Here is a 72,089-nt window from a genome sequence, read left to right as displayed (position 1 = left end):
GCTGCAGCCATTCCTTAAAGGGACAGGCACCTCACAGCCACTTGTTGCAGAGAAGGAGCCAGAGCACACGGCTACTTTGCTGCAGCATGTCCCAGCCCCAAGACCGTCCTGGCCCTTCCAGAGAGCCTTCTGGGGACCCAGCCAAGGGCTCCAAACGCCGGGCACCATCCTGGTCTGGCGCAGAGATCAAGAGCCTGCTGGAGCTCTGGGGAGAGGAGGAGGCCTTACAGGCCCTCAAAAGCCGGCGGCGAAACGCAGATATTTATGGCCGCATGGCTGAAGCCCTGGCCCAGAAGGGCCACTACCCCCGCACCCAGGACCAGGTGCGCTCCAAAGTAAAAGAGCTGCACCAGGGGTACGTCAAAGCCAGGGAGGAGAGCTCCCGTTCTGGGGCAGCCCCCCACTACTGCCCCTACTACTCCGAGCTGAACCAGATCCTGGGTGGCAGTGGAGAAGCACGCACACCACGGCGGTTCGTACAGTCTGGATTGGCAGACCCCATGGTGGACGCTCCCGAGCAGGACCCAGAGCAGTCTGGAGACGGGGACATGGTCCCAGAGGAGGAGGACAGTGAGGAGACGGCGACCCTCACCCTGGAGCCAGTCACCCAGACCCCAGAGGCCTCCCAGGCGTCATCTGGCGCAGGAGAGGAAGCAGCAGGTGAGTGCAGTGAGGTTGTGTAACACCCGGGGGGGGGGGGGGAGGTAGGTGGGTGCACAGTGGGTGATGCACAAGGGAAACCTGTCATGCTCAGGCTGATGCCCAGGTCACACACACACAGTGTAACCTTCAGAATGTCTGATTCCCCTGTCTCAAGGGAGAGGGCATGCCCTTTTGGACAGCTGTTGCACACATGACTGATTGTGATAGAAATGTAGCCGTGTTACTCTGATCTGAGGAAGTGGGTCTGGCCCAGGAAAGCTCATCCCCTAATAAACCATCCTGTTAGTATTTTAAGTGCTACAGAGTCCAGTTTTTAGGACTGATTGTGTGTTCTTCTTTTCCTCCACAGCCGGACCAGCCGTGGAAGAGGGCCGCAGCACCCCAGCCCCACCTCCATCTCCATCTCGGGGACATGGGAGCCGCAGACACAGGCGTGTCTATGCGGACATCCTCAGGCAGCACGTGGAGGCCGTGCAGGAGCTGAACTCCATCCTCAGAGAGAGGGCGGAGGCAGAGGATCGCTGGCGTGACCGGCTCATGGACGAGCTGGTCCTGCAGCGCACGTCCCTGTGTGCCAACCTCAGGGAGGTCTGCGGCTTGCCTGCTCCTGTGCCTGGTCCTGCTCCTCCAGCACCCCATGACCCCACCCCACCAAACCCCCCTTCCACAACAGCATCCCTTTCCCTCCTTGGACCTCCCTCTCCCCCAGCCCCCCCAGTTCCCCAGCCCCTCTCTCCCCCTGGCCCTCCTCTCCCCCAGGCTTCCACATCCCAAGAGCACCCCAGCCAGCCAACCGACAGGTGCACCACCCGATCCCGTAGCCGTGGAGCACCCCAAACACGAGGCCCAGGCAGGAGAGGGAAATCTGGCAAGCACCGTGCAACCTGATCCCCTTCCCCCCTCCAGGTTTCCAGTCCCCTTCCCCCCTCCAGGTTTCCAGTCCCCTTCCCCCCTCCAGGTTTCAAGCACCCCCATCACCCCAGTAAAAGCACAAACAAAGGGTTCAACAAAATGTTTCTTTATTGTAAATAGTGTTTTCAACAACAAAAATGAAAAAAAAATGTGTTATGTTTTCTACATTTATACTATTGTTTGAGAATATGTACAAAAATTAAACATAACATTTTATTTTGCAACACACCCTGGTGTTACTGATGTGTCCAAACAGGGTCAGGAGATGGGTTGTGGAGGGAAGCTTCTATTGGGCCAGGGCCCAGTCCCCAGGCAGAAGCCCCTAAGTAGAGTCAGTGGCCTCCACTGGAGAATTGCTCCCGGAGGGCCTCCCGGATGCCAACAGCAGACCGGTGAGCCTGGCGGATGGCAGCTGTCCGGGGCTGGGCAAAGTGCCTCTCCTGGCCATCAGCACCTCTACCCCACCCTGGTAGGAAGGCATCCCCTTTCCTCTCCACCAGGTTATGGAGAACGCAACACGCGGCCACCACCTCAGGGATGTTGCTCTCCCCCATGTTGAGGCGTGTGAGCAAGCACCGGAATCTGCCTTTTAAACGTCCGAACGCACATTCCACCTGGTTGCGAACCCGGTTAAGGTGAGCATTAAACTGCTCCTTGCTCGCATCCAGGTGGCCGGTGTAGGGCTTCATCAGCCACGGCATCAGGGGATAGGCGGCATCAGCCACTATGCACACCGGCATGTGCACATCCCCAACCGCAAACTCACGATGCGGGAAAAATGTTCCTGCCTGAAGCCTCCGGTAGAGGTACGAGTTCCTGAAGATGCGGGCATCGTGTGCCCGCCCTGACCACCCAACACAAATGTCCGAAAACTGGCCACGATGGTCGACCAGGGCCTGGAGGACCATAGAAAAGTAGCCCTTTCTGTTGATGAATTGGGCTGCTCGATGGGGCGGTGCACGGATTGCAATGTGTGTCCCATCGAGCGCTCCTCCGCAATTCGGGAAGCCGAGGGCAGCAAAGCCGGCCATGACGCTGTCCAGATCTGGTAGACAGATGAGCCTGTTGAGCAGCTCTGAATTGATGGCCCTCACCACCTGCAGAACGAGACAGACAACAAAATGTTAGAAGGGGTGCCTTATCTCTTAGGAGGAGAACCCACCGCCCACCTTCCCTCTCAAACACCCCGGGAATCCCCTCCTCAGAACCCCCCCCCCCAACAATTCAGGGTGAGTGGAGGAGCTCCCTCCCACTCCCACTCCACTTGGCCCTTCCTGACAGTCTCCCTTCCCCCCACCCCAAACTGTGACTGTCCCCAGACAATGACTTACCTCCATCAGGATGGATCCTACGGTAGACCTGCCCACGCCAAATTGGTGTCCCACGGAGCGGTAGCTGTCGGGGGTTGCCAGCTTCCAGAGGGCAATGGCGATCCTCTTTTCCAGGGGGATGGCGGGCCGCAGGTGGGTGTCTTGCCGTTGCAGAGCAGGGGCGAGCCAGGTACACAGCTCCTGGAAAGTGGTCTTTCGCATCCGGAAGTTGCGTAGCCAGTCTTGGTCATCCCAGATCTCCATCACGAGCCGGTCCCACCAGTCAGAGCTGGTGTCAAACCTCCAAACACGCCTGTCCACGAAAAAGTTTGGAGGCAAGGGCAGTGCGGCTGCTTGACGGAGGAGCCCCTCGTACCTCTGGTCTGGGTCCAGCTCGGGAAGTAGCCTCATGACAGTGTCATGCAGATGCAGCAACAGCTGCAGTATGGTGGTGTGGGGCCATCGCCTGCCCAGGGGCAGCTCTGGCTCCATGCCAAAAAAAAGGGTCTCAAAGCGAAAAACCTCAAAAGAAAAAAGCTGCTGGGGTGTCCCAGGAAGCTGAGCACTCCAAAGCAGCACTGCAATGCCTTGCTTACTTCCTCGAGGGACAGCAAAGGCAGCTGCAGGAGCAGAGCAACGGGTGTTCAGGAGTGTCCCTCTCACCACGCGTCTCTGCAAAGGGCAGGCAGGCAGCACCCGGAAGGAAATGCTGCCCCCATGCCCTGGCAGAAGCAGTTCCGGGTGGCTTTCAATTTCGAAAGAGCGTCCAGCAGTCTGGATGCTCTTTTTCGAAAAAGCGGATCGATTTTTCGATCCGCGTATTGTAGTCTAGACGCGCTCTTTCAAAAGAGCCTCTTTCGAAAGAAGCCTGCAGTCTAGACATAGCCAAGGAGCTGTCTGCAGTGCTGCCACTCTCTCAGGCAGCCTGTCTCCTGGTTCTGCATACCTTGTGGCCTCCAGAGACACTGACTGATACTGGTCTTTCCGCTGCTTTGATAGGACTTTCCTGGCCCTGATTGGTTGCTTCTCCCACAGCCACTCCAGTCTGTCTGGAGGACTTTTCTATTGTGTCTCTAGGGTATGGTCAGACCATAGGGCCTCCAGGAGGGGATCCCAAGGCCAGGTCAATTGCATCACGTTCCCTTTGTCTGTAAAAATGTTTATGGACGAAAAGAATCATAGAATCGTAGAATACTAGGACTGGAAGGGACCGCGAGAGGTCATCGAATCCAGGCCCCTACCCTCATGGAAAGACCAAATACTGTCTAGACCATCCCTGATAGACATTCATTTAACCTACTCTTAAATATCTCCAGAGATGGGGATTCCACAACCTCCCTGGGCAATTTCTTCCAGGCTGTGTCTAGACTGCATCCTTTTTCTGTAAAAGGGATGCAAATTAGACACATCGCAATTGCAAATGAAGCGAGGATTTAAATACCCCCGCTTCATTTGCATAAACATGGCTGCCGCTTTTTTCTGGCTCGGAGCTTTGCCGGAAAAAGCGCCAGTCTAGACAGGGATCTTTCGGAAAATAAAGCCTTTTCCGAAAGATCCCTTATTCCTTTTTTTAAGAGGTATAAGGGATCTTTTGGAAAAGGCTTTATTTTCCGAAAGATCCGCGTCTAGACTGGCGCTTTTTTCCGGCAAAGCTCCGAGCCGGAAAAAAGCAGCAGCCATGTTTATGCAAATGAAGCAGGGGGGATTTAAATCCCTACCTCATTTGCAATTGCGATGTGTCTAATTTGCGTCCCTTTTACGGAAAAAGGATGCATTCTAGACACAGCCCTAGTGTTTGACTACCCTGATAGTTAGGAACTTTTTCCTAATGTCCAACCTAAATCTCCCTTGCTGCAGTTTAAGCCCATTGCTTCTTGTTCTATCCTCAGAGGCCAAGATGAACAAGTTTTCTCCCTCCTCCTTATGACACCCTTTTAGATACCTGAAAACGGCTATCATGTTCCCCCTCGGTCTTCTCTTTTCTAAACTAAACAAACCCAATTCTTTCAGCTTTCCTTCATAGGTCATGTTCTCTAGACCTTTAATGAGTCTTGTTGCTCTTCTCTGGACCCTCTCCAGTTTCTCCACATCTTTCTTGAAATGTGGTGCCCAGAACTGGACACAATACTCCAACTGAGGCCTAACCAGCGCAGAGTAGAGTGGAAGAATGACTTCTCATGTCTTGCTGACAACAAGCAGTATAAGAACCTCTATAAAGTAGTGAAGGAAAAAAGAGCCTCTTCCCAGGATTATCCCTGTCCCTACAGATAGAATTATAGAATCATGCGGAGTATAATTTGATGTATTTCTACAACAGGGAATATAAATAACAAACCCACACCACTAGGTGGAGGCAGATATTTTGAGGAGTTTGTGAGAAAACTTTCAAAAAAGAGAAGTAATATTGGAATTCTGCTTTAAGTCATTTGGCTCACATCTCAGCAGAGTGATCTGTACAATGCTGGATCTTTAATTTTTTTCCATGAAAGAACCTGGTTAAAATCTTTTAAATAAATCAGGTTATTTCCACTCTCCTATTTGTCTGTGCTCTAATAGGGATAGAAAAAAATATAATTATTTGCTAATAATGGCTTATATTTGAATCAGAGAGTTAGTAAAATTATTTAAAAAGGAAAATCTCTCTAGAAATGCATATTGTTGTTGCATCAAATTCTGCCGTCCTTGCTCAGATCCTCCCAGGTATTGAGATTCCTGGCTCCCATTGGTTTCAATGGAAATTAGTCTAAATACCTTTGAAGATCTGGGCCTCATACCCTACTCTGACAAAACTTAGGTTGAATTAGAGTCAGTCAAACACTGAGCGGGATTAAGGTGTGCATCTTACTGCACATTGTACAAAAGCTTCTTGCTATCAGTCTATTTTTTGCAGTGCAGCTGCTCCCCGAGTTGCAAATGGTCGAGTTACGACCGTTCGCACTTACGACCAAAGCTCCCATGGAGCAGTCGTAAAGGCTGTCCCCGTGTTACGAATGTGACCCGCGCTTACAAACAGCGCGGTCACGTGTAACTCAATGGGGTCCAAGTTACAAACTGATCGAGTTACAGCCAAGTGTTTGGTCTGTAACTCGGAGAGAGGCTGTAATGTTTTTTCTGTATTCACCAGTTTTGTTTTCTTGCCTCCTTGGACATGTTGGACTTTGTACATAATGGTGAATAAATGGTATATTTATCATCCTCTCTGACTGTAATGTGTTTTGAGTGATGGCAAATTGTCAAGCCATATTCAGTACAGGCTGATCAATTGATACCTATTAGTGAGATAAGCATGTGAATTGTAAGCCCAGGACTTGCTAAGGGCAGGATCCCACTACTAATTGCTGCAGGACAGTGTGCGTTGCTGCAGAACTCTTAGTTGTGTATGTGCACATGACTTGTTTTTGTAAAAATCTGGCCCTGGGGCAAATAAACTAACATTCAACCAACGATTCAGCTTTTTATCTTGTAAAATACAACCAACTGATAAGTAAAATACAACCAATTAATAAGTAAAGTTTCCTTTTGAGGATATACTATTGCACCAAGATCTGAATTAAGGTTATACGCTAACTTATGAGTTCCCTGACGTCTGCACGGTGTTTGTGATGACTTTGCTACACACATTGGTGTCCTTAATCTGTTCTGTGGTCCTGGGGTTATTTGTCACATGCACAAACATTATTCCTATTGCTGATCCACCCATAGTGGACTGATATTGGATGCCTTGCTCTCATGTGAACAGATACAACGAACAAGCATTGTTACAGTTACCTGTACATGATGCTGTGTTTTTGAAAGGCCTGAACTTATGGAGCAGGCGTAGACAGTGAGGGATGCATAAAACTAGCAGAGACAGGAAGTCTCTCTGTGATGACCATGCCCTTAGCTTCTTGTGGAAGTGACCTCCTGTGCATGTATTAAATATGGAGTACTCTTGAACTGTACTGCTGTACACTTTCTATCTAGCGCAGTTGTATAAGACCCCAGTTTGCACAATGGTATGGAATTGGGGCTTAGCCACAACAGACCCTGAATCAGGGAGAAAGTTTCCTAAATATGTAGTATTATTACACTAGTTTCATGTTGGTACCTGGTCAAAGTAGGCTTATCTTCTTGCTTAATTATCTTCTCTGTTGTGCTGTGAATAAATATTACTTAATGACAGTTAAGGACCATCTTATTCTGAGTTTGTACAGGTCGTAAGGCAATGAGATTCTGGCCTATGACTGGGACTATGAGGCAGTACCGCAATACAAATAATCACATGCTGATCTACAGAAATATTTTTCTGCCTTGGACATCCCCACTAGCTTGAGAGATCCAGATGTATCAGTTAGTGAAAATGGAAGCATGTGAACTTGACAGCTTCAGTTTCAGTCCCCTTGTTTCCTGCACTGAGTGGTTTTTCTGCTTTTTACACTAAATGGTAAGCATGTCCACATAATAGTGTGATGAAGATGGATGGATGGGAGGTTTTGACTTCCTTAGTCATGGCATATTGTTGCAGGAAGGAGGTTTGCTGGGAAGAGATGGGGTCGATCTGACCACAAAAGGGAAGGACATCTTAATGCAGTGACTCACCAATCTTATTAGAAGGGCTTTAAACTAAGTTGAGTAGGGGCAGGTGACAAAAGGCAACTAGGTTCAAAAGGTATCTTTAATAGAGGACTAGTTCTTTGGGGAGAATCAGATATGGAAAATTAGAGTAGAATTACAGGAGCAACAAGAGGGAAATCCCTGGGGGGAATTTGATCAATCCCTTAGATCAGTGTTTCTCAAAGTGATCCGTGAAACCACTTTGAGAAAGTTGCTAACTGGCCGCGCCGGTGTGTTTATTTATGTTGGAAATAAGCCAGGACACTCTGGATGCAGGTGAAAACAAGCAGAGGATTTATTATACATCAGCTGATGGAGTGACACGCAGGGGTTACCCTGGTGAACACTGGTTAATTAACACAATACAATAGATTATATAGTCAGCAGGAGGACGGAGGAAAAATGATTTGATAGGTCTAGCAGCAAGACGAAATGAGCACATAAGCCAATAGAACTACTCAAGATTACATAATATCTCCGCCCATTGCAAAGTAACAGCTCGTTAATTAATATACAGGTGGTTATTGTTCAAATGCCAAAACATGTCAGCAAAACAGTAATAACATTTTAGTCTCCATAGATGATGATGTTGCTATAGGAGGCGGGTATGGCCTTGAGTTGGTGCAGCACTTGGTTCTCAGGCTTATTATCTAGGAGTGAAGCAAGACAGTTTAAGCAAATTTTATGAATGTTATCTCAAGCAAAATGTGTTACGTTACCAACTGAGACCCAGTTCGAGTGTTTTAGAACGTGGTTGCTATGGTGCCCAGGGTCTTTTACTGTCTGCAGTTCTTATCCTGACTGTGGTGTTCCCAGGCCTTAATCCTAGAATGGAGTTATGCTGTTTAGAGGCCTACTAGCACATTTAGGGCTGCCTCAGTTTACCCTACAATTTACCAGCACTGAGGCCACGGAGCCTTGCAGGTCCCTTTGGCTCTGGTTAGCCAGTCATAGCAAAAGGAGCTGTGGCTGCTGCTTCCCATGGCTCCCTTTGGCTGCAAACAGCAAATCGGATCCAATGGGAGCCACGAGGCTTTGTGGCTGCGGCACCAGTAAATAAACACACCAGTGTAGCCAGTTAGCAGTTTTCTCAAAGTGGTTTCATGGACCATTTTGAGTGTCACTGCTTTAGACGTCTACTCACAAATTCAAGGAATAACAGGAATAAGCAGTCAGAATTGGGAGTACTAATAGACAAGTCATAACTGAGCTTAAGTGGCATCTCAGATACTTGATGGGATAAATCTCATAACTGCAGTATTGGCATAGAGGGGTACATCTTGTTCAGGAAGAGCATGTAGGAATAAAAGGGAGGTGGTGTTGTATTGTACACTTGTTCTGAGTTCCAGAAAGAGGCAAGAGGCAGACCAGCTGAAAGTCTCTGGGTAAAGACGAAGTGGGGAAAACACATCCAAACCAGGAGGAGGAGGGAGATGAGGCATTTCTAGAACAAATAAAACAAATATCCAGACCCTTATAGTAATGAGGGACTTTACCTACCTAGACATCAGTGGGAAAAGTAATATGATAAAACACAAAATATCCAATAAGTTCTTGGAATGTCATGGGGACAATGCTTTGTTTCAGAAACTGAAGGAAGTAACCCAGGGCATAGGCATTTAAGAATTGATTCTGACCAACAGGGAGGAGATGGTTGTGAACCTGTAGGTAGAGGCCTATTTGGGAGAAAGTGATTATGAATAAGGCTGTGAATCATTCATGGAGGTCACAGAAATCATGAAACAAAAAACAGGACTATGTAGCACTTTAAAGACTAACAAGATGGTTTATTAGGTGATGAGCTTCCGTGGGCCAGACCCACTTCCTCAGATCAAATAGTGGAAGAAAATTGACACAACCATATATACCAAAGGATACCATCAAAAAAATGAACACATATGAAAAGGACAAATCAAATTTCATGTGTTCATTTTTTTGATTGTATCCTTTGGTATATACGGTTGTGCCAATTTTCTTCCACTATTTGATCTGAGGAAGTGGGTCTGGCCCACGAAAGCTCATCACCTAATAAACCATCTTGTTAGTCTTTAAAGTTCTACATAGTCCTGTTTTTTGTTTCAGCTACACGAGACTAACACGGCTACATTTCTATCACAGAAATCATGGATTCTGTGACTTTCTGGGACCTTTGTGACTTCCACAGTAGTTGGCGTGGTACATCTCAGGGCATCCCTGGGGCCAGATGCTGTGCTGGAGCATTGGTTGGAGAGCAGTCAGGGTACCCTGGGCAGTTCACCCACCTGGAGTGGAAGTAGTAGTGGCACCCTAGCCTGCTCTCAGAGCGGTGGAGTCTGCTGGAGTGCTGCCTTTCCCCAGCACCTAAAATTTATTTAGGGCAATTTTTAGTAAAAGTCATAGACAGGTGACAGGTCATCTTAACCATAGTTCTCTCCAGCAAAGTGACAGAGTCCCTGTGTGCCTACCTGGTCATCAACAGTTTATGGAATTTGCTTTGGTCACAAGGATGTCACAATAGTGCTTGTGTAAGTTTAACTGGAAGTTCTGGTTGACAGACTGAGAGGCCATCTATCTCTCAGTACTGGAGCTAGTTGGAGAAAGGATTGAGAGAAGGTGTTGAGGAAAGACTAAACCATGAATACATTTGTGAGTGAACAGGAGGTAATTGATAGAGGTAAGGGTCACTATTGTATTTTTTATATCCAACCTGTAGCCACACATACACATTCAAGAGCATGGGTGCATAGAAACGTGTAATATTCTCCATTTCTATGACCAGATCATTAGCTGCTGTAAATCCAGTGAGCCTCTACTGACTTCCCTTTTAATTGACTTGAGTTGAAGGACTGGCCTACAGCCTCTGAACCTGGAAACTTTCCTGACAACCTGTGTCACTATTGGATGTTATGGGGAAGGTCTTCTTTCCTTTCTCCAGTTGTTTTATGTTGTTAATATGGGTCCTTATTTTATGACTTCTGCATCCTTGGAGCCAAAATCCAGTGGTGCAAAGCATCAGAGATGGGAGAAATTAGAAGAGAAAACACAGAAGGACTTCTCTTCTAGCTGACTGTGTCTAGACTACAAAGTTCTATCACTTTTCTTTTGAAAGAGGCTTTTCTGACAGTTGGCCCGTCTACACTGGGCCAAATGTCAGAAAAAAAAGCCTCTTTCAGAACATCCCTTCTTCCTCGTAGAACGAGGTTTACTGAGATGCTGAAAAAACATGTCTGCTTTTCCAATATTTTTTTGGAAAAGCAGACGCATTCCTTGGACGTGGCAGAGCTTTTCTGGGATATCTCTGGTATCCTGGAAAAACTCTGCAGTCTAGATGTACCTGCTGTCTACTTAAGATATTAAGTGGATAGCTAGCATATTAAATGGAGGATAACAAAGCGTTTCTTAGCAACACTAGTGCTCTTAATCCTTCACCATTACTATTGCAACTGTATGGGCAATGTAAGTTACAGTTCTGATTCCATCTGCATCTGGGTGTTGGAATCGAAGGGTAAGGATGGGTAATCGCCTAATCTTGAGCAATCTTTCATGGGAAGGGTAAATTCTGATCAATTCCTCCTCCATGCCTTGGAATGCTGTTACAATGGAGACAGATAAATATGGCATTTCAGATTTCTTGTTAAATATTAAGTCTCCAGGAGAATTTCTGCTGAGAGACACATGGGAGATAAAATCCTGATTTTATTAATACATCAACTATTTCACAGTTTCATCGAGTTTAAGGCTGGTAGGTCATTAGATCATGTACTTTAATCTTCTGTATGTCACAAAACCATTACGTTTCACCTAGCAACCCTATGCTGAAACCAAAACTTGTCTTGGACTAAAAATTGTCACTCTTGAAGGGTATGTCAACACAGCAGTGTTAATTTGGAATAACTGATGTTATTGCAAAATAACATAGTCCGCATCTACACAGCAAGCCATTATTTCAACATAATGTCAAATAATGTCAAGCTGGAGGACTTCTTTCTCCAACTCCTATAACCCGCATTTTATGGGGAGTAAGGGAAGTAGGAGGAAGAGTGCTCTTTCCCCGACTTCCTGCTGTGTAGACAGCGCCAAAAGCCGAAATAAACTATTTCAACTTAAGCTGCACAATTGGTAGCTCAAGTTGTGTAGCTTATTTCTGCTTTAGCCCTGCTGTGTAGATGTGCCCAAGACCTAGGAGACTAAGATGCTGTGTGCTGCAGACAGAGGATAGGAGAAACTGAAATGCTACCAATGCCTGAGGCCTTTGCAATGGTAGAGAAATGATTAGGTCAGAAATGCCCTGATGATCCTGGTGGTTGATCAGTGCCCCATACTCCCGAAGAAGACAAATTCCCAACCTCCCAAACAATAATCCCTGCTAGTCTGACCCAGGGAAAATTCCTCCCCACCCTCAAATCTGGAGATCAATTGCATCCTGACCAATGTTCTCTCCAATTCTACGTGTAGAATACATTTTATGTGCATTGAGGCATGTACGGATGTGTACAACCATTAGAAACACATGTCTGCCACCCAAGTGCTCAGTTTACGGGTAACACTGATCCTGACTATGTGAGCAAGACTTACCAAGACTTAATCTCTGAGGCTTCACATAAAGGTATGGGGCAATCACCCTACCCATGGAAAACACCTAGCTAGATAATTTCATGGAGGTTAGGTCCATAAAAGGCTATTAGCCAGGGGATAAAATGGTGTCCTTGGCCTGTGTTTGTCAGAGGCTGGAGAGGGATGGCAGGAGATAAATCGCTTGATAATTGTCTTCTGTCCACCCTCTCTGGGGCACCTGGTGCTGGCCACTGTCGGCAGACAGGATACTGGGCTAGATGGACCTTTGGTCTGACCCAGTACGGCCGTTCTTATGTTCTTATGTTGTGCATTGGGGGAAAATCTTTTAGGGTCTCTAGAGGCAACTGGACAAATACCTATTCCATGTGTCTTCTCTGCAAGTATTTAAATTACCATAAAATAAAACTGAAGCCTTTTTTCAAAACAGAGTGCATAAAGTTTGACTTCTAAATTCATACAGTGGGGTCTTTAAAAAGTGGCTTGATTTTCAAGAGATACTGAACCCCTAGAAGTTCTTTGCACCATCCATAGGTAATTCTGGGTGCTCAGCACTTTTGGAAATGACACCCTGACTAAGCAAAACACTTCAGCATGTGTTTAACTTTAGATTTATTTGTTGGCATTGAGTTAGGCATGTGATTAATTTGTTGAATCAGGATGTAGGCGTGTTAATATGGATTTAGGAGTTTTAGTTTAGGCACCCAGTTTTAAAAATCTTGGCTATAAATTATTCTGTGTGCTATCAAAATGCCTACATTAATAGTAAAGGTGGAAAAGATTATTTTATGTGGGGATCTTATTTAAAAGGAGCAGCTTTTCCTTATTATAATCCGTCCCCCCACAATAGCTCTGCAAACAGACATGGTCACCATGAGGGAAGAAAAGGATTTGCATGATTCCCAGGTCCACTTATCACCATGTCTGGTCTCCTACAGAGTCTTTACTAGATAGTGAATTAAAGACACAAGCCCTGAATCCCAACATCAATGATAACCAGCAGAATCCTTTCCTTTAATTTCAGCTGTTTACAGCGAGGTTGTTTTCCTCCTGGACCATATGGACGATCAAGATAAGGCCTCTATTGCCCTTCAGATTGTCAAGATAGCTGAGACCAAACTGGCTGTCGTTGTGACTGTTCTGCTAGAAAAACTTCAGCAGGATGAGGTAGGGCAGTTTCATCAAATCACATCTGTTTTCCATGTTTCCACTCCAAATTCTGTTTGACTTCATGGAAGTAATTCAATACAGAACTTGGCTCAGCCCACCTTCAGTGTAAGCAGTATTTACCCTTCTGTCTTCATGCAAAACTCATCATGCAAAATTCTGTTACAGATCAGGATGATATAATAAAGAGACACTCAGAGGAGCACTGTCCTTTTGTACACACTGGAGTACATGGGCTGTAGATTATAAAAGTGCACTGTAGGGGTATCTATAATCTCTTATAGCAGTAGTTTGTCCTCCTTTAGCATCTTCATCCAAAAACCTCAAAGCACTTACCTACTTACGCATGAATTAGGTTTTACAGCACCTTTGGGAGAGTGATAAACATCCCCATTTACTGATGGGCTGTGTCATGGGGAATTAAATAACTTGCTCAACACCACATAGTGAGTTAGTAGAAGAATGGTGAATAAAACCCATGTGAACTGACTCTCTGCTCTAAACCCAAGACAACACTTCTTAATTATAATGACATATGATTGGGATATAGCTCTGAAGGGTTCTTAAATAATCCAAACCCCTTTTTCTTTTATTAATACTCGCATCCAGCAAAGTCCATTTCTCTATTAAGGGTCAACACAGAAGGCATTTTAGTTTCAAGTACCAGGAAGCCAAGACAAGCAGTTCATTTCTGGCTCGCTTGAATAGTGTGGGGCGCTTGTATTCATAAGTTATCAATTATGATTTTCAATTAAAAATCCTCCTTACATTTAAAAATGAATGGAAAGAGGCAGAGCCTCTCCCCACTAGAGCAGTAATAATAGCAGTTTGCAGCAGCATCCTTTAAAAGCACAACCACTGGAATGTGTAGCCAACCATTGGCTTTGAACATTCCAAAGTGCTTTATGACCTTAGCAGGCAGTTCACACCTTCAGCTGCCTGAATTCAGAGTTATAGACTCACAGGAGACAGATGTGAAAGGCTTGTTGGATCATCCAATTTCCCAGCAGTGCCTTTTTCATTTTTTTGGGCCAAACCAATTTTAAAAGCTCCTAGTGACTGGGTTTCCACCACTTTCCAATGAAGACGATGTAATAACCTGATAGATGTCTTATAGCTGGGGCATTTTTCCTGATGTTAAAGTCTAAATTTTAGGTCTCTGATACTGCCCCCTGCTGTGCAATGTACGTGCTGCAGGGTAAGAAACACTGACTCCTAAGCATCCTCACTCCACAGTGCATGCTATGCAGCAAGGAGGTGGTGGCTGGCTGGAGTAGGCAGTCACGGTTGTGCTGACTCTGTGGAGGAGAGCTGACCTGATCTGAGCCCAGGGGAGTCCAGTTGTTTTCCCACTGTGATGTGATACGATTTATTTTAGATCCAAGAGAAACCAGGACACTCCAGGGATACTTAACCACTTTCTTATTTATTGCAAGCTTTAAGCAGTTATGACAGTTGTTTAAGTTTTACAAGCCTTAAAAACAATTACTACACAATTTAAACCTTAAATGCCATACATTCTAAAGCAAGAATATAGTGCAAAGCAATGCAAAAGCAATTAATAAAAGAGCTACTATAATACAATAAGAAAGACTAGTTCACTTACACTTCACCCGTATGCTACCTACAGTAGCAGGCAGGAGGCCAGGGTTCCTTTTCTTCCCATGCATTGGAACACCATGCACTGGATCACCGGTGTGAAGGGCCTATTTACTTCTAGTTACATCGAGCAGTACCTGTGGGTCAATCCCTCTCATTCCCTCCCACTGATTGTTCTTACTAAGCCCATTTTATAGCAAAGCGAGACTTGGTTGTTCTAATAATATTTACCAATTGATTACGTATTGTGTAGGATATGGAACATGCCCAATACCCTATCTGGAGTACATCCTGTCACTCAGGATGTTGCTGCTATGTGCATAGTTGACAGCTGTATGGCTGCATCTGTAATTTGTGGTTATCAGAAACAGAAGTACCTGTTCAAGATTGCTTGCCATGTGTTCTTGACATAGTCTCACGTACCATGCTTCATCTGCATTGTTATGCAAAACATTCCTTCCTCTCATAGCTTCTCCCATGACCTTGCCTGCATGCTTATGTGCACCAGACTTGAGACAGGCCTGGGTTTTGCTTGTTAGAGATCCGCACGTGTTAAAGGGAGACGTGGCCATTTATTGTCAAGGCAGGCTCCCCTACACCCACCCAACCTCACCCTGATGCATGAGGTCAGATCCCATAGAGGTTGCAGGTCTCTATTTAAAAGTCAGTTCTGCTGGCCTCCCTGCACTTTTTAAATTTTTCTCCTGAATTACTTCCAAGCTGTTGATCTTTTCTGGGGAATGTGGTGCCAAAAAAGTGAAATAAGCCAGAAGCAGTCACACCTCAGATGAATAATGAGAAACTGTTGTCTTCCTGCTTTATGACAAGATTCCTGTATGTAACAAACCCAACCCAGATGGCTGACTTTTTTTTTCACTGTCACTCCAGGTCACTTGTTGTTTCCCACTTTTCTCCCTCTCATTAGGTCAGTTATATTGACCCCCTCTCTAGGTGCGCTAGTTTGCAGTTCTCTGAAATCAGTCTTGTTCTGCTCAGGTTTCTAATTTCTCTGTGCCCCTCTTTATTATTTCTCTGTCACAACTCATACCTTCAACTCCTCCATATTTAGTATCATCTGTGAATTTGAACTTTGATGGACCCCATAAAAGAGACCTTCAAGTGTGCTACTGTCAATGTAGAGGTAACTCCTGAGCTAATTTTCCCTAAAAGCTGCAGAAGATTTACTGCAGGAGTTGGGTATTTTATCATTGTATTTACAAATTCTGTCTGGAGTGGATAAAAAAAGGCATGATGCTAATAATAACAATAACAACAATAATAATAATAATAATAATAACAACAATAATAATAATAAACGAAATTAGATAAGGGGGCAGTGCAGGGCCCTTATTCTGATTAAAAATTTGTAAATTGCTCAGCTTCTTCTGAAATGCTGCTAGCTGGGGTGATTGTGGAGGGCATAGCAAGTTTTATACAAATGAAGACTAGGGGTTACTTGAGTGAGTATGCAGGCTGAGAATCAGTGTGGTCTAGTGGAGAGGACTCCAGATAGTGAATCAGAAGACCTGAATTATTTTCCTGGCTATTGATCTGCTCTTTTAGCCTGGGCTAGTTGTTTCATGTTTAGATTGTAAACTCTTTTGGGCAGAAGCTTATTAGCGTAAGTGTTACTATATTGCGTTACTATATTAGCTTATAGCATTACTATATTGTCATCAAGGAAACATTTCCCCCAATTGTTCTTTTATGTTTTGTCCCCAGAAAAACAGAGTAGACATTTACTGTATCCTGGAGAAAGTATTACAGCAGGATGCCCAGGTCCTAAAGAGAAGGCTACTGAGCAAAATAATAACACTTGCCTCAAAGCACATGAGAGAGACTCAGGTAAGTTAGATTAAGGGAAGTGTTGGAGCATAAGCTTTTGTGGTCAAAGACCCACTTCGCTGCTTTTGCAGATTCAGACTAACACGGCTACCCCTCTGATACTCAGGTAAGTTAGTTTTCCCTATATGCTAATGACAGGAATGAAAGCTTAAACTAATTAAAACATTTTTTGTAAACTATATACTGAAACTCCAGGATTAATGACTGCTAGGGGCCCACAGATCCCCACACCGTCCTCCAGAAATCCCAGGTCCTATGCAGCATGTGACTAGTTTCATCTTGTTCAAGTTACACGTGTGCTTAAGTGCTTTGTAAGGTCAGGATATTGTGACATATATCAGATGCAGAGAGGCCTACCGTTTCTTAACAAGCAAGTATTTTGTGAAGTCTCCTAGGGATTTCATTATTGATACTGATTTTGTGTGGAAGGTGCTCTGATACTATGGTGTTAAGCAGCAGGATGAAACCTTTAAACAGAATCTGAGCTGTTTCCAAAAGAAGCAGTATTTGGATTTAGGGTATAGTTTATTCAGGAAAATTCTCTGAATATCTTGAAGCTGCCCACCTCCTCTGAGGGAAAAATATCATGTCACTATGATAGCCAATCATCCACCACAAATAGCTAATAGCGAATAGTCTAAGCAGCTTGCAAACAACTGAAAGGCTGACAAGTGTTTAGGCAAACGATTCAATGATTATTTATGACTCATGATTCTGTTCTCAGAAAGTTGGGTGGAAAACAGAAATAAGAACTTGATTCATTTGAGCAGCATTGGCTGGTGTAGTTGGCTTTAATCACTTCAGTCTCTCTCTTTTTGTATTTTTTAAGGAAGCAACAAATGAACTAAAAGTGGCAGCGAGCAACACATTAGTGGCTCTGGCACGCTGCTATTTCGGTGAGGTGATGTATGAGCTTCAATGTCATCTGAATCCACTGAAGCTGTCTGACGTGTTCACTTTGATTACGCTGGGCAACCTATCATCAGCCTATCGTAGGTCAACTTCCATCTTTTGTTTCAAAGTTATTGTCTTCCATTTAAGGACAGAGGTTCACGCTCTGTACAGCTACACAGAGTGCTATTTGGGGGGCATGAGATGAACTGCTGTGGCTGGTTCCAGTTGCTAGACCATGAGCTATCCACACCAAGGTGCAAGCTCTTATGCCCCATTTGAAGTTCTTAAAGGACAGGATTGAGGAAAATCAGGTCTAGTGGAGCTCTTCTCCATTCCATTTCTCATCCCTCCCCAGTGCTCTCTCTCCTACTCTGGGAGAGGATTGGGCATCTGGCACAGCTGCACATTGGTGGAGAATGCTCCTCCTCAGGGTAAATCCCCCACTGATTTTTTACTTCTGCCTTATCATTTGTGTACGCAGCACAAAATGACCTAGGAGCCCATAGCATCCGACCCAGCGGTGTTTCTAAATGCGATAGTAAGAAGGCAGATAACAGTCAATTGTCTGTCTTCCTTTTCTTCTGGTCCTTCTTTTCAGCACTCAAGTGCATTCCTTTTGTGGGAATAACCCTGTACGGCATGAGCTCCATGCGGATGTTAGACGACGAGAGCAGGCTGATGCAACAATTTTGTGGTGGTAAGTGCCAGCACTTATTGTAGATGTCCAAAATGGATATTTAGGGGCCTTGGTACAGAGTTAAGTGACTGATCGTTTACAAACAGGCTCTGAACTGGATTGTACCAGGGGCTGAGTCCTCATGCTCCTGTGGCACTCAGTGGAGTTGAGAGTACTCCTTACTTTGCTGGAGGTGCTGAGCATTTGTAAGTTCAGGCCCTTTATGACTTGTGGCTATTTTAAAAATAAACAAAAGCTGATGCTGCCCATGTGCCAGGAAACTCCTGGGGGAGAATGTGCAGGCAACAGACTGAATTACATTTAAAAATTTCCCGTTTTCCACCCCTCCACCCATTCCTCCTCTTTAGTTGCTTAATTATCATCTCCTTTCACCCTCTTTCTCTGTCCTCTGGTCTTCTCCACTTCTCTCTTCCTTTGCTTTTTAGTTGATGCTCAAGTAAGGCCACGTCTACACTATGCAGAAGATCAATGCTGCTGCAGTTGATCACCAGGGTCCAAATTAGCAGGTCTAGTGAAGACCCACTAATTCGAACTGAGTGGGTGCTCCCGTTGGCACCGGTAGTCCTGCTTCTCATGAGGAATAACACTCCTGTCAACCTTCCACTGTGTGGACAGTCTGAAAACACGATTTAAGATACATCAACTCCAGCTACATAATTAACATAGCTGGAGTTGCGTACCTTAAGTCAACTTTCCCCTTTAGTGTAGATCAGGCCTAAGGGATTAATCCTACACCTTTGAGATCAATGGGAATTTTGCCATTAGCTTCATAGAACATAGGATTGAGCCTTAATTTTCCTTTCAAGGGCAGCGGGTGCATCTAATTTTAGGGCAAAATGCTGTCAAATCTCAGTATAGCTAATAGGAGTTAGGGGCACTGAACATCTTTCAGACAAACTGTAACCCAACAGGAAATCATACAGTTTTAGGGCTAAATAAGCAATAACTGCAGAGGACATGAATCATTCAGAAAACAGCTGGTCAAAATATTTTGGTTTTGTATTACATTTTTCATATTTTTTTCCAAGTTGATGGAATATTAAACTGAAAAAATGTCAATGACAGTTTTAATCAGGATGTGTTCAGTGTTTTTGTGCAGCTAAAAAGGTGGCTGAAATTTGTTGATTTTTGAAACATGTGAATGATCTTTGTAATTTGAAATTTTGAAAAAAACAAGAGTAAACACTTTTAATTTAATTTCAACTACCTTTACAATCAGCTCTAATTAAGAGGTAACAAGGGAGAAAAAAATATGTTTTCAAATGATGGGAATTAAAAAGAGATGGAGAGAGACAAAAGAGAAGAAAGCCTTTTGAGAAACAAGAAACGGAAAGGAGGGAAGAGAAATCATTCAAAACTGTTATTGGATTTCATCAGCTGTTCCTGAATTGGGAATGGAATTGTAATAAACTACAAGCCTGGGTGTGTCCACTGATAAAACAACGTATCCTTATTACTAGTGCATCCTTTTCATATTGCCTGTCTTTTTTCCTTCCATGCAGTTCTGGAAAAATGGTCAAGGGCAGTAAATGTATATTTTAGTAACTGGGAAAAGTGGCCATTTCCCAAAATGGGTAAATCTCAGTTCTGTGATGAAATTCTTCCCCTCTATCGTCATGTGACAAGCAAATGGACCACATGTGAAGATTTGGAGGTGAGAATTGTAGGCTTTCTAAACCTTTATGAGAAATTGTATTGTTAAATTCTCTGTGTATGGCACTCTTTGTGATGATGGAGTTCAATGGCAGGTTCTTTGGGATAGAACGGAGTATGATGTAAAACATTTAAAAAAGATTATAATGTCACAATCTCATGGAAATTCTGTCTGTACATAGTGTACATAGATTCCAGTTTTGTCACCTGACATGCAGATGAATATAGGAGAATGGGCTAAATTCATTCCTGGCAGATGTCTATTCAGTTCCAGTAGAGTTACAGCAGGAATGAGTTGGTTTAGTGTGCATACTAATCTGGGGAAATATCCCACTTGGGAAAGTTGTGAGGTGCAGTAGAATATAATTCTGAAACCAACACCATAGCTGTGTCTAGACTGGAAAAACTTGCCAGCTGTCTACACTGGCTGCTTGAATTTCCGGAAAAGCACTGACGATCTCATGTAAGATCGTCACTGCTTTTCCGGAAATACTATGATGCTCCCGTTCAGGCAAAAGTCCTTTTCCGAAAGACTTTTGCGCAAAAGGGCCAGTGTAGACAGCACAGTAGTGTTTTCTGCAAAAAAGCCCCGATCGCGAAAATGGCAATTGGGGCTTTTTTGCGGAAAAGCGTGTCGAGATTGGCCACGGACGCTTTTCCGCAAAAAGTGCTTTTGCGGAAAAGCATCCTGCCAATCTAGATGTGCTTTTCCGAAAATGCTTTTAACGGAAAACTTTTCCGTTAAAAGCATTTTCGGAAAATCATGCCAGTGTAGACGAAGCCATGCATGAGTCTTAACTCTTTACCAGGAAATATTGAGATAGGGCTGTTTCAACAGTGGAAAAGGGAAATTGCACTCGTCAGAAGTAGAAAAGATGGGCCCATTGCATGATATTGAATGAATTTGTAGGAACATAAATTCTGTGTCTCTATGTAGCTCAAGCAGGCCATTATCAAAGCCCTTGGTACTATGATGAGCCTCCTCCTGCATAAAGAAGAGCATCAAGATAAGGTGTTCGAACAGATCCCATGGCTTCTTGAGCAATATAAAGAGGATGTTAATGTTTTTCATGTCACCAAGGTGAGATACTTATTAAAATAACTATCAATGTGTGCGCATAGGTGAACTGCACTAGCTGCTACCAGTGGCGTTTCCTGGTCTACATAGTGACTTGTTAGATAATAGATAAACACACAAGTCTTGATTTTATAGACATGGTGACCCAGGTGACAAGTTTTGTAGGTAAAAGCCTCTCATGAAAAGTATCTTCTGTTTCTGGAGATGATAAGGAGGTAAGAAACAAAACACCTTTCCCCCCCCCCCCCCCCCCCCGCCCCATAAGATACTCCCTCCTTGTGATTTACTGGTACATCCTATCAACTCTGTGTCTCTCTTTTAGATTATAAATAAACTCCTCAGAGCAGGGGCTGCAGTGTGTTGTCTCTGGGCAGTATTAAGTAAACTGCCAGTAGCTGACAATTAATACTAAGAAGGCCTGAAGTGCATTGCTTTAGATTATATAACTAGATAGATATAAAATCACTGTCTATTTCATCTACTGTTGTGTACAGGGCTGTTGTAGCTGTGTTGGTTCAAGGATATTAGAGAGACAAGGTGGGTGAGATAATATAATTAAAGATATTATCTCACCCACCTTGTCTCTCTTATTTCATCTACCCTCAGTATCACATGACCAAGGTAACTCTTGTCTGCTGATAGTGAGAGGATGGAGTGAGGGCAGTTGGCTTCAGTAGTATGATTGAGCATGCTCAGTCTCTGTGAGCTGGCTCAGTACAAGCCAAGCAGCAAATCCAGGGCCACAACCCTGCTGCCCTTCCCCCCTCCCCACTTCCTCCATGGTTTACTCCCAATCTATGTTGGCTTTCTGGTCCAGAATATGTGGTTGCTTTTGGGATTGGAATGCCCATGACTTTGAGGGAATCAATGTCTCATGGACTTGACTAAAAGTATCAGAGGACTACACAAGAGCCTAAATGTAGTAAAATATGTAGATTTCATCAGAGCTATCCTGGAAGCTTCAAGCAGCAAAGAAGAAAAGTGTGTAGGTACAGGAAGGAGTTAGACTGTCATCTCATTATCAATAGCCTGGAAGAGAACATAAAATCATCATTGATAAAATTGGCAGATGAAATAAACATTGGGGAGTGGTAAATAATGGAAAGGACAACTCACTGATTCAGAGTGATATAGATCATTTGGTAAACTGGGTGCTAACAATAAATGTGCATTTAAATATGGCTGAATGTAAATAGATGCATCTAGGAACAAAACAATGTAGGTGATACATACATGTAGAGGGATGCTTCCTGAGAAACAGTAACTCTGAAAAATATTTTGGGAAACTTGGTGAATACTCAGCTGAACATGACCTACAAATGCGATGCTGTGGCCAAAAAAGCTGAAGTGATACTGGGATGCATACATGGGGAAATCTCAAGGAGGAATATAGTGGGAAATGCAAAGTTCATTTCCACACTAGAACTGACCAACAGATATTGGTAGATACCCCTGATACCGGCTTCCTGTGAGAAGAGTGCCTTCCACACCCTGCTTGGCTTATAGCAATTCAGCAGGATGCCATTTGGGCTGCACAGAGCCTCAGCCACTTTTCAGCAGCTCACGAACCAAATATTGCAAACATATATGCAATATACAGCCGTGTGCATTAAGAATATTGTCATCCACAGCACCAGCTGGGGGAAACACCTCTGACATCTTAGCAAGGTATTGTAAGCCCCAATAGATGCAGGACTCACTGTGAATCCAGCCAAGTGCCATCTTAGTGAACACAGTAGGAAGGGGAAAACTATAGCTCCTTGATAAATAAGGTCTAAGGCTTGTGTGACTGCCCCACCTCCCTGACAAAGAAACAGGTGCCACAATACTTCAGACACAGTGGCTGCTTAGTACTCAACTTCATCACACTGGGCACCCTATTATTGGACCTGATGAAGAACACCCAATCACAGAAAGTCCAGTAATCAGAAGACTGTGAGGAAGCCTTCCAGGCCCTGTGAAAACAGCTGAACCAAGAGCTGGTCCTATCCCATCCAACTTCACAAAGCCTTCTATCCTTCAAATGGAGGTCTCGGAGGTAGGACCAGGAGTGGTACTATCTCAAGAAATAGGTGGGAAGGAGCACCAGATCCTTTATCTCAGCTGCAAGCTGTTCTCCTGAGAGACCTGCCGCCCTACTATAGCAAGGGAGGCCCTGGCCATCAAGTGGGTGATCTACACCCTGGGGGTATGTCTACACTACAAAGTTAATTCGAACTAACGGATGTTAGTTCGAATTAACTTTGATAGGCGCTACACTAGCGCTCCGCTAGTTCGAACTTAATTCGAACTAGCGGTGTGCTTAGTTCGAACTAGGTAAACCTCATTGAACAAGGACTAAGCCTAGTTCGAACTTACTAGTTCGAATTAAGGGGTGTGTAGCCCCTTAATTCAAACTAGTGGGAGGCTAGCCCTCCCCAGCTTTCCCTGGTGGCCACTCTGGCCAACACCAGGGAAACTAGTCTGCCCCCCTTCCGGCCCCGGACCTCTTAAAGGGGCACAGGCTGGCCAGCACCCAGCTAGCAGACCCTGCACCTGGCACGGCTCGAGCCAGCCACCCGCTGCCACCCAGCCATCCCCCTCTTCCCGGGACCAGGCTGGCGGCTCTCGGGAGCCTGCCCAGGACCGCACCCGCCTGGTTTAGTGCGGACATCATGGACCTCGTCCACGACCTCCGCACTAGGCACAGGAAAGTGGCCGTCTAGGGCAGGAGAGCTGCCAGCCTGGCCACCTAGGAGCAGGTGTGCATGAAAATGAAGGTGGTCCACTGAGACCCCCAACCCTGAGCCCTGAGCTTACAATGGGCGTATTGGGTCATACCAAAGGTCCATCTAGCCCAGTAGCCTGTCTGCCGACAGTGGCCAACCCTAGAGACCCTGGAGGGGATGGACCGAAGACAGTGATCAAGCCATTTGTCTCGTGCCATCCCTCTCCAGCCTTCCACAAACTTTGGGCAGGGACACCACTCCTACCCCCTGGCTAATAGCACTCCATGGACCCAACCTCCATCACTTTATCTCACTTCTCTTTAAACTCTGTTCTAAGTTCTAGCCGTCACAACCTCCTGCAGCAAGGAGTTCCACAGGTTGAATCTTTGCTTTGTGAAGAGCAACTTTCTGTTAGTAGTTTGAAGCCTGCTACCCATTCTTTTCCTTTGGTGTCCTCTAGTCCTTCTATTATGGGGACTAATGGAGAACTTTTCTTAATGCATCCTCTCCACCCCACTCATGCTTTTATGGACTTCTATCCTATCCCCCCTTAGTGTCCTCTTTTCTAAGCTGAGAAGTCCCAGTCTCTTTAGCCTCTCTTTATATGGGACCTGTTCCAAACATCTGATCATTGTAGTTGCCCTCCCCTCTCCCACCCTCTCTCTTCCCCTCTCCCACCTCCTTTTCCCAGTCTCCCCGAGTTTTGTTCAATAAAGAGAGATTCTATTTTTGACCACACGTTTTCTTTATTTTGTACATCAGGAAGGGGGGCTAGGGAAGGGTAAGTGGAAGGAGGTGACGGAGGAATGGGGTACGAGCCCCCGATGGGGAGGACTGGGCTGGCTCTGCGTGCTTCTGGGGGTGGAAGCTCTCCTGCAGCCCCCCAATTGCTCCTTCTCCCCAGATGGCAGCCTGCGGCAAGTACAGCCAGGCTGATGGCCGAGTGCTGTGATGTGCCCAGTGTGGGCACTCAGAGCACTCCAAGCCAGGACTGCTTTGCAAGAGGGGCTCCCCTGAGAACTGTCTGTCCGGGGTGGGGGTCGGGTCCCTTTAAGCACAGCCCTCGGCTAGCCTGAGGCAGCAGCTCCACGCTCTAAGTCCTCATGTGATGCCCTGCCGGCACTGCTTCCGGCTATCCTTAAGCCCGGTTCAGGGTCCACTTAATGTGGACATGCTAGTTCGAATTAGCAAAACGCTAATTCGAACTAGTTTTTTTAGTCTGGATGCATTAGTTCGAATTAGCTTAGTTCGAATTAACTAATTCGAACTAAGTTAGTTCGAATTAGCGCTGTAGTGTAGACATACCCTGGGGAAGCCCTTTCAACTGGTCACCAACCATGCACCCCTCAGATGGATTAATAACATGAAGGACACCAGTGCCTGAATCATGAGGTAGTACTTCCCGCTCCAACCCTATGACTTCTGTACGTTACGCTGGGCCAGGGAAGGCTCATGCAAACACAGACTTCTCCCAAGTGGAAGGAGACGATGAAGAGGAAGGTCCACCAATGGACACCCTCTTAAGGGGGAGTGTTTGTGACAGAGGATACCCCCCATGCATGGTTCAGCGGGGGCTAATCATGATCTGTGGGCTATGCCCCTTCATACTTGCTGGGAATGCTCCAACTGGAACCAGGATATAAAAGGGAGCAGCTCAGTTCTGTCTAGGCTGACAGCTGAAGGGAGCAGAGGTGCTTTGCAGGCTTTTGTGGAGGGACTGCCAGTGCCCTAGGATGCAGAAACCAGCCAGCCTGTGGTTCCAGTTGACCCCCCCCACCCCACAACCATCCAATGCCACAGATGGAGGAGAGACCACGGAGTTACTGAGATGACCTGCTGCAGAAGAATGGTGGGAAGTAATCTATGTGAACTAAGCATTATTGAGTTGAGGTATTAGTCTTTGACTCTGCATGTTTTGGAAGAAACCCCATTGAGCTGCAAGACAAGGCCCTGGGCTGGGACCCTGTGGAGTAGGTAGAGCCTGGTGGAGAAGGGCTGGCCACTAGGCAACACTGGTTTGCCCCAAAGGGTGGTTGAGCACTAGGTTGCACGGTCGTACCTAGAAGGGCTTGGGTCGTTGAGCTGAAGAGCCTCATTAAAGGGCTGCTGCACTGACCCTGACTATTAGGCAATGCTGCTCTAAGAACCAGGCCTGCTATGGTGGTTGGGGAGACTAGGTCACTTGGGCTGCCTTAGTTCTTTAACTCCTCCACAACCTGATACCATCCAAACAGGGTGGACCTACCCTGTGACAGGTGACTTACTTACAGTCTATAATATCTGCATGGGGAAATATATGTAATGACCTAGCAGAGAAAGGCATGACATGATCCAGTGGCTACAAACTGAAACAGGAGACATTCAGATGGGAAATAAGGTCTACCTTTTCAGTGGTGGGATATTAGCCATTCAAACCATTTACCAAGAGTCAAGGTGATCATTTTAAAATCAAGATTGGATTTTTTTCTGAAAGTTCTGCTTTAGGAATTATTTTGGCAATTTCTAAGGCCTGTGTCATACAGAAGGCCTGACTAGTTGATGACAATCATCCCTTTTGGCCTTGGAATCTATGAATTCCATGAACCTGCTTCAGTCATTGCATATTGCTCCTTTGTATGCCCACCTTCTAACTTTCACCCTCTGTTGTAGAGTCTGAGGCAGCTCTTGGAAGTCGCTGGTGAATATAAGATCCTTCTACCTGAAGGGAAATTTCAAGCCATCTGCAGTGCTCTGCACGACCGGGTGAGGGGAACTTGTTCTTGTATCACTTGAGCTTAAGCACAGCAGATCTGAAGCATATTAAGAATAAACATCTTTTGAATGCTAGTGAAGAGCCCGGAGACCTTCTCATGCCTTATTGGTTTCTGCTGGCTTAAGAATAAGCAGATAGTGGTCTCATTTTATTAGCTAAAATCCAGCTCAGTTTGTAAAGCAATTTTAGCATAAGCCAGTTATTAGAGGGAGTTAGAGTTAGATAGTAAAAACTGATCCCATCCAAATGGGGAGGACCTATCCTGTGACAGGGTGACTTAATTGCAGTCTATAATATCTATGTGGGGAAACATATGTAGTAATCTAGCAGAGAAAGGCATAACGTGAGCCAATAACTAGAAAATGAAGCTGGACAAATTCAGACTGCAAATAAGGCCTACATTTTTATGGTGGAATAATTAACCATTTGAACCAGTTACCAAGGGTCAAGTCTTGATTCAATTAGCTCTGCTGCTAAAAACACTTTGAAAGCAGGAACTTCTGTTATCCAGTGTCTCGGTCATTGTTTCTGATTCTTGTTGTGCAGTCAGTACCATTTATTTTGGCTTCAGAGCTCTATTTGGAAAGGTAGGAAGTGAGTGCTTAGAAATTAATTGAGCATCTTCTTTTCAGTTGCTTGTTCTGATTAGTTTTCCTTTGATCACTTCTCTTCTTCCCACAGATCTGTTCCCCAACTCAGCAGCTCATCATGGAAAATCAAATGGAGCTGTGCTATTGTATCCTACTGCTAGGTAGGGGAAGAGACTCCAAATTACACAGTAGTTTCCTTGTAACTTCCTTCTTTTGTAGGTGTGGTAAGAATGAGCTTTCAGTTGTTAGTGAGGATGTGATTTCTTCCTTTGCAGCCCGTTCTTCTCCTGATGACCTCATAGCATTTCTGCACTCGCAGCTGAAGATTGAGAATGAGACTGTTCGTGTGGCAACCCTGAATCTGCTCACAGCTATTATTGGTGCTGACTGTAAGTAACACAGGAGTAACTGTGACTGCTGCGATCATCGCCATCGTGCTGGGGGTTGAGTTGGGGACATCCAGAGCTAAAAGCATGAGCTGCTATAGGTTGATCTAAAGAACCAAGGCTTTGCAGGCATGGTAGGGCTATAACATACTCATCATCTCTGCAAATGGGGCACAGAGGATCTGTAACACAGGGGCGGATATAGGGCAGGGCGAGCGGGGTGGCCGCCCCGGGTCCCGCGCTTCAAAAAGCCCCGCGCACGCGCCGTGGTGCCACCGCGCATGAGCATGGCGTCACTGTGCATGCGCCGTGGCAAAGGGGGGGCCCCGCGGAATTATGCTGCCCGGGGCCCCGCAAAACGGTCATCTGCCCCTGCTGCAACACATCGAGTCATATAGTCATAGATTATTAGAACTGGAAGGGACCTTGAGAGGTCATCAAGTCCAGTCCCCTGCCCTCATGGCAGGACCAAGCACTGTCTAGATCACCCCTGATAGGTGTCTATCCAATCTGCTCTTAAATATCTCCAGTGGTGGAGATTCCACAACTTCCCTGGGCAATTTTTCACAGTGTTTAACCAACCTAACAGTTGGGACGTTTTTCCTAATGTCCAACCTAAACCTCCCTTGCTGCAATTTAAGCCCATTGTTTCTTGTCCTATCATCAGAGGCCAAAGATAACAATTTTTCTCCCTTCTCCTTGCGACACCCTTTTAGATGCATGCTCACCAGAGGGTTGGAAATTCACTAAAGGGACCCAGTGCTGCTCTAAGTTACTCCCATGTGGTCACACAGAAATCAACAGGGTTAATTAAGTGCTGAATGTAGCCTAAAATATTTTCAAGGTACAAATACAAATGTAATCTTGTGGCGGATGCATGTTAATAATAATGAGATAAAAACAAAATAGTACTCCTGACTGAATAAGTATTAGACACTCTAGAATAGATTCCGAATTCTGCTATACTGGTGGTAAACACAGACTAACTTCACTGACCTCCATTTGTCTAACTCTCTTACAATATTTCCATCAGGATAGTATGATGGTGCTATTTACAGAAGTGGAAATACTTCAGACTTAGACTGGTGTAACTGAGATCAGAGTCTGGTCCTATATTTTCCCCGCTGATTCTCTGTATATGATTGAAGCTTGGTAGTACTCTTAAATAGGGCACAGGACACATTCTAATGTGGAGCATGAGTGTTTGGAACAAAGATATACTATATTGCACACTTCTCCTTATCTTTCAGTGCCTGAGACAAGAGTTAGAAAGTTTCTGATTGTGAAGGCAGTGAAATCTGCTCTCAGTGATCAGAGTGCTAAGGTAAGATTGTGTGTGGAATAGTGGTATTGCTGTTAATATCTGGGAAGTATTTCACTCAGTGGAGAGTCTGGCAATGAGACACATTTTTAGGCTGAGATTATTAATAGGGTTTCAATTAATCACAGTTAACTAAAAATTAATGCGATTAAAAATTGAAATTTATTACATATTTTTGTGGTTTTTTACATTTTCAAATATATTGATTTCAATTACAACACAATGACAAGTGTGTACTATGCACTTTATATTATTTTTATAACAAACATTTGCATTGTAAAAATGACAAAAGAAATAATATTTTTCAATTCAGCTCATAGAAGTGATGTAGAGCAATCTCTTTAGCGTGAAAATGCAACTTACAAATGTAGATATTTTTTGTTAACTGTAACGAAACAATGTAAAACTTTAGAGTCTACAAGTCCATTCAGACCTACTTCTTGTTCAGCCAGACACTAAGACAAACAAGTTTGTTTACATTTATAGGAGAAAATGCTGCCTTTTTCCTAATTACAGTGTCACCTGAAAGTGAAAACTGGCATTTGCATGGTACTTCTGTAGCCAGTGTTGCAAGGAATTTACATAACAGATGTGTTAATCATTTGTACTTCAGCCACTATTCCAAAGAGATAAAAGAAAAAGCAAAAGGACTCTCATATCCTGTCTCATATTGCATGCAGAAGAGATAATAATAACTCGTGCATAATCTCTACCCTTGCAGGTGAGGATGGCAGCTCTCCATTTTGTCCTGAAGCTGCTCAGTTCAGGAAGTGTGGAGAATTGTGCAGCAGGGGATATGGTCGCCTATGTATTCGGAGAGTTCGATGTGTCCACCAGAAATCTGGTAAGGAGAGTTCTTAACACTTAGGACTCCGTTCTGCCATTCTGGCATGCTGATTGTTCCCCTTGACTTCAGTGGGAGCTTTGGATGCTCAAGGATGCAGCTGGACTGAAGGATTAGAGCTAGAATCTGATCAGTGATATTCGTGTAAAACCAGGGTAATGCCCCTGACTTCAGTGGCATTATTTTGGATTTACACAAGTGTAACAGAGACCAGAATCTGATTCTGGATATTTATATCTGACAGTGCGACCTACATTACTTAGACCTCGGGCAAGTCAGTGAAAATTCTGACAACACAATCTTTCAGTGAAATGCTCTTGTATAAGGAAGCACATCTTTTTTATAAATAGACTCTCCAAAGAACACAATGGTGCCCAATCCTGTGGCTGCTGAAGCATACATAAACTATTAGCAAAACACTGAAGTTATGCAGCCTACATCAAGATGTCTAGAACCTGGAAAAGTTTGCTGCACACTTCATTCTCTGTTCTATGTGTACTAGTTCAAAATCTTTTCAATGGGTATTTCCAGCTATGGGCAGAGTCATGGACTCCAGACACAGAGTTCCATGATGGGATCCATGATATACATTAACTTTACAGTAAGTTGTTGAGGATCTTAGCTCTGCCTGGCCCTTTAGCTACGAAGTGGGAGCTTATGGCAGTACTCACCAACTGCCTCTTTTTCATGCTACCCATCTCAAAGAAAGTAGGAGGCAACTCTTTCTCATCAGGCCACATTTGCTCTTATTTAAACTGAAATCAGTAGAGCTGATCAATATTTAGTTTGGTGTAAGAAAGAACAGAATTTAGCCTATAGATAGACTCACATTCACTATGCACAGAATGATCAAGCTGCTTGGGGCATCAGAACAAACAGAATGGCTCCCTCTAGGTTCTGCATATTTATTTCCACTGGGCAGAGTCTGAGTGGCTCTCCTCAGAGATAAAAAGAAGAAATGTTCTTTTTTGAAAATTTCTTTGAAAAGAGTTCAGGGAACTCTTTTATAGAATCATAGAACGATAGGGCTTGAAGAGAATTCAGGAAGTCATCGAGTCCAACCCCCTGCTAAAAGCAGAACCAATTCCAACTAAATCATCTCAGCCAGGGCTTTGTCAAGCTGGGACTGAAAAACCTCTAGGGATGGAGATCTCACCACCTCCCTCAGTAACCCATTCCAGTGCTTCACCACCCTCCTCGTGAAATCGTTTTTCCTAAGATCCACCCCCCCACACACAACTTGAGACCACTGCTTCTTGTTCTGTCATCTGTCACTACTGAGAACAGCCTCTCTCCATCTTCTTTGTGTCCCCTTGTGCTGGGGTTTTCCTAAGCCTGGGTTCTGACCCACCAGTTAGGTGTTTCTGTTATTCTCTTCCCTTAAGAATCTCCATCATTCGAGGTTTTTAATGCCAGGCTTGGCAAAGCCATGGCTGGAATAATTTAGTTGGGGCTGGCCCTGCTTTGAGCAGGGGGTTGGACTATATGACCTCCTGAGCTCCCTTCCATCCTTAATCCATGATTTTATGATTTGTGCACTCCTAATGCAATGGAAAAGCTCTCCTAGGTCAATATTCAGAAAGGCTTTGTAAGAAATAGACACCGATTCTACAGCCAGTGTTTTCCCACTAGCTAGTAAATTCTATGTATCTATCTCATAGCAGGGGACATTTTATGCCAGTGGTGGACTGAGATCTAGTTTTCCCAGTATAGTTAACACTACATGGACAGGAAAGAAAATCATCAGCGCAGTAACCAAATTCAAGAGGACCAGTGAGAACTGATCACCTCTCGTAAAAGGAATGAATTAGTATTGAGTTAAGCTCTGTGTATGGAAACTCATTCACCAAAGACTTCCTGCTCTTCAGACATAAACAGAATAGTTTGAAGAGCTGAGGGGAGGGGAGTTAGGTGCAACGTTGGTATGAAAATAAAGTTATAAAAGGAGCTGGGCTGGGGAGACTTCTCTGCTCTAAATAAAAAGAAATGCTCCTCTCTGTCATTTGCCACTCAGCATGGGAGAAGCTGTCCAGGAAAGAGAACACAGCACCGGACCCCAAACTGCATGCAATGTGCTAGACAGCTGCCATCAGACAGTCTACAGAAGCCCTCACATACACAGAGCCAGACTCATCTCTCATGTAACTCCTTTGGCTTTGATGGAGTTACGTACACCAGAGGTGAATCTGGTCCCTGGGACTTGTATAGACAAGGGTCTCTTTTTGGAGACATATAAATCTTTTGCTATATGGAAGTTAAATGCTTTGGAGAGGGATTTTAGTGACAATCAAACCTATTTAAAAGAAACGTTTGGGAGGGATTTTCTGGTACTAACTTTGTCCATTCTCCTGCTTTGCCAACAGCTACTAGAGACCTGGCTCAGTTCAGGGCAGGAGTGGGAGAGAGAAAGGGCCTTGCAGGCCAGTGTCTGGCTGCTAACTGCCTATCAGGAGATAGTTAATAGCACAGTGAGTATAGTTCTACTCTTCCTTGAGCTGACTTCCCAACTTCTATCAAATCTGACATTCAACGTGAATGCATGAGAAATTCTACTAGGCCTGCAGCTGGGGCCTCAAAGTGAGTAAGATCCCTCTGCTTCCATAAGAGAAAGGTTTCCATAATAGTGCTGTGACAGCACTCAGGCCAGACTGTAAGAAACAGGGCAGGCAGTTCCCCAGACTAGTGATTTTATAATTAGATTCACCAAACCAGTAAGAAAAGAGCTTCTACTCTGGTTAACAAAATACCAAACAATAGTACCCTTTAGGCATTCCAGACCTTGGTTCCCATCTAGACAACTAAGTCTAATATAATCACCAATCACAAAGGACTAGACACTTATCCTTAGGTTAATATGAATCACAGGTCTTCCCTAAATATCAGCCAATCCTTAATAACGGAATATCAGATTTGTTGTTAAAAGGAAAAAGAAGAGAGTTACAAATGGTTAAGTGATAGATAGTTGTTAAAATGACTTTCACTTTTCATAGTTCAGGATCACAACCATGGTGGAATAAACAGCTGGCTTGTAAAAGTCTCTCTGGAATCATGCTAACCGGTCAACATCCAAAGCCAGTTTAGATGCAAAGGCTGTTAGTTTTTCCATGCATTTCCCAGACTATTCCAAATAATTATTTGGAAGATCTATGTCCTATGGCTTACACGTCCCCTGTTCAAAGTTTAAGCAGACTGGAGAGAGAAGATCAGTCCCATAACTTGTCTTTTATAGCTATTCTAGCCGGTTGGCAAGCCTCCTCACAGAAATTGTCAAAGCAGGATCTCTCCCTGAGAAAGAATAGGTCATGCAGATCTCCTGTCGTACTTTGTTTTGAAGTTAATTTTCTATTTCCTACGCATACACTGGTAAATGGGTGATAGTCATTCACATAAAGTAATTAGCCGATCGTAGTCTTCCATTACAACACAGATAGTTAAGCTGAAGGCAATGTACAAACTATTTTCTTGTACTATCTTCTATCTTTGATCTTAAGGTTAACTGAAGACAGTTGCATATAATTAAGGCAATTAAGACATGAAAAGGAATTGGAATCTACAAGCTAATTTGGTTATGTTAAACTTCTAGCAAGATATAAATACAGACAATAATACATAACATCTACCTTTCATATCTATTACCAAAATGCATAATGTTGGTGATCGCTAGTCTAGGACTTTTCTTTGGGTACGTCTAGACTACAGGGTTTTGTCGACAGAAGTTTTGTCGACAGTATCTGTCGACAAAACTTCTGTCGACAAAGAGCGTCTAGACACATTCAGTTCTGTCGACTAAACAAGCTGCTTTGTCGACAAAACCCTGTAGTCTAGACACAACCCTACATGCAATAACACCTTCTGTCGACAGAACTCTGTCGACAGAAGGTGTTATGCCTCGTAAAATGAGGTTTACCAGCATCGACAAAACTGCTGAGTTCTGTCGACGTTATGTCGACAGAACTCAGCGGTAGTGTAGACGCAGGTATAGTTTTGTCGACAAAAGTCCACTTTTGTCGACAAAACTCAGTAGTCTAGACACACCCTTTGAAATAACATAGAAGTGACTTGTCTTGATACAATTGCAGTGCCGCTTGTTAAGTTATTGTGGTCACACATAGGTTGGCTGTGTCAGTGTCATAGATGCATTCCTATACTCTCAGGCTGTTAAAGTTGAAGCAAAATGCAGGACAATGTAGCACTTTAAAGACTAACAAGATGGTTTATTAGATGATGAGCTTTCGTGGGCCAGACCCACTTCCTGATCTGAGGACGTGGGTCTGGCCCACGAAAGCTCATCATCTAATAAACCATCTTAAAAAATAAATAAATAAATAAATAAATCTTGTTAGTCTTTAAAGTGCTACATTGTCCTGCATTTGCTTCAGCTACTCCAGACTAACACAGCTACATTTCTATCGCTGTTAAAGTTGAATTTCTATTTCTATTTAATCGGATAAGAACATAAAACATGAATGGCCATTCTGGATCCCCCAGACAAATGGTTCATGTAGCCTGTCTTCTGACAGTGGTGGGTGTTATATGCATCAGAGGGAACAAACAGAACAAGGCAATTGTTGAGTGATCTCTCCCCTGTTGTCCAGTCCCAGCCCCAGGCAGTCAGAGATATAGGGACACCCATATCATGCATCTCTGATCATCTTATATGGCTCTATCAAACCCCCCTGTAAGCATCTCTTTTCTAAGATGAATGGTCCCAGTCCTTTTAACTTCTCCTTGTATGACTTGTCCCATATCCCATATCATTTTTGTTGCTTTTCTCTGAACTTTTTCCAATTATAACCTAACTTTATTTAAGTTGGAGGACTACAATTGCTTGCAATATTCAAGGTGTGGGTGTACCATGGATTTGAAACAGTGGCATGATGATATTTATCATATTATTATTCATCCCTTTTCCTAGTGGTTCCTAACATACCATTAGCATTTTTAACTGCAGCTGCATGTTGAACAGATGTTTTTAGAGGACTATCCACAATGACTCTGAGATTTTTCTTGAGTGCTACAGCTAATTTAGACCCCATCAATTTGCATGTACAACAAGGATTATGTTTTCCAATGTGCCGTACCCAGGTACAGTAATGGAGTTCACAATAAGGAAGGCAAATAATGTCCAGTTTAGCCGGAGAACTTTCATTCTTCATTCTTTTAAAATTAGCCTCAGGAAACTTTTGATCAGTTTGGATCGCTGATTGGGCTGTTAGCACCATATACCTGTGCTTCACTTACGACATCGCGTCAGTGGGTGGTTGACTGTATCAACTGTCTTCTCAATATACAAGGTGAGGAGACCATGAGCAGGTGTAAGTAACTCTTCACTTTCTTTCATTGTTGTAATGACCATTTTTTCCATCTGTAATTCTTTCTGTCTTGTTAGCGACACTTATATAACAGAACGATTGGGGCCTTGTAAGTACATTGCTGGAAGAGAACTGCACAAATAATAAATAATCTGCAAATATTAGAGGGTGGACAAAATATAGCACACAGGCCAGATCTGCCCTTCTCCCCAGAATTTCTGTCTGGAGCGCTCAGCTGATTAGCAAGCATGCCAGCAGCATGTGTTCAGCTGCCCCTCTCCGACCTTGCTCCATCCTGTCTGCTGCTAGTGGTGTGTGGAGGGGAGGTGAGCAGGGAGACATGCAGAAATCAGGGTGACCCTTTTGCCCCTGTCATCATCTCTGCAGAGCAGAGTTTGGGGAGAGGGACACATACAATAGTGCTGCTCCAGTCTGAAGTATGGTGAGTAACGGAGTGCCTATCTAAAGAGGCACTGTTTCTAAGATTTCTCTGGCAGCCAGCATGTCCCTCTCTCTCTCTCTCTCTCTCTCTCTCTCTCTCACACACACACACACACACACATTGTCTCACACACACTCTCTCCCCCGCCATATGCCCATATGCCCCCGCTCTGCAGAGTGGGGTGGGGAGAGGGAGATGACAGAGCAGGACAGCTTTCCCTTAAAGAGACAGTTCATGATTTAGAAGTGAGCGAAGAGCCTGGGTTTCCTACCTAAGCTTTTGGTCAGCCCCATCTCTTTTACAATGAGAGTTCAGTGGAGGGATTCTCCTCCAAATCAGAACCTCAGATCAATCTACATGAGTTGTGCTTGACTATGAGATTAGATTTAAATACTGAGAGCAGAGTGGCTACTGAAACCAGATATACAGAGAAAGATGCTCCACACAGAATACAGTGCCTGTTTAATCCTGTATGAATCACAATGAATCACATGCCATTACCGTTAACTTTCAGACATAGGGGCTACGTCTAGACTACATCCCTTTTTCGGAGGGATAAGGGATCTTTCGGAAAAGGCTTAATTTTCCGCAAGATCAGCATCTAGACTGGCGCTTTTCTCCGGCAAAGCTCCGTGCCGAAAAAAGCTGCAGCCATTTTTATGCTAATGAAGCAGGGGAGATTTAAATCCCCGCTTCATTAGCAATTGCGATACGTCTAATTTACATCCCTTTTCCGAAAAAGGGATGTAGTCTAGACATAGCCTGACGGTAAAATTCTGACTCCGTTAAAGTCAACAAGAATTTCGTCATTGGCTTTAGTGGGGCCAAAATTTCACACACAGCTGGTAATAACATACCCCATAGATCCTCCTGTATGATTATCTATGGATCAGAGGTTCAGTTTTATTAAATGTTGCCATACTTTTTCTCCTTTTCTCTATCCTAGGTCAGTGCACTAACCTGGGGTCAGCAGAGGAGGAGCTGAGTTGTCTCCGTGAGGCACTAACAACTCCAGACCCTGAGGCTCTGTTTCAAGCATCTTCCAAAATGGCTAAGGTAACAAACACTAGGTGACTGTCCTAGTGGCTGTGCACCATTCATTTTCCCTTGTCCAGAGGACTGGAAAAGGGCAAATCTAGTGCCCATCTATAAAAAGGGAAATAAGAACAACCCAGGAAACTACAGACCAGTTAGTTTAACTTCTGTGCCTGGGAAGATAATGGAGCAAGTAATTAAGGAAATCGTCTGTAAACACTTGGAAAGTGGCAAGGTGATAGGGAACAGCCAGCCTGGATTTGTAAAGAACAAATCATGTCAAACCAATCTGATAGTTTTCTTTGATAGGCTAACGAGTCTTGTGGATAAGGGAGAAGGGGTGGATGTGGTATACCTAGACTTTAGTAAGGCATTTGATACAGTCTCGCATGATATTCTTATCAATAAACCAGGTAAATACAACTTAGATGGGGCTACTATAAGGTGGGTGCATAACTGGCTGGATAACCATACTCAGAGAGTAGTTATTAATGGTTCACAATCCTGCTGGAAAGGCATAACAAGTGGGGTTCCACAGGGGTCTGTTTTGGAACCGGCTTTGTTCAATATCTTCATCAACGATTTAGATATTGATATAGAAAGTACGCTTATTACGTTTGCAGATGATACCAAGCTGGGAGGGGTTGCGACTAATCTGCAGGATAGGGTCACTAATTCAAAATGACTTGGACAAATTGGAGAAATGGTCTGAGGTAAATAGGATGAAGTTTAAGACAAATGCCAAGTTCTCCACTTAGGAAGGAACAATCAGTTTCATACATACAGAATGGGAAGCGACTGTCTGGGAAGGAGTACGGCAGAAAGGGATTTAGGGGTTATAGTGGACCACAAGTTGAATATGAGTCAGCAGTGTGATGCCGTTGCAAAGAAAGCAAATATAATTCTGAGATGCATTAACGGGTGTTGTGAGCAAGACACGAGAAGTCATTCTTCCGCTCTACTCTGCGCTGGTTAGGCCTCAATTGGAGTATTGTGTTCAGTTCTGAGCACCGCATTTCAAGAAAGATGTGGAGAAATTGGAGAGGGTCCAGAGAAGAGCAACGAGAATGATGAAAGGTCTAGAGAACATGACCTATGAGGGAAGGCTGAAGGAATTAGGTTTGTTTAGTTTAGAAAAGAGAAGATCGAGGGGGAACATGATAGCAGTTTTCAGATATCTAAAAGGGTGCCATAAGGAGGAGGGAGAAAACTTGTTCATCTTGGCCTATGGGGATAGAACAAGAAGCAATGGGCTTAAACTGCAGCAAGGGAGATTTAGGTTGGACATTAGGAAAAAGTTCCTAATTGTCAGGGTAGTCAAACACTGGAATAAATTGCCCAGGGAGGTTGTGGAATCTCCATTTCTGGAGATATTTAAGAGTAGGTTAGATAAATGTCTATCAGGGATGGTCTAGACAGTATTTGATCCTGCCATGAGGGCAGGGGATTGGACTCGATGAACTCTCAAGGTCCCTTCCAGTCCTAGTATTCTATGATTCTATGATTGTTTTATGCTTTTGTGATGTCTTTCCACACTTGGAGCGAGCTATGGGAGTGAGGCATTCATGGGTAATCAGTAACATGCTTTTCATAGGTATATGCTATGAATGCCATGTAAAAAACAAACAGATTCCAGACAGTTGCATGAACATGCCCATGCATGTGCGCGCGCACATCCATCCATCCATCCATCCGGGGGAAAATATGTGAGCGGGACATCAAGCTGAGAAACCAGTCTTGGCACCTTGTGTGTTTACCTGAACCTATATTTGTGTGCATGCATCTCTTTGCATATTTTTATATTTTGTGAAAAGATGTCATGTACATAATAGAATATAAACTGGAAATTTACATCCTGTTTGTCCCATACAATGTTGTGCTAACTGTACAACCTAAGATCTAACCTGATATTATTAGTGTAGAATAGAGATGTGGTAGCTAGAAAGATTACAGAGAAAATTTTAATTGCAACTGCCTTGCCAGATAGGAGCCCAATTAGCAATTTGCTGATGAATACATTATTTTCCAATACAGCTCTTAGGCCTCCTTTCTTAAAAGTACTGGAGCCGACTATCATTGCAATCTTTCCTGTTTTTGATCTGTCCACAGGTGGTTAGTAAGTACTTTCCCTCTGAACAAGCCACAGATTTTATTGAGGCCATACTGGATGGTATGCGGTCTGCTAGCCCCTCCTGTGCCACAGCAGCCGGTCTGTGGATGAAGATCATCCTGAAGGAGTGTGGAGGTGCCATGCTGGATGAGGTAAAATAGAAGCTGGAGAGGTTTTTCTGGCTAACCTGCAGGCTTTCAGGTCTTTGCCATCATTTGCAGTGAACACAAGTCTTGCTGTTTCTCCCCCTGGGATTGGAAGTTAATTCCATCTGTGTTCCTATCCTGAGTCAGGCAATGGGGGAATCAACAGCAGAAGACAGAGATAATCTAACGGTACATCTGCACTAGCTCGTTAGTTCGAGCTCGGTAGGGTAATGAGGGCAAGCGGAGTTGCAAATGAAGCCCGAGATTTAAATATCCCGGGCTTCATTTGCATGTTCCCTGGCGCCACCATTTTTAAATCCCCCTTACTCCAAACTCCGTGCCCGCGGCTACATGCGGCATGGACTAGGTAGTTCAAATTAAAGATCCTAATTCGAACTACCGTTACTCCTCATGGAATTAGGATCTTTAATTAGAACTACCTACTCCGTGCCGCGTGTAGCCGCGGGCACGGAGTTCAGATTAAGGAGGATTTTAAAATGGCAGCACCCGGGAACATGCAAATGAAGCCTGGGATATTTAAATCCTGGGCTTCATTTGCAACTCTGCTTGCCCTCATTACCCTACCTAGCTCGAACTAACGAGCTAGTGTAGCCGTACCCCAAGGGAAAAGGAAGATGCTTGATTAGTTGTCTATCTTGTTGTCACAGTTTCCAGCCATGAAAGGCTTGGAAAAATTAGACTCCGAGTAAAATGCAAAAAGAGAATATCCGGCCCCAAGAGACAAGCTAAGTGAACTACATCTTCGGGCCTCAGATAATGAGGGGTCTCTAAAAATACCCCCAAATTACTAGTTTTTACTTGCCTCTTTGCCTATGTATAGATAGATAGATAGATAGATAGATAGATAGATAGATAGATAGATAGATAGATAGATAACTTTATTATTTCTCTTTTCATTGTCCTTTCTGTTAGAATAATACATGTTTTTTTGGAAATGCAATGAGGCCTCTTTAACTTGACATAGCTTAGGGCCTCAGCATGTCTTAACCCGGTGTTGCAGCCAGGTATGGGCAGAGATATGCATAATTTTTGTGGATTAAATCTATGCAGCCATGTCTAAATACTTGTTTTTTGAAGGGAGGAATGTCTACAAGAACAGCAAATTGCTAAACGACTAAATAAAGGTTTTGGCTCTGCAGAATGAATGCAGAGAATGGAAAAGGGACATTTTTTCTGGTTTTATTCTGTCCAGGTGCCAGCTATCCTGAGGAGAATATACATTCATATGCCTACCATCAAGCAGGGTAGCTTGAGGCAGTTCCTGGTGGAGGCAGTGTCCATTCTAGCCCACCATCACCTAGAGGCAGTGATCTTCAGCCTCCTCACCAAACGTCTGCCGATGGACAGGTATATACTGCTCCTTACAGTGTTCATTTTGGTAACCATGGATCCCACAGCTTCACTGGAAGATGTAAGGCTTCATTTAAGCCACAGACAGGTTGAGATAATTCCTAAAGGTTAATAGCTTGGGTCTTTCTGCAGAAAGGTCCAAGACCATGTCAAGGTGGGTGCAGGGAGAAATTAAGTTTCATTCTGTTTCCATTAATTAATAGTTGCTTTGGCATCCTAAAGACTTCCCTTTACTGGCATCACTGGAGTGGACTTTTGCCTCTCCAGACCCCTGAACTAACATCACCCTGGAAATTGCCAGTGACTGTTCGTTTTCTGGTAGCATGAAAGCTTCAAATCCAAATTCCTGGCTGATTAGCAAGGATAGGGCACCAGGCTTTTGGTATCAGGAAGGGTATGGCTGCTGGAATGGAGTTGTCATTCTTGGTACTTAAAGACAGGGCGGTAAGCATATCTATCATTTCATTCAAACATCCCTAGCTGAATTATCAGTCATCTGTGCTGGAATCTAAGAACATAAGAACGGCTGTAGTGGGTCAGACCAAATGTCCATCTAGCCCAGGATCCTGTCTTCAGACAGTGGCCAATGCCAGGTGCCCCATAGGGAGTGAACAGAACATGCCCATTCTGGCAAATAGAGGCCAGGGAATGCCATTTGTGAAGAGGTCATGGGCTAGCCACAAATATTTGTTCTCATAGTTGTACATCCAGTTAGTAGGAAGATCATTTTTCTTTCTTCAACTTGTCTCCCAGGCCCTAGATCTTTGGGCATCATATGCTCATGATTCCATATCTACTGAGAAGTAGGAAAACAGGAACTGTGATTAGAGCTCTGTGTCCTTTCCTTCTGAAGTCTAGCATTAATGGTTATGGTGCAGTAAGGCTAGGGTTGTGTCTATACAGCACCCTAAACTTGAAATAAGATGCACAATTTGCACTCCGCAAATTGCGTATCATATTTTGCATAGCCTATTTTGAAATGTGGCGCTTCTACACAGCACCAAATGTCGAAATAATGTGCTATTTCAAGCCATCCCTTATCCCTCATGCAACAAAGTTTATTGGGATGGCAAAATAGTGTGCCCATTATTTTGAAAAATATTTCAAAATAACGGGCTGCTTCTGTAAATGTGGGGTAGGTATTTCGGGATACCTCCAGGATCCCAAAATAGTCATGCACTGTAGAAATGTAACCTGAAATGTAACTTAACTTAGTTCTGTAACTAGAAACTCAATATGTAAAACATGAGGACCATATAAGGAGGACAGCACTCTGAACTTGCTCATCATAGGCAGGGCTTGACAAATAATACAATCTACTCATCCATGGCGTGTAGATTGTAACCTGGAAGAGCCGGGTTCGGGCGATCTGTGCATGCGCAGATCGCCGGACAGCGCGGCTGGTGAGCCCTGATCATAGTCAAGGAGAAAATGTGTTCTTTACTTGAATATGATGCATATAGTCAGAGCCACAAAAGTCTCCAGGGGTCACATATAACCTATGTTAAATTGCAGTAACACCACTGAGCTGTGGAGATCTCTGGGGACAGATCCCTTGCTCGCCCCTCAAGTCCTGAAGGTCCTAATAGAAAGAATAAAGACTCCAACAAGCCAAGAAGGAAGCATGACCTCAGAGACAGAAACTGACCTGCATTTAGCAGCTGCTGCACCTCTCACAGTAAGTTAGACGACAGACATGTATTTCTCTGCTTTGTGACAAACATGCTGATGGAAAGCTAGATGAGTGGTATAATATTGTCATCTGGGCACTTCTTTTCTGAAGTACTGTTTCCTGGATTCCAGCTGTGCTTTCTGTGGCAGATTTAGAGTATGTGGCTGATTCACTTAATAATATCTGGCAATTAGAAAGTCTTTGAATCAGATTTCTTACAGTGCTTTGCAAATGTTTTGTGCAACTCATAACATGCCTTGATAGGTCCTACACATTTTTACAGCTATGGGACGCTAAGGCACACATGGAGTGAATTGCTCTCGGTCATTCATCAAGTTAGTGACAGGAGTGAGAATTTAGTCCAGCAGGTATCAGAAGGGGAGAGCGTGTGATAGTGTTAGGAAGAGACCTCTTCTTTTACCATGCTCTCCTTTCAGGCAACATGTGCCATCTTTGAAGTGGTGTCAGCATTGCAGTTGAGCAAAACTGTGCAGGAGCTGTTCCCGGAGTTGTTCACTGTTCTTCTGCAGCAGATCAGCCAAACCCTAGGACAAAAGATGCCTTTGCCCAGGATGAGACGCCGAAGGAGGTTATTTAGAAAAGGACAACAACTATGTGAGGGCAACCCTTGCAGGTAATTAGAAGAAAGGGAGCAAAACAAAGAGAATCCCAGTCCATTTGTGTGACACTCCCCAGGAGTTCTCAGGGTTATGAGGCACCTTACCATCACCTGCTTTTAATATGAGAAAGTCTTGTTTGTGCTTGCTATAGGTCAGTTCCCTGAAACCACCAAGCTCTGGCAACACAAACACTACTATCTAGGCCTCCTCAGGCCTCAGTCTCTTTGTCCTCTCTTTCTGACTACAGCTTAGAGAATCTCTATCAACAGATTCTCCTCTAAGAGAAGTCTCCCTGCGATTTACGTGCATCTCCCCACCAATCGGCTTTCCCCCATCTCTTAGTTTAAAAACTGCTCTACAGCCTTTTAAATGTTTAGTGCCAGTAGTCTGGTTCCACCCTGGTTTAGGTGGAGCCCATCCTTCCTGTATAGGCTCCCCCTCTCCCAAAAGTGTCCCCAGTTCTTGATAAATCCAAACCCCTCTTCCCTACACCATCGTCTCATCCACGCATTGAGACTCTGAAGCTTTGCCTGCCTACCTGGTCCTGCGCATGGAACTGGAAGCATTTCCAAGAATGCCACCATAGAGGTCCTGGATTTCAGTCTCTTTCCTAGCAACCTAAATTTGGCCTCCAGGACATCTCTCCTACCCTTCCCTATGTCATTGAGACCTACATGTACCACGACCACCGGCTCCTCCCCAGCACTACACATAAGTCTATCTAGATGCCTCTAGCATTTTGTCTCTTTTGCTCTCTGTTTCCCTCAAACACTCCTGTGGATGTCCCTTTAGGCAGATTCCTTATTCATGGGAGAATAGGTTTGTTGATTCTATAGCCCCACTCTAGCCAGGCAATCAGGTACATTTCTATCCAATTAGGCTTTCTCTGGGGAAGCTAATTAGTACTAGTAGTTACCAGAGTGCTGACCCCAAGTACAAGCTCTCAGCACCCTGTCACATCTCGCTGGACATAGGGCCCCAAAATATCCATTAGTGGTCACTAATCTCTCTGTGTCCCAGCTTTTGGGGTCTGATTGTGAATTTTTTCCATATTACTGTACTGTGCTAGTGCCCATACACCTTGCAGATAGGAGAAAGTGACTGCAAAATGTTGTCCATAGCAACACTAGTAATATGAGATGTATGAGACTGAAATACCTCCTGGGAATTAAGTCCTTCCAAAAACAGTGGTCCCCAGGATACTGTCAATGGATGAACTGTCAATGAACAACAGACCTGACAAGTAACTGGGGTTTCCTGACTGCTTAGGCTGTGCCTTTCTATTGGTTACTACAGTTCTGTGCCTCTTTTCCCCCAGGCTTTCTATTGAAGCATTAGAGGCTGTGCTTCTCAAGGCTATGAATGAGAAGCTGATACGAACTCTCTGGAAGCAGAAAACTTGGATGCTTCTTGAAAATCCGCAGACTCACCACGAGGGGGTGTGTTTGCTGGTGAGGTAAGAGATCTAGGAGACAGCACTTCATCCTCAGGGATCGGCAACAAATAGAGTGACTGACAGGGAACTTTCAGGTATAGCTTTGTGCGGGGTGCCCTGGGTGAGAAACACAGAGCTTCCATGCGTAGGTTTTAGAGTTGTATGGTCATAGCAGCTAAGCTTTTGAAGTGCACAGTCTGCCCCATAAGTGGTTCCTTTTGTCTTCCAGGGTTCTGCAAAGATCTGGACTAATAACAGTGGAGATCATACAGAGCCTCCTTCCCTGGGTAAATTCCCCATCAGAAAAGCAGCGAGTCACCAGCACAGCTTTCTTTGCTCAGGTATGAGCAGTTCTACCATTAGGCTGTTATCTGTTGTTTACCTTTCTCTGAGGAATTGTACAGTTCAGTTCATAGGAATTCATTTTAGATAGTAGAATGTGTCCTTTATAAGGAAATCTCATAAGGAACTTCATTACACCTTTCTTAATCATTTTCTCTTTCTTATTTTGGGGGCCTATACTAGCCTAGCCTAGCTGCCTATTCTAGTTGCTGGTTAAGAGAGAGTGAGCAAGATATAGATAGGCTACGTCTACATTGGCAAGATTTTGCGCAAATAGGGTATGTCTACACTACAGCACTAATTCGAATTAACTTAATTCAAATGAGTTAATTTGAAATAAGCTAATTCGAATGAGTGCATTTAGACCTAAAAACTAATTCGAATTAGCATTTTGCTAATTCGAAATAGCATGTCCACATTGAGTGGACCCTGAACCGAAGTTAAGGCTGGCCAGAACCAGTGCCGTCAGGGCATCAGGTTAGGACTTAAGGTGTGGAGCTGCTTCCTCAGGCTAGCCGAGGGCTGTGCTTAAAAAGACCTGACCCCCACCCCGGACAGACAGTTCTCAGGATTCCCCGCTTGCATGTCTAACTCGATGGGGACATCAAAGCAGTCCTGTCTTGGAGTGCCCTGAATGCTCACACTCGGCACATTTCAGCACTCGACCATCAGCCCGGCTGCACTTGCCGCAGGCTGCCATCTGGGGGAGGTCAATCAGGGGGCTATCAGGATCCAGGAGGCCCTACAGGAAAGCTTCCACCCCGAGGAGCCCGCAGAGCCACCCCAGTCCTCCCCATCGGGGGCTCGTGCCCCATTCCTCCCTCACCTCCTTCCACTTACCCTTCCCGAGCCCCCTCTTCCTGATGTAAAAAATAAAGGACATGTGTTCAAAAATAGAAACTCTCTTTATTTAACAAAACTGGGGGCGGAGGGGATTAACCTCTGGGGGACTGGGAAAAGGAGGTGGGAGAGGGGAAGAAAGAGGGTGGGAGAGGGGAGGTGGAAACCTGGGAGGAGGGAGCTGGAAGGGGGAAGCCAGGGGAAGAAGGAGGAGGGGAAGTATAAAACTATGGTACGCCATATCTTCAGAACTGTGTACAGATGTGGTCTTCTCACCTCAAAAACGATATGGCCTTGGAAAGGGTTCAGAAAAGGGCAAGTACAATGATTAGGGGTTTGGAACAGGTCCCATATGAAGAGAGGCTACAGAGATTGCGACTTTTCAGCTTAGAAAAGAGGAGACTGAGGGGGGATATGATAGAGGTCTATAAAATCATGAGTGGTGTGGAGAGGGTGCATAAAGAAAAGTTCTTCATTAGTTCCCATAATATAAGGACTAGAGGACACCAAATGAAATGAATGGACATCAGGTTTAAAACTAATAAAAGAAAGTTCTTCTTCACACAAAGTTCTTCTTATAGTCAACCTGTGGAACTCCTTGCCACAGGAGGCTTTGAAGCCTAGAACTATAACAGAGTTTAAAGAGAAGTTAGATAAATTCATGGAGGTTGGGTCCGTGGAGTGCTATTAGCCAGGGGGTAGGAATGGTGTCCCTGGCCTCTGTTTGTGGAAGGCTGAAGATGGATGGCACGAGACAAATGGCTTGGTCATTGTCTTCGGTCCATCCCCTCTGGGGTACCTGGTGTTGGCCGCTGTCGGCAGACAGGCTACTGGACTAGATGGACCTTTGGTCTGACCCAGTACGGCCATTCTTATGTTCTTATGTACTAAGCGCAGGGCTCAGGGTCGGGGGTCTCACTGGAACAACTTGATTTTCATGCAAACCTGCTCCTGGGTTTGGATGTGGCCTTTGGTGGCCAGGCTGGCAGCTATCCTGCCCTAGACGGCTGCATTCCTGTGCCTAGTGTGGAGGTCGTGGACGCTGGAGGCCTCCCCCCAAACCTCGATAATGTCCACGATCTCTGCACTAGACCAGGCAGGCGCCTGCCTCTTGTGGCCCTGGGCAGGCTCCTAGGAGCCGCCAGCCTGGTCCTGGGAAGAGGCGGAGGGCTGGGTGGCAGCAGGTGGCTGGCTCATGCCATGCCAGGTGCAGGGTCTGCTGGCTGGGTGCTGGCAGGCTTGCCACTGGCACAGGCACTGTAGCCAGACCATGCCCCTTTAAGGGCTCTGGGGCTGGGAGAGGGGCAGAAAAGTTTCCCTGGTTTGGCCCAGAGTGGCCATCAGGGCAACCTGATTAGGGTTAGCCTCCAACTAGTTCGAATTAAGTGGCTACACAGCCCTTAATTTGAACTACACAATTCGAACGAGGCGTTACTCCTCGTAGAATGAGGTTTACCTAGTTCGAATTAAGCGCTCCGCTAGTTCGATTTAAATTCGAACTAGCAGTTTGTATGTATAGCCGCTATTAAAGTTCATTCGAACTAACGGCTGTTAGTTTGAATGAACTTTGTACTGTAGACATACCCATACTTTTAACGCAAGAGTTTTTGCGTTAGAATATTTGCGCAAGAGAGCGTCTACACTGGCATGTGCTGTTGCGCTAAGAGGCGCTTTTCTGCAAACTCATCCGTGCCAGAATAGACGCTCTCTTGCGAAAGAAAGCTCCGATGGCCATTTTAGCCATTGGGCTTTCTTGCACAAGAAATTAATGTGGCCTGTCTACACTGGCCTCTTGCGCAAGAACAGTTGCACAGGAGGGCTTTTTCCTGAGCGGGAGCATCATAGGTTTTGCGCAAGAAGCACTGATTTTAGACATTAGAATGTCAGTGTTCTTGTGCAAGAACTCCCCACCAGTGTAGACAGGCAGCTGCTTTTGCGCAAAATCATGCCAATGTAGATGTAGCCATAGAATTTGAATTACTAGACCTTTTCTGACAATTCCTAGGGCTAATACTGACCAACAGCTCCTGATTTTGGTCTAGCTCAGCAAATCTTCTAAATGAATCTAGTGTCCTAATACTATAAAATAAGCAACATACAAATACATTAACATCTATCTTAGATTCTCATGAATGTAGAATAATAGATTCATAGATCATTAGAACTGGAAGGGATCTTGAGAGGTCTTCGAGTCCAATCCCCAGCCATCACGGCAGGACCAAGCACAGTCTAGATCATCCCTGACAGGTGTTTGTCTAACCTGCTCTTAAATATTTCTAGTGATGCAAATTCCACAACCTCCTGAGGCAATTTATTGCAGGGTTTAACCACCCTGACAGGCAGGACGTTTTTCCTGCTGTCCAACCTAAACTTCCCCTGATGTAATTTAAGCTCATGGCTTCTTATCCTATCCTTAGAGGCCAAGGAGAACAATTTTTCTCCATCTTCCTTAAAACATCCTTTTAGAAACTTGTATTATCTGAGTACTTCAAAATGAGAATGTAGTATCTGAGTGCCTCAAAACTCTTTAAAAGTATGTATCCCTACAACACCCCTGTGAGGCAGGGAAACACTATTAGTCCCATTTTGCAAACAGGAAACTGATGCACAGAAGGCCTAAGTGACTTGCCCAACATCATCTAGGAAGTCTTTGAGGGTGCAGGAAATTGAACTGGAACCTCCTAAGTCCTAGGCTGCTGACCACTGGAGCATCCTCCCTCTCCACAGCCTTGCTATAACGTCTGTGTCATATTTCACATTTACGCTAAGTCGCTATTTTAGAGGCTCATCTGGTGGTTCTAGGAATCTGTTTGTGCCCCCAAATCTTTCTACACCCCACCTAGGAAAGGAGTCACAAACGTGGGTTTTCAAGGTCTGCCTAGAGAGGCCTCATGAAAGCTGCCAATCAGAGCCCAGCTGGCTCAGATCTATGGAGCTACAGGGCTTTATTAGGTCAGTTCCTTTCAGGAAGTGGAGGGCCAAGAAAGGATGCTATTCTCTGGCCAAACCAATTCACAGGGGTTTATTTCAGGCAGCATTTTCTGAAGCTGAATTTGCAGAGAGAGAGTCCTTACGAGCCTTCAACATCTAATTAGAGGGAGAAACTGAAAGTGGCCCCATAGGAAGAACCCAAGGAAAAAGTAGCAATAAACTGAAATGAAGCAATGACTCGCTGCTATTTCTAGGTTGGAACCAAGAGTAGTGGGCAGGCCCAGGTTCCCCAGTGGCATAAACCCGATGAAGGGGACAAGGCTTATGGAGAGGTTGAACAAAGAACAGAATATAAAGGGTCCAGAGTTGGGGCTGAAGACCCTAGTGAGGGCAACAGGACCTAAAAGGCATTTGTTTGGACTTTGGGACTTGGCCAGAGGGCTGAGCCATGGAAGACTCACTAAGATCGACTGGCAGGATGCACCTGGGCGAGAAAAGGACTGTGGTATCAAATGCAGTCACTGAGAGGCTTTCAAGGGATGAGCAATCCCCCATTATAGTGCCTAAAAGGAAAAAAATCCATGTTTTTAACACAGTACTCATTCATATAGAATAATAAATTACAGTGTATTACGTGTCTCCTCAAATTATATTCGCTATCTTAATGAACAGATTAGAGCTAATGGACATGTTGATTTTATTTCAGCTAATGACTGATCCCATACTCAGGGAGAAGAAGACCCTTAAGTCTGCCTTACATATATTAGAAGAAAGGTCACGGGACAATAACAGCATTGTCCGTCAAATGGCTGTAAGAGGCCTAGGCAATTTAGTCTATGGGGCACCTGAGAAGGTAAGATAGAATACTGAATACAATGCAGCATAACTAGAGAAACTAAAGGAAACAATTGCTCAGGATTTACAGAGGCCATGCACAATGCACTAGGCCAACTTCTGCTCTCTCATACCCCTGTAACCTCTTTGCAGTCAATACACAGCAGGTTTGTTCCCTTGGTAAGCTGGGCATAAGGAAACAATATGGACTTAATATGATCATATGTAAATGTATACTCCCAGGAATGAAGAGTGTAGGCTTTATTTCCAAGATGAGAGATTCTATTCCAGGAAACAGAGACACTAAAAAACTCAAATCATGATAGATAATCAGCTGAACGTAAGCGCCCAGTACAAAGCTGTGACCAAAAGAGCTGAGGTGATCCTCGGAGGCATAGACAGAGGGATTCTGAATAAGAATAAAGAAGTTATTTTACCTCTGCTTATGGCACTGGTGTGAGAACTGCTAGAATACTATGTCAGGATCATGCCTGCAATTCAAGAAGGATGCTGATAAATTGGAGAAGAGTCACAAGAATTTTCAAAGGGCTAGAAAATGTGCCTTTAGATTCAATGGGGGGGGGGGGCGGGGAATGAAGCTAAACTAATTCAGACTGCTAGTAAGGCATACATTTTAATGGTAATTTTAATCATTGGAACCATTTACCAAGGGTTGTGGTGGGGTCTCTATCAGTAGCAACTTTAAAAACAAGATGGGCTGTTTTTCTAAAAGAGGTGCTCTAGTCAAACAGACATTATTTTGGGGAGGTTCTGTGTTGTGAAGGAGGTCAGACTGAATGATCACAATGGTCCCTTTTGGCCTTCAAATCTAAGTAATTAGAAATCTAATAGGATTACATAGGCGTAATATGGCACAGAGTTTGGCTTATTGTAGCTAGTACCTGATGTAAAATATAGCTATAGGTCACTAGGGGGGCAGATGAAATTCCCACTGCTTCATAATTGCTAAAAAAAAACATATTAGAAATGTGGTTAGTGGAAAGTGTTTTTTAATGTCATACGTCTGAACAGGTGAAAAAGTACAAGAAGTTTCTTCTGGAGGCACTGATCAGGACTTTAGAAGACACTTTCAGTTCTGAAGTCGTCGAAAGCATGAAGGCACTGGCCAAAGTCCTTAAGGAGCTGAAAGGGAAGGACATAGGTTCTTCCTTCAGAGACCTCACCACACAGATCCGGAAGTACTTCGATAATGTACGTGAACAGAAGCCTTCAACCCCAGTTCAGCTGACATTGATGAGGCTCCATTTACAATGCATGATGTGTCCTCACTGGGCATTGTTCATGTCAGAATGAAGTGATTTTAGGCCTTAGGGAAGAGATGTGTTTTATGGAGGAGCAGAGAATTAAGAAAATGAGGATGCCATCCCTGCTCCTTCAGTCTCACCCTTCTGTTCATCTTTATTTCCAATGAGAATGGCAAAGGAAGTATGAATACTAGATTAGGTAGCTGCATAACAAGGAAAATGGGCATACAGGGTGTAATAGACTGTTTTGGGCCTGCTCCATACGATTTTTATGTCAGATGGTTGAAATTATTCCATTTTGCAGAGAAGTTTGAGATTTCAAATTTTGGTTTTGTTCCTATTTGGGGGACACACCCCCCAGCCCAAATTTCAAAACTCTTTGTGAAACAGTAATACTATTCTCAACCCAGCTCTACTGGGAGCCTTGCCTGAGGGCAGTCTACTGGCAGACTATGCTGGAGACAGGGAACCTGGAAACACTGGGAATTAGAGGTGCCAGGGTGCACATTTCCTGGCTCCTTGTCAGCCTGCCAGACAGGCTGTTCTGAAGGTGAGGGCCAGGAAGCCCAAGATCCCAGTCAGCCTGCTAGATGGGTCACCAAGAAGCTGACCAAGTACCCCTACTTGGCTTCTGGAAGAATTTTGTCAAAATTGAACTGTCTTCAAAGTATTTTGATGAATCAACACATTTGGCCCAAACTTGATTAATTCCAGTTCTTTTAAACTTCTGTCGTTGGAATCACTCTACCCTAATGTAGAAGAGACAGCTGTGCTAGATACATGATGTGGTTATTTCTTCGTTACCAACCTGTGTGGCTTTCTTGGCTATAGGAGGACAACACTCTTCGTGCATTGGCCTTTGTCCTGTTTGGTATCCTGGCCGGCTCTGCAAAGAGAAAATGGAAGGACTATTTTGCCAAGCAGGTTAGACAGAGCTGGGTCACGCTTCTGCTGCACCTGCAAGATCCAAGCCCTGAGGTTTCAATGGTAAGAATGACAGTGACTTAATTACTAAGCAAAAAGAATCTTCCTCCTGATGCCAGGGGAGCTCTGCTATTCCTTCCCGCAGTGGAGACCTAAATTCTTCCCTCAGTTCATTGCCCTCCTTTTGAGTTAATCCCAGACAGGCTGGTCCTTAGCAGCCAGGGTTGTCTCACTGGAGTTCAGGATAGGTCATGGGTCTGATCCCAAGAGTTCATTCCTGCCTATCTCTGCACCCCACGTTCCTGCCTCCCCACAACAGAGGAAAGACCACAGCTATGCCTAGTGAAGCAGCTTTCATAGCTACATCCGTTCTGAAAAAACATTGCTGCTATCTCCAGTTTTCAGTATTATAAAATCATAGAACCATAGGTTTGGAGGAGACCTCAGGAGGTCACTGAGTCCAACCTCCTGCCCAAAACAGGACCAGCCTCAACTAAACAATCCCAGCCAGGGCTTTGTCAAGCTAGGACTTGAAAACTCTAGATTTAGAGGTTCCGTTGCCTCCCTAGGTAACCCATTCCAGTGCTTCACCACCTTCCTAGTAAAATAGTTTTTCCGACTATCCAACCTAGACCTCCCCCACTGTAACTTGAGACCATTGCTCCTCATTCAGTCATCTAGTACCACTGAGAACAGCCTCTCTCCATCCTCTTTGAAATCCCCCTTCAGGTAGTTAAAGCCTTCTATCAAAGCTCCCCTCACTCTTCTCTTCTGAAGACTAAATAATCCCAAATCCCTCAGCCTCTCCTTGTAAATCATGTGTTCCAGCCTCCTAATCATTTTTGTTGCCCTCCGTTGGACTTTCTCCAATGTATCAACATTTTTTAAGTAATGGGGTGCCCAGAATTGGATGCAATACTCCAGAAGTAGAATCCCTTTCCCCCTATTAAAGTCATGCTGGCATATTTTCTGTCTATTACTTCAGGGGAATCCCTTTTATTCTTGGGGTAGATGAGCAGTCAAGGACATGAGTTCCATTTGAATGAGCACAATACGTGTTATGGAACAATTCAATGGTGCAACCCTCTTTTTCAGGAGTGCAGAGCTACATTTCATCTCTGTGCCCCATTTTTGGGACTGAAGAGGCTCCAAACTATACTTAATGAGCATCTTAGTTGGAGAACCGAGCTGAACCCTGAGGAGCTCCACATGGATATCTGCAGACACCTTGTGAGTGACCTATAGAATTATATGAGATTATTGACAGCATAGGCTTGTGGTGTAGAAGCAGGGGGAATGTGTGATGGGCAATGGAAGTATCTATGGGTATGTCTACGCTACAAAGTTAGTTTGAACTAACGGACGTTAGTTCGAACTAACTTTCATAGGCGCTACACTAGCGCTCCGTTAGTTTGAATTTAATTCGAACTAACGGAGCGCTTAGTTCGAACTAGGTAATCCTCATTCCACGAGGATTAAGCCTAGTTCAAACTTACTAGTTCGAATTAAGGGCTGTGTAGCCCCTTAATGCGAACTAGTGGGACGCTAGCCCCCCCCAGGTTTCCCTGGTGGCCACTCCGGCCAACACCAGGGAAACTCGTATGCCCCCCTCCCGGCCCCGGACCCCTTAAAGGGGCACGGGATGGCTACGGTGCCCATGCCAGGTGCAAGCCTGCCAGCACCCAGCAGGCAGACCCTGCACCTGGTGCGGATCGAGCCACCCACCCGATGCCCCCCAGCCCTCCCCCTCTTCCCGGGACCAGGCTGGCGGGTCCTGGGAGCTTGCCCGGGACCGCAAAAGGCGGGCTCCCTCCTGGGCTAGTGCGGACATCGTGGACCTCAGCTTACAATGGCCATCCTGGGTCAGAACAAAGGTTCATCTATCCGAGTAGCCTGTCTGCCGACAGCGGCCAACCCTAGGGACCCTGGAGGGGATGGACCGAAGACAGTGACCAAGCCATTTGTCTCGTGCCATCCCTCTCCAGCCTTCCACAAACTTTGGGCAGGGACACCACTCCTACCCCCTGGCTAATACCACTCCATGGACCCAACCTCCATGGCTTGATCTCACTTCCCTTTAAACTCTGTTCTAGTTGTAGCCTTCACAGCCTCCTCAGCAAGGAGTTCCACCGGTTAACTATTTGCTTTGTCAAGAACAACTTTCTCTTACTAGTTTCAAGCCTGCTACCCAGTCCTTTCCTTTGGTGTCCTCTAGTCCTTCTTTATGGGAACTAATGAAGAACTTTTCTGTATGCACCCTCTCCACCCAACTCCTGGTTTTAGAGACCTCTATCCTGTCCCCCCTCCGTCTCCTCTTTTCTAAGCTGAAAAGTCCCAGTCTCTTTAGCCTCTCTTCATATGAGACCTGTTCCCAACCCCTGATCATTTTAGTTGCCCTCCCCTCTGCCACCCTCTCTCTTCCCCTCTCCCACCCCCTTTTCCCAGTCTCCCCCAGTTTTGTTCAATAAAGACAGATTCCATTTTTGAACACAATTGTCCTTTATTTTGTACATCAAGAAGAGGGGCTAGGGAAGGGTAAGTGGAAGGAGTTGAGGGCGGAATGGGGTACGCGCCCCCGATGGGGAGGACTGGGCTGGCTCTGCGGGCTTTTGTGGTGGAAGCTCTCCTGCAGCCCCCCAATTGCCCCATCTCCCCAGATGGCAGGCTGCGGCAAGTGCAGCTGGGCTGATGGCCAAGTGCTGTGATGTGCCCAGTGTGGGCACTCCGGGCACTCCAAGCCAAGACTGCTTTGCAAGCGGGGCACCCCTGAGAACTGTCTGTCCGGCGTGGGGGTTGGGACCCTTTAAGCACAGCCCTCGGCTAGCCTGAGACAGCATCTCCACGCTCTTAGTCCTCCTCTGATGTCCTGCCGGCACTGCTTCCGGCCATCCTTAAGCCCGGTTCAGGGTCCACTTAATGTGGACATGCTAGTTCGAATTAGTAAAACGCTAATTCGAACTAGTTTTTTAGTCTAGATCCGTTAGTTTTAATTAGCTTAGTTCGAATTAAGTAATTCGAACTAAGTTAGTTCGAATTAACGTTGTAGTGTAGACGTACCCTATTAGAGTGGGATACAGGACTGAGGGTGAGAGGAATGTAAATCTGCCATAGATTCCCACTTTCCCCACTTCTACACAGCCTCCTGTCCTTTCTTTTATTTACTTGTTTAAATTAAAAAAAAAGTCTGAGTGAGTCCAATAACTGACAGCAGTGGCAAGAGGAACACAGACTGTTTACTTGTGGTTTGTAAAGGCATGTGTTGGCAGTCAAAGGGCATTTCTAGCCAGAGAGAGCTCATGTGTCCCTGATTTTCTCTAGGCCAAAGAGAAGGCTGAGCTACTGGAGAACTTTTACAAAAGCACCATCACATACTTCTGCAGCAGCTGGGAAGAGATCCGGGCAGTTGCAGCCAAGTTAGCTGGTGAGAGAAAGTGTGCCGTGTCCCTTTTGGTATTCCCTTTGAGGTAGACAGAAAAAGTCCCTGTGTGCAGCACTGAGCTACTATTAATCTCTCCGTGCTGTGACTTCTCATGCATAAATGGAGATGTTAATGTTCTCCTACTTCTCCAGTGTGGTGTTAGGAGGAATTTGTAATTTGCAATAGAATGCTTTGAGATGGCGCAGTCATTTAGTAGCAGAGGCTGGCACACTGTCACGTAGGGTATGTTTATTCTCCGATCAAACTAGTGTGCTAAAAATAGAGTAGCTGTGGCAGGAGTAGCAGGAGGGGTTAACTATTCCAAGGATGATCCCATCCAAACCCAAAAGTCTGTTCTCAAGGTGGCTAGCTCCTCCGACTGCTTCTGTCATCTGACCTGCACTCTATTTTTAGTAGTCCGAGTTAGTGTGGACTCAAACTATAGACCTAAGCTCAGTGTTGTTGACTGTTCCTTACTGGTGCTTCATCACTGGGAGGTAGGCAGGCCACCGCCACACAGTGCCTGCTGTTGCAGGTTCCTGATTGCCTTGCCCAGGAAGCACTAGATTCCTCCCCTTTGGCCCTGTGCCATCCTTTCCTTAGCACACCCATGCAAGCCAGGCAAGCGTTGTGGCCTAATTAATTTATCCATGTGAGATCCTTGCTTAGTACGCACTTATTCCTGGCCCCAGCCCTTTGTTCACACCACTAGATTAATACACTATCCTAGTATATCTCCACTAACTGACAGCAGTGGCAAGAGGAACATAGATTGTTTAAAGCAAATGAGGTTTTATGTAAACATTCTTAATTTTTTTCTCTTCAGTGTGGACGCTAAACTTTTCTAGTATTTTCTTGCCTACAGCTCACCTTAGACCCACAATAGAAGCCAAAGGGCCAATGTTATCACCTTGCACTTAACAAGAGAAGGTTTTTTATTGATGTTTATTTTACACTGCTTATTTAGGCATCATCCTGGAACATACGGACACCAAGAATATGAAATGGCTGGACATGGAACATCTGTTGACCTGTAAGTAACAAATACAGGTGAAATCCTATTCATTAGTGAGTTATAAAGAAATTTAGCTGACAAGCAAGCAGTAACTGATACCACAGGTGTGAAGTGCATCAGCCACACATCAAAGGACAGATTCAGCTTTAGTCTGCTCTGAAAGAGGTACGTCTACACTATAGCGTTAATTCAAGTTAACTTAATTTGAAATAGTTAATTTGAATTAAGCTAATTCGACTTATGTATCTATACACAAAACCTATTTCAAAATAGCATTTTGTTATTTTGAAATAGCGCGTCCACACTGAGTGGACCCTGAACCGAAGTTCAGGCTGGCCGGAACCAGTGCTGGCAGGGCATCAGGTTAGGACATAGTGTGTGGGGCTGCTGCCTCAGGCTAACTGAGCTCCGTGCTTCACGGGACCCTACCCCCACCCCGAACAGACAGTTCTCAGGGTTCCCCGCTCGCTTGTCTACCCCGATGAGGGAGAGCAAAGCAGTCCTGTCTTGGAGTGCCCTGAGTGCCTGCACTCGGGACACCACAGCACTCGGCCACATGGAGCCAGAGCTGCCCCTGGGCACACCGGTGCGTCTCGTAGGGTTGTTGCCATCAGCCCAGCTGCACTTGCTGCAGGCTACCGTCCGGGGAGTCCATCGGGGGGCTGTCAGGATCCAGGAGGCCCTGCAGGAGAGTGTCCACCCCGAGGAGCCCTCAGAGCCACCCCGGTCCTCCCCACCGGGGGCTCGTGCCCCATTCCTCCCTCACGTCCATCTACTTACTCCTCCCTAGCCTCCCTTCCTGATGTCAAATAAAAGACATGTATGTTCAAAAATAGAAACTGGGTTTATTGAACAACAGGGTGAACCTCTGGGGAGACTGGGGAAAGGAGGTGGGAGAGAGGAATAGAGTGGGTGGGAGAGGGGAGGGTGAAACCTGGGAGGAGGAAGTTGGAAGGGAGAAGCAAAGGGAAGAAGGGGGAAGGGAAGATCAGGGCCCAAGGTTGGGGGTCTCACCGCACCAACTTGATTGTCATGCAAACCTGCTCCTGGGTTCGCATGTGGCCTTTGGTGGCCAGGCTGGCAGCTATCCTGCCATTGACGGCCGTGTTCCTCTGTCTAGTGCGGAGATCATGGATGCTGGGGCATCCCTCCCAAACCTGAATAAGGTCCATGATCTCCACCCTGGACCAGGAAGGCACCCGCCTTCTCCAGCCCCTGTCAGGCTCCTGGGTGCTGGCAGACTGCTCCTGAGGAGCAGTGGAGGGTTGGCTGCCAGTGCCTTGCTGGCTCACGTTTTGTGGCTACTGGCTCAGGGGCCCCGGTGGCCACTGCTGGCTCTTGGCTGGTAGGCTTGGATCTGGCACGGGCCAGGGTCTATCCCTTTAATGGCTCTGGGGCCAGGGGGAGAGGAGAGGAAGTTTTCCTGGTTGTGCCCAGAGTGGCCACCAGGGCTCCCTGGGAAGGGCTGGAGGCCCCCTATTTTGAATTAATTGTCTACACAGCACTTAATTTGAAATAGCTATTTCAAATTTGGTGTTACTCCTCGTAGAATGAGGTTTACCAAATTTGATTTAAGCGCTCTGCTATTTCGAATTAATTTCGAAATAGCGGTTTGCATGTATAGATGCTATTAAAGTTAATTCAAAAGAACAGCTGTTATTTTGAATTAACTTTGCGGTGTAGACGTACCTGGAGGAAACTGCAGCCAGTGTGATATAAGTCAGTGCATCTCCTGGCTACCCTGGCAATGCCTCTTCCCAACCTGTGTGATCCACTCTTTGGGCTCCATCGGCTCCCTGGGAGCCACTTTTTGCTACCCCAAACTCCACACCATCAGATTTATTTCTGTCAGGAGATGTAAAATAACTTAAAAGCAGAAGCTATTGAGTCAATGGAGCACCTTCCAATTGGATGAGTTTCTGGTAGGGTCAGGGTCTCCCCTCTCCCCCCTCCTCCATCTCAGTTTGGAGCTTGGAAGGATCCCAATGGAGGAACCTAAAGCTTTGTTTGTACAGAGAGCTTCTGTAGCTTGGTACTCACTGGTACTAAATCTCCAGCTACTGCAGGCATAGGTGACTATATGAAAAGTGAGTCATATTCTCTGTAATTCCAGCTCTCCAGGTCCTACAGAATGACCCAAGTCCCATTGTCCAGCTGGTGGCAACTCAGGTCCTAAGAGACATCTGACCTGGATGAGTGCTCGGGGAATGAAGCACAGACAAATAGAAGAAAGAGCTCCTGCTTCTGTTTCCAGCTTGCACATCATATACTTGGGTGGGAAGCTAGACTGAACGCTATATCTGCTAGCTGTCTATGGGGTAGGGGAGTAGTATAAGGGCCCTACCATCAATCAAACATTAGCCCCGCCCCCTGACCCTGGAAGTCCCCCCCCCGACTCCCCGGAAGTCCCTTCTCCCTTGTTACTGGCAGTCCCGCCCCTGGAGGGTAGTACATCCGGGTCGAGAGGGACAGGTGACCGGAAGTAAAAAAGGATGTCATGTGACCCCGGTTAGGCCCGTCCCCTGTCACCGGAAGTCCTGCCCTTGGGGGTAATACATCCGGGGTAAAGAGGGGCAGGTGACCGGAAGTAAGGGGTGTCATGTGACCCCTCTAAGGACTTGCCCCTCCTCCCTCTACCAATCAGGAAGGGCTTTCCCCGTAGGAACGCCCCGCGAACCGCTTTGACCAATCGGGGGGCAGTTCCGGGAACGGATGACCCGCCCAGAAGTGGGTCGTGTGACCCCTCTAAGAACTCAACCCGCCTCCCTCCACCAATCAGGAGGAGTTTTTTCCCTGTAGGACCGCCTCGTGAACTGCTTTGACCAATCGGGGGGCAGTTCCGGGAACGGATGACCCGCCCAGAAGTGGGTCGTGTGACCCCTCTAAGAACTCACCCTGCCTCCCTCTACCAATCAGGAGGGTTTTTTTCCCTGTAGGACCGCCCCACAAATCGCTTTGACCATTCGGGGGGTGCAGTTCTGGGACCCGTTGACCAGACCGGAAGCTGGTCGTGTGACCCCTCTAAGAGCTTCCCGTGACACCCTCTGTCAATCAGAGCATAGCACTTCCCCATAAGTTCTAGCGCCACACAAAAGAGGCCATCTTGTTCCAAGATACAGCTAGGACACCGCAGCGGCACGCCCACGCTGTCTGAGCACGTTCCGCTCAAGCAGAGGCGGCAACAATACCTGCAAGAGTGGTCATGACTGTACACTGTGTGGCAAAACTCACAATAATTTTTCACTCCGAACAACTTTTTCACATCCAGAACCCCATAGTATTGCTCATCTCCGCCAAGCGCCGCGCGCCCGGGGCCGGCGCTCCCCCCGCAAGCGCCACGCGCCCGGGGCCGGGGCCGGCGCTCCCCCCGCCAAGCGCCGCGCGCCCGAGGCCGGCACTCCCCCTGCCAAGCGCCGCGCGCCCGGGGCCGGCGCGCCCCCCCGTGCAAGCGCCACGCGCTATGTGCCCAGGGCCAGGTCAGCCCCGAGCACCTGGCGGGTGCATGCAAATGCCCCTGCGGGCACCATAGCGCCCGTGGGCACCGTGTTGGGGACCACGGACCTACGGCAATAACAGTATTTAATAAGATTTCCAAACACAGTTCAGCACATAGGCCCTGGAGCTTGCAGTTTATACCCTCTGGAGTCCAAGTCAAACAGTCATGGTACCGCTGGGCTGGCGCATTTATGACACAACCCTCACAGTCCTCAAAAAGCTTTTCCCTAAGACAGTGACTAAGGACGGTATAAACACTAATGCGTACAATAGAGCGCATAACTTTTTTGCGCTTATGATGTGGCACTGGCTCAACTAGGTCAATGCACAGCCACCTCCTGAATTCTTCATGGCCGTCATCCTAGGCGTTCTCTTCAATGCTTTGTATCGGTGTTGAGCAAAAACAAGGTGGGCCCGGTTCGTCTTCCTCGTCCGATGCAATGCTGTCCTGGGTCTGACGGTCAGCTAGAAAGGCATCGTCAAGCTGTCAAAAGATTGCCAGAAAGAAATAATGTAAGACGCTCTGGTCATTTTTTTTTTAAAGTTTACAAAATCCCGGATTCCTAACCCCATGATGCCCCAACTTCGATCTTTCATTTACCTATTTGGCTTCTTTTCCATGCGTCTTGTCCGACTCCTGGGAGCCATGGGCACCTTCTTCCTCCAGGCTATCTAGCTTGTCTGGCTGCATCGTGAGCGGTTGGGTTTCGGTGTCAGATATTGGTGTATCCATCAGCGGGTGGGTCAAAGGGCTCCCTTCAACTTCTCCTTCCTCCTCGGAACTGTCGCTGATGTAGCGCTTTCTTCTCGGCACCAAAACAAAGTTGGTGAAAGAAGCCATGTTTCCGCTCAGCGTTTGCACGCTCTCTGAAACACGCGCTCTTGGAACAAGATGGCCTCTTTTGTGTGGCGCTAGAACTTACGGGGAAGTGCTATGCTCTGATTGGCAAAGGGTGTCACGGGAAGCTCTTAGAGGGGTCACACGACCCGTCTTCGGTCTGGTCAACGGGTCCCGGAACTGCACTCCCCGGATTGGTTAAAGCGATTTGTGGGGCGGTCCTACAGGGAAAAAACCCCTCCTGATTGGTAGAGGGAGGCAGGGCGAGTTCTTAGAGGGGTCACACAACCCACTGCTGGGTGGGTCATCCGGTTCCAAAACTGCCCCCCGATTGGTCAAAGGGGTTCGCGGGGTGGTCCTACAGGGAAAAACCCCCTCCTGATTGGTGGAGGGAGGCGGGGCAAGTTCTTAGAGGGGTCACACAACCCACTGCGGGGCGGGTCATCCGGTCCCAGAACTGCCCCCCCGCTTGGTTAAAGCGGTTCGCGGGGCGGTCCTACAGGGGAAAAACCCTTCCTGATTGGTTGAGGGAGGCGGGGCGAGTCCTTAGAGGGGTCACATGACACTCCTTACTTCCGGTCACCTGCCCCTCTTGACCCCGGATGTATTACCCCCAAAGGCAGGACTTCCGGTGACAGGGGACGGGCCTAACGGGGGTCACATGACACCCGGTCAGCTGTCCCTCTTGACCCGGATGTACTACCATCCAGTGGCTGGACTTCTGGTGACAGGGGAGAAGGGAATTCTGGCGGTCAGGGGGCGGGACTTCCGGGATCAGGGGGCAGGGCTAACGTTTGATTGATGGTAGGGCCCTTATACTACTTAGGGGATTCCACATGCCGGGGGAATTCACTAAGGGTGGCTTTAATTGGCATTTAAGCATCTAACTGTGGATTTTGGTGATTTCCTTTAGATATCCAGGGCCTTTAACTGTGCTTGTATTGTCCAGTCTCATAAGTTGCTGAGTGTCCTCAAACTCCCTCTGATGATATTGGGAGTTCAGAACACTCTGCCCTTCAAAGAAGGTACTCAGCAGATATCATTCGTCCTCCAAATTTAGAGGCTATGATCCTCCACCTCATAGAAAAAGTTTCTTGAATAGTTAGGTTTCTAGTCTCTCTCAGCACTTTACTCTTGCCCTCCTGGGTTCTGGGCCTATGAGGAGTCACCAGACAACAGTTAGCAAAGGAGGGTAAAAGGCTGAGGGGGTCTGGGATATCATTGTCTGTGGTTCTCAATGGGGAGAGAATCTTCCTGTGATGGCTGAATATGGGAAGGGGATCAGTGGAGACCCCCTGTTGAATTGACACTTTCTGATAATTCACTATATTAGGTAATAGGAGTTCCCCTAATCTTGTGGTGTTTCCTGTTTTGGAGATTGTTTTCCATTCCATATCCAGCAGCTTAATCCCAACCCATATTATTATATTTATTAAGGGGCATTGTACAAATGCTGATGACTCTTTAAGTTTATTTCTCAGGTGCTGGCCATGCTGTGTCTCACAAACAGTCACCTGTAAATAACCCTCCCCTGTAAATAATATAGTGTTTGTATTTACTGTGCACATGTTTCCAATTAAACTCTTTGAAGTATCTGTTTCAATTACTCAGGGGCCTGATTTCTTCTTTCAGAGTATGTCTACACTACAGCATTATTTCAAAATATCTTATTTCGAAATAGCGCGTCTACACACAAAATGCATTTTGAAATAGCGTTTTGCTATTTCGAAATAGCGCGTCCACACTGAGTGGACGGTGAATCGCATTTAAGGCCGGACAGAATCAGGTCCGGCAGGGCATCAGGTCAGGAGTTACTTTGTGTGGCTGCTGCCTGAGGCTGTCTGAGGCCTGTGCTTAAAGGCACCCCCCTGGACAGCCAGTTCTCAGGTTTCCCTGCTTGCTTGCCTACCTCCATGAGGGACAGGAAACCATTTTGTCTCTGTGTGCTCTGGTTGCCTTCACTCGGGACATCACAGCACTCTGCAACGTGAAGCCAGAGCTGCCCCTGGGCACTCTGGTGCTTTTCGTGGACGCGTTGCTGCGGACCTGTCTGAACTTTCTGCAGGCTGCCATCTGAGAGGTCCATCAGGGGGCTGTCAGTATCCAGGAGGCTCTGCGGGAGAGCTTCCATCCTGAGGAGCCCTCAGAGCCTCTCTGGTCTGCCCCACTGGGGGCTTGTGCCTCATTCCTCCCTCACGTCCTTCCACTTACCTCTCCCTAAGCCCCCTTCCTGATGTCAAATAAAATACACGTATTTTCATGAACACAAACTATCTTTATTTAACAAAACCCCGGGGGAGAGGGGGGAGAATGAAACTCTGGTGAGACTGGGGAAAGGAGGCGGGAGAGAGGAGAAGAGAGGGGGGGGAGAGGGAAGGGGGAAAACTTGGGGGGAGGAAGCAAGGGGAAGAAAGGGGAGGGGAAGGTCAAGGCTCAGGGTTGGGGGGCTCTCCAGACCAACTTGATTTTCATGCAAACTTGCTCCTGGGTTCACATGTGGCCTTTAGTACCACGCTGGCAGCTATCCTGCCATTGACGGCCGCATTCCTCTCTCTAGTGCAGAGATCATGGACATTGGGGGCAATCCCCCCAAACCTGAATAAGGTCCATGATCTCCACCCTGGACCAGGAAGGTGCCCGCCTTCTCCAGCCCCTGTCAGGCTCCTGGGAGCTGGCAGACTGCTCCTGGCGAGTGGTGGAGGGCTGGCTGCCAGTCTTTGCTGGCTCATGTTTGGGGGCCACTGGATCAGGGGTAGTGACTGCTGGCTCTGGCCTGGCAGGCTTGGAACTGGCACAGACACTGTGGCCAGAGTCAACCCCTAAAGGCTCCGGGGAGGGAGGAAGGAGAGGAGTGATCTTGGTTGAGGCTGGAGTGGCCACCAGGGCACCCTGGGAAGTGTCAAAGTCAGACAGGACTCACAGATTTGGCAGACTGCTCTGTTTATTTCAGCAAAGCTTTGCTAAAATGCATTCAGAAAATGTGAGTACCATACAAGGTTCAAACCCCTTGATTTTATACAGTCAAAAGGCCAAGTTAACAAGATCAAAGGGTGTGGCAAAACTTCACATTATTAGTGTGGTTAAGTATCTTCATTTCAATATCAAGCACACAGCAATCTCCTGGCTATATCTCCCTGATTATCTAGAATTGCTTTCTGTCTAACACCTAATGTTTCTCTTCCTGTTAAACTCAGGCCCAAATTGGCTAGCACCTTGATCTGCATACCTACAATCAACATTAACATACTTTTCTTCTTCCTCTTAAAAGACAAACAGAATTCCTTCAACTTATTCAATTATTACAGTACAATTCATCTTTCTCCTACAGTATAATTCTTTCTACTTTCACAATCCCTCCTTTTGGTCAAGCCTCGCCTATGACCAACAATTACTGGGTTCCTTGCATTAACCGTTCTTTGTCTTTTTGTTCATTAGTGATATTTAAAAGCATCAGATTAGCACTCTGGTGAGGGGACATGTCTGTGACATGTCTTGCACAGTTTTGGATACAACAGGAGATTAACTGAAAACATACAAAAATTATTAAGATTCCAAATAGGATAGTCAGGGCTTCCTGAAACAACCAGTTTCCTATGCCAGAGAAATTGGACAAGTTACTTAGCCATTTTCACAGGGAACTTGGCTCTTCGTTGGAAAGGTATGCAATCTTTTTTAAGTAGCTAGCGCGATCTATTCTATCATTGGTGTTGTCTGGTATATATACACAACATTCTTTGCCAATGAGAGCACAGGTCCCTCCTTTTGCTGCCAGCACTATATCCAATGCCTGACGGTTTTGGAGGACCACTTGTCTGATCGCTCCTGTTTCTTTGGCCAGGGCCCTTAAACTTTTTCCAGTTTCATTTTCCATGATTTTAACTACTGTTTGTAACCTCAGAAGCCTTTTTGCATGATGTATTACTCCCCCAAGTGGGTCAAAGGAACCACCAATAGCCTCTTCCCAAGTTAAAGGGCTTATGTGATTCACATACCATTGGGCATCCGACAAGTCCCTTCTTTTTCGCCTAAAATTACGGAGGCGTTCTCATGGGAAGGACTCTAACACTCGGAATTGTGGGAAGAGTTGGGCGGGATAACAGATACCTGACCAGTTAACTGGTAATGTGGTATAGGCCTTTGTTCCACAGACCCAATGATGCCCTATCAAAGCCGGGAAGGGTCGGTTGCACCCCTTTGCCATATAGGTGTCTACAAAGGAGGAGTAATATCCCCCGAAGGGCACACGGTGATTCTCCTTACGGGGAGTGGTGTTATTTGCATGGCATTAAAGATTGTACTGATGTTACAATATGCTGGAGACAACTGCTCCTCCCCAGATTCAGCCCCGTCCCATTACACACCAAACACCAGTGACCTTTTTTCTCCTCCACACTTATCCGTTTAGATACATTTATTCCCACAATTATTCCCACTGCTTCCCAAGTGTCATTACTGTTCCATGTCTTGTTAAACGGGTGAGGCCTGGGGAATTAAGTGGGATTGCCAAGACAGGAACCAGCTTGTGAGTGGGATGGAATGTGGCTGCAGACCCAGCAATTAGAGATATTAAGGGTCTGAGCGATCCATACTTGCTGGTGGATAAAAGAATTGTCATTGTCATTGTGGATTCCCCAGATCTTAAGACACCAGTGGCCGAGGAACAGGCCCCACCAGAGGCACATGTTGGAGGCAAGACCCTTTTGGTTCTGACAACCTCCACTGAGGGAACCGCAGTTACGGTTTTATGTCCACCAGGCAGCAGGCGCTAGGCTCACTACTGCTTCTTCTTGGGCCTTGCTTTTGGTCCTCATCTGCTTCAGGCAATCCTTACGCGAACGTAGGTTGTAAGGTATTGCAGGCTGTTCCTCTACGTCTTCTTCTGGAGTCAAAATTGACTCTGCATGGTCCTGAGGTGATGATTGGTCCGCTGGGGATGGTGCCTTCTTACACTGCGAAGCCTGTATCCATGCTGCGATGCCGGATAACTTAACAGCCGTCTGGGCAGTGAGCAGCACCTGATGCAGGCCCTTCCACCGGGGTTCCATGGCGTGTTTTCGTTGGTGGTGTCGTACGTAGACCCAATCACCTGTCTCGAGAGTGTGGCAGGCATCCGAGGTGGGTTCCGTCGGCCAGGCGGCTCGAACCTGTGAATGGAAGTGACTTACAGCTTGCATTAGTCCCTTGCAGTACTGAAGGAGTGTACTGTGAGTCAAGTTCAAGTCTGAGACTGGAGTAATGGTAGCCATTGTTCACATAAACAATTTCAAAAGGACTTAGTTTATGTCTTTGGGATGGTAGGGACAGTGCAGCAGGTGTGTGACGTGTAACACACGATCCAGGTGCTGAACAAGTTGTTCAGTAAAACGTGTACCCCGGTCACTGGACAGAGTGGCAGGAGTTTCTTTGGCAGGCATAATATGATTTAACAAACATTTGGCAACAGACAGCGAATCAGCTTTGCGACAAGGAAAGACTTCAATCCAACCCGAAAATAAGCATACCATAACCAAAATAAATTCATATAGTTGACACACAGGCATTTGTACAAAATCAAGCTCCAATGCAAGAACAGTGCTTGGGGCAGGCCCCAGAACCCTTGAGCTACCTTTACAGGTTTGCCAACATTGTAGCTTTGGCAAGTGGTACAGGCGGCACAAAGTGGTGAGCTGCAAAAGAGCTGAAATGGGGGGCCCACCATTCTGCCTTAGTTACAGCAGAGATCATACCCTCCTTTCCGACATGCGAAACGCCGTGTAGCAGGGCGGCCAGAGCTGGGTAGAGCGAAAAGGGGGCCACAAAGGCACCAATAAGGGGGCGCCAAAGGGAATCAGGGTGTAGAGAGCAACCCCGGGCGACCCAGGAGTCTTTTTCTGTTTCTGAGGCAGAGTCTTGGAGCAGGGTGACTTTAGAAAGGGACTGCGGTGGTACAGAAACAGAAAGGGAACCGAGAAACGCACCTGGGGAAGGTTCTATGGCAGCATTACCCTTAGCAACATCAGTATCTGCTGTGGAGTGACCAGGGCACTTAACAATAGCTAATGCAGATGGGAGTGCATACAGGAGAGCAGCAATGTAGGGGCCATTCTTGATAGGGGTACCAGCAGAGGTAAGGAAACCCCGAGCTTGCCAGAGGGTGCCAAAGTCATGTACAACCCCAAAAGCATATCGAGAATCAGTATAAATGCTGGCGGAGCGTCCCTCAGCCAGAAAGCAAGTGCGGGTTAGGGCAACTAGTTCAGCGACTTGTGCTGAGGTCACAGAAGGTAAAGGCGCAGCTTCTAGGGTTTCAGAGAGTGATACCACAGCGTATCCTGCGAGGAGACGACCTTGGCTATCTCTAAAGCAGGAACCGTCAGTGAATAACACAAGGTCGGAGTTAGAGAGAGGGACATCAGAAAGGTCGGGGCATGAGACGGTGACAGCAGAGACACTTGCAAGGCAGTCGTGGGGTTCACCGTCATTAGCCAGAGGAAGGAGAGTGGCAGGGTTCAACTGAGAACAGCACTTTATGGTGATATGCGAAGCCGAAAGCAGTAAAAGTGAGGCGGGCGGAGGAAAGGTGAGCTGTATTACATTGTAGCAGGAGAGTATCTATAGAGTGAGGGACCATGAGAGAAACAGGAGAGCGGAGGACAAGGGACTCAGACATTTCAATTAGGCGTGCCGTGGCAGCCACAGCACGCAGACAGGGGGGTAGACCTTGGGCAACAGGATCCAAGGTGGCAGAGAAATAAGCTACTGGACGATTTTTGCCACCATGCTCCTGAGTAAGAACCCCAAGTGCACAACCAGATTGCTCGTGGCAGAAAAGGGTAAAGGCTTACAGTAGTCAGGTAACCCTAAGGTGTGGGGGGGGGGGGGCAGTGAGAAGCACTAAAGAGTCAGTTTCTGAGGCAGATAATGAAGGGGAACAGAGGAGTAGATCATTTACACATTGGACCAATGTGGACCCAGAGGGGAAGACCAGGTTAACAAGGTCTTTGGCTAATGCTTGGGAAAAGTAAGACGGGCTTTCTGTGTACCCCTTGGGAAGCATACTGCTGCTCCTTGTAAGAAAAGGCAAAAAGATACTGGAACTTAGGGTGAACCGGGACAGAAAAGAAAGCAGAACACAGATCAACATCAGTAAAATGAGTTGCATCTGGCAGGATAGAAGCCAGATTGGTTGCTGGGTTAGGGATTACAGGAAAGGTGGGTACAACAATGCAGTTAATAGCTTGAAGATCCTGAACAAACCGCCATGATTTACCATCAGCTTTTCGAACTGGGAGGATAGGAGTGTTACAGGGGCTGGAATAGGGGACAATAATGCCTTGTTCCCACAGGGTGGATATGACCGGAGCTGAAACCTCTAAATCCCAAAAACCCGGTGCCACAACCCCTTCTCCGACCTTATCCCCATTCTTGGTACCCTCCTCGTTCCCAGTACTGTCTGCCCTGCCCTGAATAATGCTGTATTTGCAGAGCTATCAACTTTTGTGAGGACTGCTTCTCTTTCCTTTTAGAGTGCAGTGGCAATGCTCTGCCACTGCTTGCAATTTGTCCATGGTCTTGGCCTCCCATCCAACACTTATTTGCTTTAACATACTGCTAATAGCAGATAAGAGGCTATTAACAAACGCATGCGCCAGGGCGCCCTGTCCATTTTTACCTGGTTGCTGTACCCCAAAAAACCCCCCAAAAAAACCAAACAAACAAAAAAAACCATCAGTCAGTCTGTGTGATAGTTGCCCGGGTTTTTTTTTTTTTCTTTGTTGCTGTTTACGGGGTTATAAGTAGCTTACACAGTTGCAGGAGGTCTGCTTCAGAGGGTTCATAGGCATTGCACACTAGCAAAATTTCTCTGCAAATTTGGTAGGGTTTTCCTGGGGCTTTGGAAAACCTTTTAAAATCGAGTGGAGCTCCGTGTGGGCCAAGGGTTTATAGCTTCAAGTAGGACCGGTCTGAGTCTTCTTGGAGGACGGGGTAAAGGGAAGCGCTCGATCTGGTGGTGGGAGAGGAGGTTTCCAATAAAGCTTTTTCTTATAATTAGAATTTTTAAGGGAGGCGAGCTTCGATTCAGTTCATTTAAGATTTGCCTCGTCCCACCACTGCATGAAGCAATCTACCTCTCCTCTAGCCAATTTAGTTTTGGGAAGGCCAAGTTTGTCTTTTAAGACGTCCACTTGGTCTTTGTTCCAAGATCCTAACAGTGGCCACTGAGTTTTGGGATCCCCCCAGAGTCAATCTAGATCATTTTTCCAGAAATTTACAGGAGTCCGGACCCTTTCTAAAATATATAAACTGAGCCAGGGTCCCTTTAGGGAACTATCCCTGCTTAGACGTCTAGTTACCCATACAGGAGGACTTCATACACCAATTACACAAGGAGGAAATTCGGGTTCGTCAGAGCGGTGCCCAGTGCAACACACAAAAGAAGCCCACAGGCTACTGCCTCAATCGCCCTTGCGTTCACTCCAAGGATTTTATCCAAGGTGCGGTGCGGCTGCGATTGTGCAGATTCCAGTCACACAGACCACGGGGACAGGAGCCCCTTGGTCGGCCAGTCCCCGGACAGGGATGGCTCCCAGACTCACTCACACCACAGGGAAGACGGATAGACACAGAGACAAGACAGTCCTCAGTCCGGACAAAATAATTACCTGACCAGAGTCCTGATGTTAGATCCCGGGATCCCTACCAGAACAGAGCAGGAACCAACAGGTTCAATGGCGTAGACTTCGCTGTGGTTGTGCACCTTTCCGTTCTGGCGGAGGACCGCTCGGGCCAAATGCCCAGGTGCCGGCTATCACGGTCATCCTGCCAGACAGTCAGGGATCACACAGCCTCAGCGAAGACGGTTGCCATCTCAGTGGGACCTCCAAATTGTCAAAGTCAGACAGGACTCACAGATTTGGCAGACTGCTCTGTTTATTTCAGCAAAGCTTTGCTAAAATGCATTCAGAAAATGTGAGTACCATACAAGGTTCAAACCCCTTGATTTTATACAGTCAAAAGGCCAAGTTAACAAGATCAAAGGGTGTGGCAAAACTTCACATTATTAGTGTGGTTAAGTATCTTCATTTCAATATTAAGCACACAGCAATCTCCTGGCTATATCTCCCTGATTATCTGGAATTGTTTCCTGTCTAACACTTAATGTTCCTTTTCCTGTTAAACTCAGGCCCAAATTGGCTAGCACCTTGATCTGCATAACTACAATCAACATTAACATACTTTTCTTCTTTCTCTTAAAAAGACAAACAGAATTCCTTCAACTTATTCAGTTATTACAGCACAATTCATCTTTTTCTTACAGTATAATTCTTTCTACTTTCACAACTTTGACCACCAGGGTCTGAAGCCCCACAGACAGGGGCCACGGATGGGGAGGGGGAGAGGCAAAGGGGGCAGTTGTCTCGGGAGCTGATGATTTAAAAGGGTCCAGGCCTCTGGGTCACTGTATCGACTATTATGGCAGCCGCCACTGCCAGAGACCCGGGCAAATGAAATCAATCCTAGAGCTCTGTCTGGTGCAAGGTGGGTGGCGCTAAGGCCTGATTGGCCCTCGCCTTGCCCCTCCTACCTTTAGCTTTGCCCCTTTGAGGGGGTCTAGAGCCTTGCCCCTTTGAGGGGGTCTTGAGCCGACCCCCTCCCATACATTACCCAGGGCCCGACAACGTCTGTCACCAGCCCCGTTGACATGAATGTGCCCCAAATCCCTCAGACCCAGTACAGTCCCCCCTCCTCCCCCCCGGATCCTTAATTCTTCTCTTGTCATCTGATTGCTTCAAGCATTGTTACAGGCTGGGGACCGACTGGCTAAGCAGCAGTTCAGCAGAAAAGGACCTGGGGATTCCAGTGGATGAGAAGCCGGAGATGAGTCAACAGGGTGGCCTTGTAGCCAAGAAGGCTAATGGCATATTAGGGGGCATTAGGAGGAGCATTGCCTGCAGATCCAAAGAAGTGATTATTCCCCTTTATTCGGCTCTGGTGAGGCCACATCTGGAGTATTGTGTCCAGTTCTGGGCCCCCAACTACAGGAAGGATGGGGACGCATTGGAGGGGGTCCAGGGGAGCTTGACCAAAATGATTCGGGGTATGGAGCACATGACCTATGAGGAGAAACTGGGGGATTTGGGTTTGTTTAGCCTGCAGAAGCAAAGAGTGAGGGGGGATTTGATAGCAGCCTTCAACTTCCTGAAGGGAGGTTCCAAAGAGGATGGAGAGAGGCTGTTCTCAGTAGTGAGGGATGGCAGAACACGGAACAGTGGTCTCAGGTTACAGCGGGGGAGGTCTAGGTTGGACATTAGGAAAAACTATTTCCCTAGGAGGGTGGGGAAGCCCTGGGCTGGGTTCCCTAGGGAGGTGGTGGAATCTCCATCCCTAGAGGTTTTTAAGTCTCGGTTTGACAAAGGCCTGGCTGGGATGATTGAGTTGGGATTGGTCCTGCCTTGGGCAGGGGGCTGGACTTGATGACTCCTGAGGTCTTTTCCAACTCTAGGATTCTATGATTCATCCGTGCGATGTCACTGGAGACGCAGGGAGGTACACTGTGGGCGAAAGCCCCGATCTTGCTTCTGGTTTTGTACAGGCGGCCGTGAAAGTAACTTTACAGTTTCTCACAGGTACTGTCCTATTGCAGCCCAGGTCTCTGCAGTTCTTGCTGGAGCTGCGCACCAGGGCACTTTCACCTCTGTGTTCAGGATTCAGAGTTATCTCTTTTCCCAAAGATCTTCCCTGGAGCTGTTCAGAGAGAGCTTGCTCCCTCTCGCCACAGTCTCTCTTAAGGCAACCATGTTCTTCAGAGCCTCTGGCCTGACGTGGAACGGGACGGGGGACACCACAGAAGAGGCCAAATTCGCCGGGGGAAACACTCCAAGGAAATGGATGCTAAAGAGGGTCCATTCGCCAAGACTCATGTGCAGGGCCTCTTTGATTTCAGTGTTGTCACTGTAGACCAGCGCGCGCCCGTTGAGATTATGGTCCCTGAGCCTCTGTTTGTACAGCGGGACGTTTTCCTCCTTCAAGCCGATTGTGTCCATCTGGAAGAGAAGTGGGAGCACCCGTTAGTGCCGTGCATCTACTGAACAGGTCGCCAAACACGTTTTTAGGAAGGGTCCGCTATAGCTCCCGAGAGGAACCTGTCTGGGCTTGCTCAGATTCTAGCAAACAAGGCGGGCCGGCCGGCTGTGGGGCCAGGTATGGTACCCGGCACACCCCACTGCCGTGTGCTTGGATTCTGCTAGGGGCACCGCTGAGCAAGTTGGCACGGCAGGGGAAATAGCATGCTCTCTGCAGGCAAAAGCTAGCAATGCAGGGACCACTGGAGGGGTGTGTTGAAATGAAGAGGGAAGGTTTCCTGACCCTGCTTGTAGGCTGGAGGGAAGCATGCAGTCAGCCTGACGGGGGTGGAGTTGGGCCTCTCGACCTAAGGCTATATCTACACTGCGGGCCTTTGCAGGCAGAGAGTATGCTAATGAAGCACTCGTTAGCAACTTCTTGGCACTCATTAGCATGCTCTCTGCAGGCAAAAGCTAGCAGTGTAGACATAGCCTCAGGGTTCTTGTGTGTTATTCTGGATAAGGGGTATTACGCTGCAGGCCTCCAGCAAGAGTATTTATGTTTTTGCCTCTCTTCTCTCTGGAGTGCATAACAGACAGCTACGGGTCTCCCAGTCTTAAAACCGACCAGTCACTTCAGAGCGTAAAGGATGAACCCGGGGAGAGCCAGCCAATGGCTTCGGGGTTGGAGGAAAGAGCTCCAAGGAACCGAGTTGTTCCAAGAAGAAATGTTTTGTGCAAACCAAGAGTCAGGAGCAGCAGAAAGTGGGGGAACTAGCAGAGCCCGGACTGTGGCCTTGCCCTCTACATCACCCTTTCCCCCTCATCCTCACTCTGCCCATTCCCCCTCATGTGCCCCCCTACTCCTGAGGCCTCAAACCCACACTGTGCCTTCCCCGAAAGCCCCCATCCCACACCGCCTGTTCCCCTCAACATCCTACCCCCACTAGTTCTCGCTCCTCTCCCTCCAGTTATGCACCAGTTATGTGGGACAGTTTTCTCCCAGCTCTGGGGCCCGTAGTCAGGGCTGTCCCTAGGCCCATGGGAAATATGTAGCTGCATAGGGCACCGGAAAATTTGGGCACCAAATTTTTGAGTTCCCCAATGCAGCAGCCATGTGTTCTTGTATGTCTGAGGATATACCTCTGCCGGTTCGTCTCTGGGGACGCTCTGTCCTGTCTGCTGCAGGGCTTTTCCCTTCGCCCTCCCCCACGTGCTCCTCTCAGCTGGCAGTGTAATCCACACACCTAGTGTGTGTGGTTCACTGTCCCTTCGTGTGGCAATTGGACCTCTTACAGCCAGAGATAAGAACAAGGGAGCTCTACATCCTAAGCTGGGAGCCAGCTGCCTTCATGGCTCCAGCTGTCGAGGCCTCTAGGGGTGTGTCTAAACTACATGGCTCCATCGATGGAGCCATGTAGATGAGGCTGATCGGCAGA

At 46.3% G+C, this 72,089-nt stretch overlaps 1 long non-coding RNA gene across 1 annotated transcript; it reads left to right on the top strand.

The window, feature by feature from the left end:
- Window positions 1-42,122: 42,122 nt before the first annotated feature.
- On the top strand, window positions 42,123-44,047 carry LOC149523312 (uncharacterized). The gene is made up of 3 exons (XR_016347182.1): window positions 42,123-42,285; window positions 43,590-43,727; window positions 43,936-44,047. It is a non-coding gene; the product is annotated as an uncharacterized LOC149523312 (long non-coding RNA).
- The last annotated feature ends 28,042 nt before the right edge of the window (window positions 44,048-72,089 follow it).

This window comes from Pelodiscus sinensis, chromosome 18 (assembly GCF_052426305.1).
Source record: "Pelodiscus sinensis isolate ZL-2025 chromosome 18, ASM5242630v1, whole genome shotgun sequence".
Lineage (NCBI taxonomy): Eukaryota > Metazoa > Chordata > Testudines > Trionychidae > Pelodiscus > Pelodiscus sinensis.
This window is presented reverse-complemented; position numbering and strand designations above follow the sequence as displayed.